This window comes from Lepidochelys kempii, chromosome 2 (assembly GCF_965140285.1).
Source record: "Lepidochelys kempii isolate rLepKem1 chromosome 2, rLepKem1.hap1, whole genome shotgun sequence".
Taxonomy (NCBI): Eukaryota; Metazoa; Chordata; order Testudines; family Cheloniidae; genus Lepidochelys; species Lepidochelys kempii.
In genome coordinates, this window is record NC_136381.1 from 230,828,070 (window position 1) to 230,900,158 (window position 72,089).

The 72,089-nt window shown below is 40.6% G+C and overlaps 1 protein-coding gene across 1 annotated transcript; it reads left to right on the plus strand.

Annotated features, from left to right (window-relative positions):
- The first annotated feature begins 370 nt into the window (after positions 1 to 370).
- LOC140906177 (macrophage mannose receptor 1-like) lies at positions 371 to 55,007 on the plus strand. Its single transcript, XM_078851339.1, is given in 29 exon segments — positions 371 to 431; positions 5,784 to 6,185; positions 8,064 to 8,237; positions 10,484 to 10,648; positions 11,565 to 11,678; positions 13,233 to 13,379; positions 15,751 to 15,933; positions 16,682 to 16,839; positions 17,256 to 17,306; positions 23,650 to 23,698; positions 23,701 to 23,764; positions 25,612 to 25,764; positions 30,907 to 31,105; positions 31,439 to 31,566; positions 33,981 to 34,068; positions 34,550 to 34,694; positions 36,378 to 36,457; positions 37,623 to 37,690; positions 38,701 to 38,777; positions 40,958 to 41,154; positions 43,781 to 43,883; positions 45,065 to 45,297; positions 46,227 to 46,392; positions 50,929 to 51,081; positions 51,998 to 52,046; positions 52,048 to 52,109; positions 53,212 to 53,379; positions 54,271 to 54,312; positions 54,663 to 55,007. Coding segments are annotated over 29 exon segments (3,894 nt in total). The 3' UTR covers positions 54,878 to 55,007.
- Positions 55,008 to 72,089: the final 17,082 nt, after the last annotated feature.

Below are 72,089 nucleotides of genomic sequence, written 5' to 3' on the forward strand. Positions count from 1 at the left end.
TGCTCTTTTATTCTGTTTGCTCCCCGATATCTTCACCAGAGAGTTGATTGACCTGACAGTCCAACAACTGATTCATCTGTAAAACTAAGATATGTCCAGAAAAACAGTATTGATCTGACACTACTTTATTGCCTGCATTTCTCTGGAAGGAAACTTTGTTCTTAGGAGCAAAGTTTACACTGTGAATTTGAGTTATTTTAAAAAGCCACATGTGACAGGATATTTCTTTATTTAGAGCCCAGAGCTTTCCCCTGATCTATCAGCCTTTTGAAACTGAGGAGGACCTGCCACCTAGCTTGTCTGAGAAGGATTTTATTGACAGCAACTAATTACAACGCATCTCTTGGTGGAAAGGAGTTAAACATTTGTGATGACTCTCTCCATGTTGCTGGTTTTTCTCTCTATTATTCATAGTGCTTTGCAACTACTGGGTAAGTCCTTGTTTTGTCTCCGCGATAAGAGAGGATATGAAAGTGCTTCCCCTTCTTGTGCTTTTCCTTTGACGCTCTGGTCCAGTCTGTTTATTTTGAATTTATTATTAATCCTAATTTGAGTGGTTTAAAGAAATGGGCTAGAGATGCTTATCCAGATGTGTTGGATCCGTCTCAGAAGAAGGTAAATATTTACGGAAGCAGCAGGGTCCAGGCCTAACAGGGGAGCAGAAGTAACAGCAGAGGCAGACACACTCAGGTATGATCTTGAAGTTTCCTGTAGGATCTGATTTAATCAGCAACACATATCTATATAAAAGAATAAAATGTATTGGATGTGTACCTTCTTCCACTTTAGATGAGCTTGTAAAAGAAAAGATATGACTTGCAAATAAATAATTGAACGTTAAAGTGGGGCTATGTGGCTGTTGTTAGAAATATATAAGCTTGCGTGTAAGAACGTATCAAAGATATAGGCAGAAACTGGTTGTGGGCATTGACACGGGGCAGAGTTAAGGTTGTATGTGCATATTTAACTCTGAATAAGAACTTTCAGGCCAGATCATGGTTGGCCCTGCATTGATGGACTGGGGATGGAGAAAGGGTGCAAGCAGCCTTCCCCTATCCTTCAGTGGACCCCTGCGCAGGGATTGGACACAATATAACTTCTAAGTAGAGCTACTGCTCCTTATTAGCACTGCCAGATGCCATAGCCACCCAAAAGCGTGGCTTAAATGAGGATAGAGCCTGGCCTTCATCATCAGCCACCAGAGTCCATTTAAAAGGGTTGCAAAGCTGCAGCTGAAGTGTGAATTTCACTGGTATCCCAAGAGGAACTAATCATAGAATATCAGGGTTGGAAGGGACCTCAGGAGGTCATCTAGTCCAACCCCCTGCTAAAAAGCAGGACCAATCCCCAATTATATCATCCCAGCCAGGGCTTTGTCAAGCCTGACCTTAAAAACTTCTAAGGAAGGAGATTCTACCACCTCCCTAGGTAACGCATTCCAGTGTTTCACCACCCTCTTAGTGAAAAAGTTTTTCCTAATATCCAACCTAAACCTCCCCCACTGCAACTTGAGACCATTACTCCTTGTCCTGTCCTCTTCTACCACTAAGAATAGTCTAGAACCATCCTCTCTGGAACCACCTCTCAGGTAGTTGAAAGCAGCTATCAAATCCCCCCTCATTCTTCTCTTTTGCAGACTAAACAATCCCAGTTCCCTCAGCCTCTCCTCATAAGTCATGTGTTCCAGTCCCCTAATCATTTTTGTTGCCCTTCGCTGGACTCTCTCCAATTTATCCACATCCTTCTTGTAGTGTGGGGCCCAAAACTGGACACAGTACTCCAGATGAGGCCTACCAATGTCGAATAGAGGGGAACGATCACGTCCCTCGATCTGCTCGCTATGCCCCTACTTATACATCCCAAAATGCCATTGGCCTTCTTGGCAACAAGGGCACACTGCTGACTCATATCCAGCTTCTTGTCCACTGTCACCCCTAGGTCCTTTTCCGCAGAACTGCTGCCTAGCCATTTGGTCCCTAGTTTGTAGCTGTGCATTGGGTTCTTCCGTCCTAAGTGCAGGACCCTGCACTTATCCTTATTGAACCTCATCAGATTTCTTTTGGCCCAATCCTACAATTTGTCTAGGTCCCTCTGTATCCTATCCCTGCCCTCCAGCGTATCTACCACTCCTCCCAGTTTAGTATCATCCGCAAATTTGCTGAGAGTGCAATCCATACCATCCTCCAGATCATTTATGAAGATATTGAACAAAACCGGCCCCAGGACCAACCCCTGAGGCACTCCACTTGACACCGGCTGCCAACTAGACGTGGAGCCATTGATCACTACCCATTGAGCCCGACAATCTAGCCAACTTTCTACCCACCTTATAGTGCATTCATCCAGCCCATACTTCTTTAACTTGCTGACAAGAATACTGTGGGAGACAGTGTCAAAAGCTTTGCTAAAGTCAAGAAACAATACATCCACTGCTTTCCCTTCATCCACAGAACCAGTAATCTCATCATAGAAGGCGATTAGATTAGTCAGGCATGACCTTCCCTTGGTTAATCCATGCTGACTGTTCCTGATCACTTTCCTCTCATGTAAGTGCTTCAGGATTGATTCTTTGAGGACCTGCTCCATGATTTTTCCAGGGACTGAGGTGAGGCTGACTGGCCTGTAGTTCCCAGGATCCTCCTTCTTCCCTTTTTTAAAGATGGGCACTACATTAGCCTTTTTCCAGTCATTCGGGACTTCCCCCATTCGCCACAAGTTTTCAAAGATAATGGCCAATGGCTCTGCAATCACAGCCGCCAATTCCTTTAGCACTCTCGGATGCAACTCGTCCGGCCCCATGGACTTGTGCACGTCCAGCTTTTCTAAATAGTCCCTAACCACCTCTTTCTCCACAGACTAGTGGAGAAAGACTATTCTTATTATACCTTATTATTAGTACTAAGTAGCACCTCAAGGCCCTAACTAGCATTGGGGCCACTATGCTAAGCACTTTATAAACACATAGTAAGAAATGGTTTCTGTCAATTTGAAGCTTACCATCTAAATACACAAAACTGACAGAGTAGAAGAAAATGATTTATTATTATTCCCATTGTAAAGCTGGAAAACTGAGGCACAGAGAGATTAAATGACCTGTTCAATGTCACACAGGAAAATGGTGGGCAATTGACCCCATATCTCCTGATCCTAGTCCAGTACCTTAGTCACAAGACCATCTTTCTTCACAGACCTTGATTACTCGGAGTTTTCCAGATCCATCTCTGTGGTTTCTTCAACATTCTTCACCACAGAGCTGTGATGTTAAAACACAATCTAGCCCTCAGGAGTGAAAATCACTGGGAGCTGTGTGTGTTCTGGAGCTCTGAAAATGAGGCTAATTCCATTTAGATGCCTAAATGTGGATTTAGAACCCTAATTTTGGACACACACATTTGAAATATTTAGTGATCATGTAGCATAATTCCTCTTCAGTCTTAACTATACTTAATAGAATGTTTGGTAACAATAGTTGTCTACAGAGTTCTGTTCTATAAGAAATTCTGTTGTCACACTACATCTGCAGCATGGACTTGTGGGCAATGGACTTGTTTAAAATCACTGATCAGAGGTAGGGCTGAAAGGGCCAGGGTCCATTATACATCTAAAAGAGGTTATTTTTATTTAAAAATTCCATAAAGGTGTATTCAGTATATTCATTTGATTTAGAAAAGTTAAGGTAACAAGATACACCTAACATCTATATGGGTGATTCAAGCAATTGACCCCCTTACTCCCGCCCCATCATTAGTTTTTTGTTTTGTTTTAGCTATTTAAAAACAATTTGCCATCTTACTTCATTCTTCTCAGTGGAAGCTAAGAGGCCCCTGGTACTGACCACACAGGAATACACAATGAAAACAAATAAATGAGAAAAAGGCTTCCTCAGCTGATGCTCAGGCTCTTGGCAGCCTTGTCACTCATTCTGAGAGTTCGGATGGATCCTCCTCAGCTGGGTTGTAGTTTGGGGGTAATTGTTCTGCCTTGACACAAAGGGGCTTCTGTGGCAGCCGCTCTGCCAGGCCAGGCAGCTGCTCTGCCTCTTGTTGCTGAATTCCCCTTGTTGGAGCTGAGCAGGGAAGGAACAGCCAGTGGGAGCAGGTGGTGGCAACATGTGAGGCAGCTCAGAACTGTCCCCAGGCTCCTCCAGCCAGACTCAACCATCCAGAAAGAACTCCCCTTACCCATCACCGAGCAACCATAGCCCCCAAGTAACAACTTAGCTACCCTCCCACTCCAAAACCCGAACACCCAGCCGTCACCCAACAGCACTCTGTTTACACCCAAAGAACACCCAGATACCCGAATCTCCTATCTACTCCAGATGACCTAACACTATGTCCTGCCCCGTGTCCTATCCTTGACATAGCTTGGAGCAGGGTGTGCTGACCATAAAATGAGATTTATGGTTATATGCAAATTATTTACAAATATAAAAATTAGCTCATTGAATAATTTGTATACAATGCCACACACAAGCTCCTTCAACACTTGTGTAAGCTCCAGAGCTAGAAGACTTAGGGAGATGGAACACAGCTCTTTCTATAGAGGAAATGCCAGTTCTAGCCTTACCTATTTATGTGAATTGTAATGTTTCTTAACCATACTTCCACATTGTGTGTTTCGTTGCTGTAGCTGGAATTTGCCTATCATCTGATTGTATAAGTTATATTAGACTCTTGCTGTAACTGCACTAATGAAAGGACATAGGAAATTGGATAACAAGCTATTATTTTTGTATGCAGTGTAGTTGTAGCCATGTCAGCTCCACGATATGAGACAGACAAGTTTTAATTGGACCCACTGCTGCTGGTGAGAGAGAGACAAGCTTTCAAGCCACACAGAGCTCTTCTTCAGGTCTGGGAAAGGTGCTCCCAGTGTCACAGCAAAATGCAAGGAGGAACAGATTGTTTATCTAGCCTAAGCAATTAGCACATATTGTAAGGGACCATTCAAGGCAGAGTGGCCTGTTAACACCTCTGCAGTCATGGGCCAAAAAGAGAGGGTTAGTGGGTTACAGATTTTTGTAATAAGCAATAAATGCTGTGTGTCTGTTCAGCCCATGATTTTTACTGTCTAGCAGAGTTATGAATTTAAGCTCCCAGCCTCTTTTTTTGAAAATGTTGTGCAGGTTTCCTTTCAGGATGAGGCCTGCTAGGTAAGATATAGTGTGATCGTTTTGTGAGTTTCCACGGTATGCATCCGATGAAGTGAGCTGTAGCTCACGAAAGCTCATGCTCAAATAAATTGGTTAGTCTCTAAGGTGCCACAAGTACTCCTTTTCTTTTTGTGAGAAGTGTTCACCCACAGGTGATAGGGTATTTTTGTCTTTTATCATTTTCCTGTGTGAGTTCATTCGAGAGCGCAGTGATTGTCTGGTGTCATCCACATAGTTATTATTGAGGCATGATTTAGTGCATCCAGAAAAGCTTCTTGGAAGAAGTGTTTTTTTCGGGACAAAGTTAAAGGAAAAAAGAAAGTTCCATTATAATTATTGCTTTGTTAAAATGTGGTATAATATAAATTGTTACATTTCTTCTTTGCTTGATTGGCTCTTTGTGTTGTGTATGCACAAGTCACACCTGATATTTTTTTCCCCTTTCCTACTCAGGCTCCTGAAGATACTGCCTCTGTGACTATAAGTGAGACTTGAACCCACAGTCACTTGCCATGAGTAAAAGGCCCACTCTTGATTCAATAAAGCAACACCTCCCACATATGCTTATGGTTTTCCCCTCAGCCTCTCTCCACCCAAACACATTAATTATTCTCATTTTGTTTTGCAGATAATGAAATATTTTTAATATATAATAAAGACCTCAAGCGCTGCATACAGGCTCACAGTTCTAGCTCCATCACAACTGCCTTTTGCAACCAGGATACTGAGTCACAAAAATACAGGTGGGTCTCTGATCACCAGCTTATGAGTGTAGCATTGAGGCTATGCTTGGGAGTGCCTTCAAAGAAAGACCAGGTGATGATCACTCTGTATCCCTGTAACAAGACAAGTGAACTCCAACACTGGGAATGCAGAAATGAAACCCTTCTTGCAATCCAAGGAGAAGATTTGTTTTTTAACTCTGGCAGCAGAGAAAAAGGAAATCTTATGCTGCAGAAGGAATCAGGTGTGAGGAGTAAGTGGAAGATCTATGGAACCACAGATGATTTGTGCTCTCAGGGCTATGAAGGTGTCATAAATATAAAGGGAAGGGTAAACCCCTTTGAAATCCCTCCTGGCCAGGGGAAAGCTCCTCTCACCTGTAAAGGGTTAAGAAGCTAAAGGTAACCTCCCTGGCACCTGACCAAAATGACCAATGAGGAGACAAGATACTTTCAAAAGCTGGGAGGAGGGAGAGAAACAAAGGGTCTGTGTCGGTCTGTATGCTGCTCTTGCCAGGGACAGAACAGGAATGGAGTCTTAGAACTTTTAGTAAGTAATCTAGCTAGGTATGTGTTAGATTATGATTTCTTTAAATGGCTGAGAAAAGAATTGTGCTGAATAGAATAACTATTTCTGTTTGTGCATCTTTTTTGTAACTTAAGGTTTTGCCTAGAGGGGTTCTCTATATTTTTGAATCTAATTACCCTGTAAGATATCTACCATCCTGATTTTACAGGGGGGAGTTCTTTATTTCTATTTACTTCTATTTTTTATTAAAAGTCTTCTTGTAAAAACTGAATGCTTTTTCATTGTTCTCAGATCCAAGGGTTTGGGTCTGTGGTCACCTATGCAAATTGGTGAGGCTTTTTATCCAACATTTCCCAGGAAAGGGGGGGTGCAAGTGTTGGGAGGATTGTTCATTGTTCTTAAGATCCAAGGGTCTGGGTCTGTAGTCACCTAGGCAAATTGGTTAGGCTTTTTACCAAACCTTGTCCAGGAAGTGGGGTGCAGGGTTTTGGGAAGTATTTTGGGGGAAAGACGCGTCCAAACAGCTCTTCCCCAGTAACCAGTATTAGTTTGGTGGTGGTAGCGGCCAGTCCAAGGACAACGGGGGGAATATTTTGTACCTTGGGGAAGTTTTGACCTAAGCTGGTAAAGATAAGCTTAGGAGGTTTTTTCATGCAGGTCCCCACATCTGTACCCTAGAGTTCAGAGTGGGGGAGGAACCTTGACAGAAGGTAAAGTCTGAAAATTAATCTTTTCATTGTTCTGAACTAATTTATTTGTGTATGTGTCAGAGTAATTTGATTTATATTCATCTGATCGTATAATCAGCCACACTCAGTTCTCCTGTGAGACTATGGTAGAGCATGACTGGTGGTTTATACATCCCAATCCTGCAAATACACTCTTCACTTTACACACGAATCATAACCATGGTATCATTTGTTCAGCACCATGAAGGAAAAATGTGTTGTCTGTAAAGCAAAAATGGAATTAGATTATTTTTAATTATTAAGTGTAACTCTTTTAGTCTATTCAGCTGCAGTATACGTGCTAGTAAATTGCTTTGTAGTTACTGGATGAGAGGCACAAATTTATCTCTGCTTACTTCACACTTCAACGTTGATGGCCCATTAATATCAGAAAAGAAAATCAATTCTGTGTACAGTTCCTCCAAATGCTTTAAGTGACTTTAGAAGATGAAAAGTCCTTTTAAGGGTGAACTGAAAAGATATTTACTTAAAAATATACAATTATTAAAAATGAAGGTATATGAGGAACACAATTTTTTCAGTTTAAAGAAACTAATCTTAATATGAATTTAGTGAAAATAAGTAGGTGCTTCCACCAGCTCATGAGTATGAGTTCTGAAGGTTCAGTTTCCAGCTGCCAGGATGCATCCGTTGAAGTGAGCTGTAGCTCATGAAAGCTCATGCTCAGATAAATGTGTTAGTCTCTAAGGTGCCACAAGTACTCCTTTTCTTTTTACTGAACAAATGTATAAGTCACACAGTGTTTCCTGGACTGTCTTATGCTGCTCTGAGAGTAACAGTGGGCCATCAGTGACCATGCATGCAGTGGCCCTCCCACATGTGATACAGAGGATTAGAGAGTTGGGCACTCAAGCTTCCTTATTTTTATTACTATTTCTATACTGACTTCTATCATTTTGTATCCTCAGATTTGTTTACATTGCTAGGAAATGCCAATGGGGCACCCTGCGTATTCCCTTTCAAGCTGAGTGGTAAATGGTATGCTGAGTGTACAGATGCTGCCAGGTCAGATGGCTTGCTCTGGTGTGGAACAACTGCAGACTTTGACACAGACCAATTGTGTGGATTTTGCCCATTAAAATGTAAGTTCTGAATGTTGATTTAGAATATATAATAGCACAATATTTAGGAAACAGAACAACACTGTTGAAATGTCACTGACAGCGTTATGTTCACAAGACAAAACTTGAACTGATTTATTTTGCATCATCCTCTACCTCCACCCTATAACATTTCTTACAGGGCACTAATGTAAAATCTAGTGCAATACAAGGTAGTCATATAAAATATTACCTGTGTGCATCTATAATTATAGAAAAAGAACTCTGGTTAATTGGGGACTGTTATCAACTGCAGAGTTTTGAGCAGCATCTCTAGGCAACTCTAAATTCTACTGTAGTCAGCATAAAACCACCAGTGTAACAGGCAGCCACTATCAGGGTATGTCTTCACTACCCACTGGCTCGGCAGGTAGTGATTGATCTATCGGGGATTGATTTATTGCGTCTTGTCTAGACGCGATAAATCGATTCCCGAATCGACACCTATACTCCACCTCGGCAGGAGGAGTAAGCAGAGTTGACGGGGAAGCTGCCGCGGTTCACTTGCCACCGTGAGGACAGCAAGGTAACTCAAACTAAGATACTTCGACTTCAGATACGCAAATAGCATCGCGGAAGTTGAGTATCTTAGTTCGAACCCCCGCCCCAGTGTAGCCCAGGCCTCCGTTGCCTCAGGGGCTATTTCCCTCACTGCCAGCTATGGATAGCAGTAGTATATCACCTCTCCATCTTTGGCAGGCCTGCTGTGTTGGAGTTGCAGGTTGGGTGACCAGATGTCCTGATTTTATAGAGACTGTCCTGATATTTGGGGCTTTGTCTTATATTGGTGCCCATTTCTCCCCATCCTCTGTCCTGATTTTTCACACTTGCTATCTGGGCACCCTAGACATAGGAGCTGGCTATGCTAGATGTATATCCCCTTGGGAGATGTCAGCAGTCTCCTGCGTGGCACAAAGAGAATGGAATGGGACACAGAATCTGGGCCAACATGAGTAAGGGTTGTAGAATGAGGCCATTACAATCGTCCTGGAAAGCCACATACTCAGTTGACAGCCATATGTAGGGTCAGGAAGGAATTTTCCCAAGGTCAGATAGTCAGTGACCTTGGATTTTTTTCACCTTTCTTCACAGCATGTGGGTGAAGGTCACTTGCCAGGATTATCTGGTGTAGCTCACTTAATCATTTCCTGCCATTGCACAGGCCTCCAGCACTGGTGCACCTCGGTCCATCGTAGTCTCTGCCTGTAGCACATAGCAGTCTAGTCTCCTGTGGGTTGTAATACTTTGATTTTATTTCAGTTATTGTGCTTAGTGTGCTGGTACTGGGTGTTGGTGGTGGCGGCAGCCTGTGATTTACAGGAGGTTAGACTAGATGATCTCGTGGTCCTTTCTGGCCTTAAACTCTATGACTCTGTGACCCTATTAAAATGGATACATAAAATGGATACTGAGGTTAGAGAGAAGGTCACACTAGGAAGATGAACTATGAATTTGTAGAAGATAATGCAAATGCAATCTCAACCTTAATATTGCATCAATGTCATCATTTGCTGTTAATTTCCTTGCTTTTTCAGAATGAGAGAGAAAGTCAAAGACCAGATTCCCCAGTTTGCTCTGACTGTTTTGTGCCACTCCTGTGATGCAAAGCAGCTGTGAATTTGCCTTAACCAGCCAATGAACATCATAGTGCTGAATTTGGCCATAAAACTAAAAACCAGTAACTCCTTCCTGAGGGTGCAATGGCTGTTGGGTCAACTCTAATCCTTCCTTGGCCTGCCTGACCCCACCTCCCAAATATGGCAGCATGGGAATGCATAGGGAGCCACTCAAGAGTTGTGCTTTATCATGTATGAGAGTGTAGATACTGTGGGCATGAACCCCAAATTCTCATCTATTCTCTACTCCTTGTTGTGGAACCATGTTAAATCTATTATGACTAGGGCTGTATAGTGCCATGGAGGAAGGAGCAGGATTTGCACCATTGTATTTCTTTCTTTGCGAGATTGTCACATTTGAGCTATGAAACTGAATATATCAGGTGAAATCTTGGCCCTGTTGAAATCAGTGGCTCATCCCATTGACTTCAGTGGGGTCAGGATTTAATCCATGGAGCAAAATAACAGACTCCCACTTTTAAAGAGAGGATTCTGTTTTCTCTGTTGGAACAGCGCGACTTTACAAGTACACTCACAGTTAAATTTTATCATTCATTTTATATGCATTAGTCATAATAAATGGCAACATTGCATCCCACTTCTCTCATGCAGATAATGAAACTCACAGATTTTGGACTACAGACCCTTTGACAGGCATCCACTACCAGATAAACTTCCAATCAGCTCTTACATGGCACCAAGTATGGAAAAGCTGTCAGCAACAGAAGGCAGAATTATTAAGTATCACAGAGATACATGAGCAAATGTATCTGAGAGGTGAATTACCAAAGCAATTCTGAGTGAAAACGAGTTATTTTTCTGTGTTGGATTGGATCACTAACTTTTTAGTGGTTTAATCACGTATTGTAATTAATAAGCGTATTGAATATTAGCAATATGTGCTAACGTGTAGGAAAAAAACCTAAACACAGAAAGTTATGTTTTTGAAACAAGATGTAGAATTACCATTCAAATGGCTTAGAAAGTATTTGATTCAATTCCCTTTACAGTAAATTCAAGGATTCCCATTGATTTAGTTGGGAGTTGGATCAATCTCAAAGAAAAGTAGTTCAGGAAATGTTCTTGATATGATAACACTGAAGGAAGAGATATTTTGTTCATATTACACTAGATATTGCCATTTATAAGCTTACAGTACTGGAAATTCAGCTGTTCCTCATATAGCAATTCCAATACATACAACATTCCGGGAATTTCCTTTCATATAAAGCACCTGACTGGATTAACCCTGTCAGCAGCTCACATAAATATTGTGCACATAAATATAGGCTCTTTTTGAATGAAGCCTTTGAATGATTGTGCATCAAAACTTAGAGTGAATTTAGCAATAAAAATATAATTTGCAGCACTTAATACCTTTCTTTGCCAAAGCTTATTGCAAACACTAAATGTTATGGTGAATGGCGTCAAATTCAGATCAAATAATAAGGTACTTGTATTTTTGTCATCCTCATCTCATAGATGACCAATAACTAAATTGCAATTAATGCTCAATTTTAAATAGTATATTTTAATAACAATTTAGCATATTTACTATGAGTCAACACAAAAAGCATGTTGACTTTTGGAAACCACTAAGCAGACAACTATTAGCTTCTTCAAAACATTGTGGCTGTAAAGTATTTTACAACAAATGTGTGATGATGTATTTTCATTTCTTTTGGTTCTTTAGATTTGATTGATAGGATGAGATCGGCTCTCTGGATTGGGCTTAACAGTCTGAATTTCAACTATGGATGGCAATGGAGTGGTGGCAGTCCTTTCAGATATTTAAACTGGGCTCTAGGTAGGGGTAATTTTTAGAATGGTTTTAAGGATAAAAATCTGCAGCTAGAATGTTGAATGGATATCAGTTACAATTTTGTACTTTTCTCACATATAAATATAGCATTTGTAATGAGAGCCATATGAATAGATCATAGTTGGAGCTGAGCTCCACTTTAAAGATCTGACAGTGGAGTTATGCTTTTAATGTGTAATCTGAAAATAAAAAAAACCCCCAGAAATCATCATCTTAAGGAAACCAAGTTCATTAGAAAAGTAAGAGAAAATCCTATATCAAAAGTAAAATGCAATAAAATCCTATATAGCCTCTGTCTGGGTAACAGCTGGGCTGCATAAGGAATGTATTTAGAGGTAATGTTGAGCCAATTAAGACATCTAACATTCTCTTTGTGCCCCTTAAACTTCATCATTTCCATTTGACAACATCTCAATGTGTCAGCTCTCAGTGGCAGTGGGTTTTAGTCTCTCAGAGTTTTTCCTCCTTATTTTTGAGACTTTCTTCTCGTTTTTATCCTAAAGAGTCTTTGACCATGTGAGTTCCCGTGCATTTACATTCTAGCCCTGAAGTAATCTCTACTGTCGTCATAGTAACAATGATGTGGCTCAAATTCAAAACTCTTGTTATGATCTCAGCTGCCTCACAAACCCCAATTTTATTCAACGTTATATTTGCTTCCTGAGCAAATATATTTGATTTTCTTTTCCCAAGCCTCACCAAGTCTTAAAGTTCCTTTAGAGTTGGAGTGTATGGCTACCTACCTTTCCTGACACCATGATTGGAGGAAGGCTCCAGAGTAGTCTGGCCTGCCTATATCTTCCCCAGGACTCCAGGGTATGACTATTCCCTGCTGGTCCCATCAAACTTCATGCCCCACCTCGTTGATTCAAGGGGGCATTGTGCCTTGGCCTCATACAGCCTTCACCCAGGTTGTTTCTGCATTCCCTTGACAATGGGTCATATAAGTCAGTAATAAAATTCTCTTATTTCCAATAATTTTAGCAAATATGATTTTCCACTTATCTTCTTTTACTTTCTAAACAGTAAATAGAATTTATAAAAGGAATATGAATGTTTCCCCTAAATGCATACAATTTCTCTGTATTGTTAGTGTCTGATTATTCAAACACTGGGGTATATTCTTCTTTCAATACATACATATATAATTCCTAGCATGAGCCAGAATTATGCACAAGAATCAATAGGAGAATATGCAGTGCACAAAAATATTGGGCCAGATTGTGTCCTCAGATTTCATGAGAGAACATGAGGGCAGAATTTGTCTCATTAAGTTGACTGTTAAGCAGTAATATCAGTATGAACTGACTCCAGTTGAATATTACATCAGATGTTCTGGAATTCATATTTTATCATACATGTTTAAGGGAACATTGACCAGTAAAGAGCTATTTTAACACATTTCTTTAGCTACAGTATAAAAATAATAATACCAGTGAAATGCTGAGTCCATAATCTATATGGGAAAAGGTACAAAAAAACATGAGGATTTGCACTGCCTACAAGGAAATTCACTGGTTTTGAATTCATTTATTGAAGGAAACACTTCTCTGGAACCTGAGAAAATGTGTTCAGTACTAAATCCTAGAGGAGGTGCTAAATGGGAAAACCGTGAATGTGACCAGAAAATTGGCTATATTTATAAAAGGAAAAACTCCACTTTGGATTCTTTCTCTCTTCCCTCAGGTAGGTCAGTCAATAAAAATTATAGTAAAAGCTTTTTATTTAAATTGTATGGATTTGGTCTGCAGAGATCTGTCACAGAAATGCATTTTTATTTATATGAAATGACAAAGTTGCTTCATCCAAGAGTAATTCTTTTTAAAAATCGCATATGTTCTATTTTGCTGGTTGCACAGAACAAACCATTCTACCCATTTCCCTGTTTTAGACAGTCTAGGAAGCATACCATTATTTAATCAATCTAAAGTAGGTTGTCTAAACTTTGGCAACTTTTCTAGAACTCAGTGCACACCTAAATTTAAATGATTTATTTTTATTTATAAAAACAGAGGTTACCATCTAAGCCAGGGGTGGCCAACCTGAGCCTGAGAAGAAGCCAGAATTTACCAACGTACATTGCCAAAGAGCCACAGTAATACGTCAACAGCCCCTCATCAGCTCCCCCCCAACCTCCGTTCCCAGCACCTCCGTCCCACCGGCACCTTCCCCTCCCTCCCCACAACTCCCGATCAGCTGATTTGTGGCATGCAGGTGGCTCCGGGGGAGGGAAAGTGGGGAGTAGCGAGGGCACTGCAGGCTCAGGGGAGGGGGCAGCAAAGGGTGGAGTGGGGGCAGGGCCTGTGGAAGAGCCAGGAGTTGAGCAGTGAGCACCCCCCGGCACATTGGAAAGTTGGCGCCTGTAGCTCCAGCCCTGGAGTTGGTGCCTATACAAGGAGCCACATGTGACTCAGGAGCCACAGGTTGGTCACCCCTGATCTAAGCCATGGACATCCTGACATAATTTAACTTCACAAAGAAATAAAATGGATTGTGCTTCCCCGCATAAACCCAATAGGAGTTCAGGATGTTTAGCACCTGCTACAATGTGTTCTGGCCTTCCAAGAATGATTCCCCTTGACTTGAGTGGTCACTGGATCTGGGCCTTAGCAAGCAGCAGCGTGATCACTGGAAGCCCTGTAAAGACTGCAGTATAGGCTCATATCACCTCCTGATAAAGTCAAATGGAATTTGTCCCTAGGTATTAGATCCTGTAACTGGCAAAGGGAAAGATTTACTGCAGCACCACTTTTCTGAGAAAAGAAAGACAGCTATCCTGTCTCTGACAAATTATTTAATGAGAACTGTCATAAATACAAAGGGAAGGGTAACAACCTTCCTGTATACAGTACTATAAAATCCTTCCTGGCCAGAGGCACAATATCCTTTTACCCGTAAAGCGTTAAGAAGCTCAGGTAACATGGCTGGCACCTGACCAAAAGGACCAATAAGGGGACAAGATACATTCAAATCTATGGGGGGGTGGGGGGAGGGAAGGCTTTTGTCTGTCCGTTCTGTGTGCTTGCCAGAGAGAAATCAAGAAAGCAGTCAATACAACTCCATTAGAATTAGTAAGCACTAACAAGGAAATGCATTAGTTTACTTTTGCTTTGGCTTGTGATCTTCTCTGTGCTGAGAGGAAGGTGTATTCCTGGTTTTATTTTTGTAACTTTAAAGTTTTGCCCAGAGGGAAATCCTCTATGTTTTAAATCTGATTGCCCTGTGAGATTAGCTTCCCTTCCAATTTTACAGAGGTGCTTCTTTTACCTTTTTTCTTTCTAATAAAGTTCTGTTTCTTTTAAAAGTGTGACTGATTTCTCTATTGTCCTAAGACCCAGGGGTTTGGGTCCGTGATTACCTTGTAACCAATTGGTTAGGATATTATTCTCAAGCCTCCACAGGAAAGGGGGTGTAAGGGCTTGGGGGGATATTTTGGGGGGATAGGAACTCCAAGTGATCCTTTTGCTGATTCTTTGTTAAATCACTTGTTGGTGGCAGCGTACCCTCCAAGGGCAAAGAGTTTGTGTCTTGCGGAAGTTTTACCCTAAGCTGGTAGAAATTAGCTTAGGAGGTCTTTCATGCAGGTCCCCACATCTGTACCCTAGAGTTCAGAGTGGGGAGGGAACCCTGACAAGAACCTATGATGTAGAAAGTAAACATATGCTGAGAGGTAATTGCTACTGTTGCAATAATATGCAAAACATAATTAGATGCAATGCATTATGTGAAAATATTACATCTGGAATTATAAAACATAATGTGTCCAAATTTGCACATTTTGCAATGTTGATGTTTTCAAACTCTGAAGTCCATTTGGCATTGATCCCATTTTTTTCTGTCTTGGTTGAATATGTTTATATTTTCTACACCAAATTCTGTGTATCATAGCAGATAGATCTAATAGCCTTAGATATTTAAATGTAGAATGAGAAAAAAATACTTCCAGTACCTTAACTCTTCTTTTATTTTTAATTAATTTCACAATTAATTTCAAATTTAACCACATTTACTCCAGGCTCTAACTTGAATTGTTCTGAAATATTTTTATTTATTTTAGAGTTCTCTGCATCTAGTAAATGCCCAGAGGGCTGGTTGCCATACACAGGTCACTGTTACATGATTCACAGTGAGCCCAAAATGTGGAAAGAAGCATTGACTTCTTGTACAAAGGAGGATGGTGATCTGGCCAGTATCCACAACATTGAAGAGCACAGCTTTATAGTGTCTCAACTTGGGTACAGTGAGTATTTCTACTGGGCAGTAATGTGCACATGTGGATCATTTTAAATATTAGAAATTTTGTAGCTTTTTAATGGTTTATATTTAATTTATATGGATATTTACAGGTAAGCACACACATAAATATACAGGTTTCAGAGTAACAGCCGTGTTAGTCTGTATTCGCAAAAAGAAAAGGAATACTTGTGGCACCTTAGAAACTAACCAATTTATCTGAGCATAAGCTTTCGTGAGCTACAGCTCACTTCATCGGATGCATACTGTGGAAAGTGTAGAAGATCTTTTTATATACACACAAAGCAAGCTGAAGTGAGCTGTAGCTCATGAAAGCTTATGCTCAAATAAATTGGTTAGTCCCTAAGGTGCCACAAGTACTCCTTTTCTTTTTACATAAATATACATAAACTATGCCGGATGACTGATACTAACTTATCATCGCTGTTAATTTACAACAAATCTTTTGAAGGAAATCACAGCCCCAGTTACTGCAGCATTGGGTAACTGCAGGGGTCACAAAAGGAGCAGCTGATACTGCTGCTAAGTAGAATGATTTGCTTTCCTGGTGGTATTTCCTATCTCTTCTTGAATGAAGGGGGGAACATGAAATAGACATTAAAGTAGACAACATTACCAATTTATCTGGAGTGGCTTTGTAATGCAATGTAACAATTTCAGCTCATCATCATAAAATCCTGCTCCTGAAGATTATTACAATGTAGATAAAAACATAGCCGAATTTATGTTCATAGAGCCAACTGATGAGCTGTGGATTGGTTTGAATGACCTCGGGATTCAAATGTATTTTGAATGGAGTGATAAGATGCCTGTGACATACACAAAGTGGCTCCGTGGAGAACCAACCCATGCAAACAGCAGACAAGAAGAATGTGTTGTTATGAAAGGACAGGTGAAATAATGCAATTATATCTATGCATTAACATCATATTTTCTTTCTGTTTTTTATTTTTAATTAGATGTCCAAAAACTGGAGAACTTGTTTTAGAATAATACCATATGATGATATCTCTAGTTGCTCAATGAGTTTATGGTTTTAATTTTAGAGAAATTTAGATCAGTATTCAGATATGATAATGCATTTACTTCTCTAGCATATCCAGCAATCCTGGTAACTCTGCACCCCATGGTTCAAGACAACTCAATTCAACAGTTATAGCTTCTTTATAAATCAATTCATGAACTAGCTTCAGGGAAAAATAATAAGCATATTTCTTTTTACTTTTAAAGGAACATTAAAAAAAAAGCAGTCATGTAAAGAACTTTAGTTCCTCTTAACTGATAATCTTTTTCCCAAACTGCCTTCAGGATGGATACTGGGCAGATAATGTTTGTGATAAGAAATTTGGATACATTTGTGTCATAAATATAAAGGGAAGGGTAAACCCCTTTGAAATCCCTCCTGGCCAGGGGAAAGCTCCTCTCACCTGTAAAGGGTTAAGAAGCTAAAGGTAACCTCGCTGGCACCTGACCAAAATGACCAATGAGGAGACAAGATACTTTCAAAAGCTGGGAGGAGGGAGAGAGACAAAGGGTCTGTGTCTGTCTATATGCTGGTTTTCTGCCGGGGATAGACCAGGAATGGAGTCTTAGAACTTTTAGTAAGTAATCTAGCTAGGTATGTGTTAGATTATGATTTCTTTAAATGGCTGAGAAAAGAATTGTGCTGAATAGAATACCTATTCTCTGATAGTGATTGTCAGCCTACAGAAAAAGACAATTCCCTTGTCTCTGCTCTGGGCCCAAATTAAAGCAAAAAACCTCCAACTACTTGGAAACCTGCTTACCCAGCCCAAAGAAAAAGCAAATGGGTAGAACACACACCCCCTATTTACTTTTAGGAAGAAAAGAAAAAAAAACCTCTGGGTTGGAAGACTGTGAATTTCCCTGCAGGAGTTAAGTACCCTGCCTCCAGGCAAAGAAAACCTGCAATTCACAAAGATAATCCCCTTTTGTCTCTGCTTGGCCACAAAGCAGAGAAAAAACAAGCTGCTTTCAGTTTCAGCTGCTTTCTGGACTTCCTTTCCAAAGGAAAAAAAAAATTCCTTTTTAAAATCTGTATTTCTAGTTCAAAAAATCTCAACTGGATCTCAAAATGATTTCAGGTTAATCCCACCACTACCACCATGTCAAGGTTCCTCCCCCACTCTGAACTCTAGGGTACAGATGTGGGGACCTGCATGAAAAACCTCCTAAGCTTATCTTTACCAGCTTAGGTCAAAACTTCCCCAAGGTACAAAATATTACACCCGTTGTCCTTGGACTGGCTGCTACCACCACCAAACTAATACTGGTTACTGGGGAAGAGCTGTTTGGACGTGTCCTTCCCCCCAAAATACTTCCCAAAACCTTGCACCCCACTTCCTGGACAAGGTTTGGTAAAAAGCCTCACCAATTTGCCTAGGTGACTACAGACCCAGACCCTTGGATCTTAAGAACAATGAACAATCCTCCCAACACTTGCACCCCCCCTTTCCTGGGAAATGTTGGATAAAAAGCCTCACCAATTTGCATAGGTGACCACAGACCCAAACCCTTGGATCTGAGAACAATGAAAAAGCATTCAGTTTCTTACAAGAAGACTTTTAATAAAAATAGAAGTAAATAGAAATGAAGAACTCCCCCCTGTAAAATCAGGATGGTAGATATCTTACAGGGTAATTAGATTCAAAAACATAGAGAACCCCTCTAGGCAAAACCTTAAGTTACAAAAAAGATACACAGACAGAGATAGTTATTCTATTCAGCACAATCCTTTTCTCAGCCATTTAAAGAAATCATAATCTAACACATACCTAGCTAGATTACTTACTAAAAGTTCTAAGACTCCATTCCTGGTCTATCCCCAGCAGAAAACCAGCATATAGACAGACACAGACCCTTTGTTTCTCTCCCTCCTCCCAGCTTTTGAAAGTATCTTGTCTCCTCATTGGTCATTTTGGTCAGGTGCCAGCGAGGTTACCTTTAGCTTCTTAACCCTTTACAGGTGAGAGGAGCTTTCCCCTGGCCAGGAGGGATTTCAAAGGGGTTTACCCTTCCCTTTATATTTATGACAATTTGCAAAAAGAATCCATTGCAAGACACTCCTGGAACAGTGGAGTACATTTGATACTGGCTGCCTGAAGGTAAGGACAAAATAAATTACATTTAGATCAGACAAAATCACCCTTGAAATAGCTTGGTATTTTTGTATTTTTGACTATCAAGTTGCTCGTTTATATTTGCTGATGATTTTCAATCTGAAAAAAATGTGGTCCTTCATTTAAACTAAATTTGATTTGAATTCCTGCACACACACACACACACACACACACACACACGCTCTATTTTCTCTCAGTACCCTCTCTGAATGAGACAGAAACTGTTACTGTAGCTTTGAGCATACATGATTAATGTTGGTGTACATATATTTCAACACTGTGTAATTAGCTATTGGGTCTCACAGTGTGGGGATTTCTGAATTGTGTGACATCACTTTCTCAGTGGGTGCAGAATGATGCTGTGTTCTACCAGTGGGAATCTGAATTTTAGAAAGAACTAAGCACTAGAACTGTATTAATGAAACCATTTACTGTGTTTCCTGTTGTTCTTTTTCTTCTCTCATTCATCTCCTTTTGTTTTCCTTAATATATCATAGAATCATAGAATTAGAAGGGACCACAAAGGTCATCTAGTCTAACCCCCTGCCAAAATGCAGGATTTGTTCTGTCTAAGCCATCCAAGACAGATGGCTCTCCAGCCTATTTTTGAAAACCTCCTGTGACAAAGCTTCCACAACCTCTGAGACGTCTGTTCTGTTGTCGTACTGTTCTTACAGTTAGGAAGTTTTTCCTGAGAGTTAATCTAAATCTGCTGTGCTATAGTTTGAATATAGTTTAAATAGCTGTGCTATTGCCTCTTGTCCTGACCTCTGTCATAAATGTAAAGGAAGGGTAACCACTTTTCTGTATACAGTGCTATAAAATCCCTCCTGGCCAGAGGCAAAACCCTTTCACCTGTAAAGAGTTAAGAAGCTCAGGTAACCTCGCTGGCACCTGACCCAAAATGACCAATGAGGGGACAGGATACTTTCAAATCTGGAGGGGGGGGAACAAAGGGTTTGGTCTGTCTGTGTGATGCTTTTGCTGGGAACAGATCAGGAATGCAAGCCTTACCACTCCTGTAAAGTTAGTAAGTAATCTAGCTAGAAAATGCATTAGATTTTCTTTTGTTTAATGGCTTGTAAAATAAGCTGTGCTGGAGGGAATGTATATTCCTGTTTTTGTGTCTTTTTGTAACTTAAGGTTTTGCCTAGAGGGATTATCTATGTTTTGAATCTGATTACCCTGTAAGGTATTTACCATCCTGATTTTACAGAGGTGATTCTTTTACCTTTTCTTTAATTAAAATTCTTCTTTTAAGAACCTGATTGCTTTTTCATTGTTCTTAAGATCGAAGGCTTTGGGTCTGTATTCACCTGTACAAATTGGTGAGGATTTTTATCAAGCCTTCCCCAGGAAAGGGGGTCTAGGGCTTGGGAGGGGGATATTTGGGGGAAGACGTCTCCAAGTGGGCTCTTTCCCTGTTCTTTGTTTAAAATGCTTGGTGGTGGCAGCATACTGTTCAAGGACAAGGCAAAGCTTGTACCTTGGGGAAGTTTTTAACCTAAGCTGGTAAGAATAAGCTTAGGGGGTCTTTCATGCAGGTCCCCACATCTGTACCCTGGACTTCAGAGTGGGGAAGGAAACTTGACAACCTCTGTGGCAAAAGAGAACAACTTTTCTCCATCTTTTTTATGGCAGCCTTTCAAGTATTTGAAGACCACTATCATGTCCCCCCCCCTCTTAATCTTATAAACATACCCAGTTAATTCAGCCTGTGCTCACAGGGCTTGCATTCCATCCATTTGAACGTCTTTGTCACTCATCTCTCGCTCCTTTACAGTTTCGTATGGTCATAGCAGTCTGCAGTGCTCTACATAACAATTGTGAAGCCAAGGGGGAAAAGTTTCCCCAGGGGTGGAGTGTTGAGGTGGATTAACTGGTGGCTGATTTTGAGCAGCCAGAAACCAGGGCTATTGGAGGGGCTTAATGGGGGCTATTTGAATCAGGGGACTTTGAAGCAGCATTTTGACACTGAGCCCCAATAATGTGTCTTCCTGTAATCAATTGAGCCAGGCATTGTTTACTTGCCACATTGGATGACGCTTGTAATCATTCCTGCCTGAGCATTAATTGTAATCTGCAAGTGTGCCGATAGCCACTGTGTATGAATTTCTGCTGCAATAACCCTGTGTCAGTCACAAATAATCACTGTCTTTGTAAGACTTCATTTTTATTAAACAGCAATATACAGATTAACATTGCTTACAAGGGACATGACTGTGAGCAGCACTCTCTGAAGTGAGGATCTCATAGCTGTGAGTAAGTCCAACTGTCATTATGGAAAATGTCCCTGGGGTAGAGTGCAAGAGGTACTGCAACGGACCAGGAATGTGAGAGGAATGTGTGTGTGTGGGGGGGGCGGGTTGGGGAGGGCAAGGAAGGCAGTTCTGTATGGACTGCAGGGGGAGTCGAGCACACATGTGTTCCACCTGTAGCACAATCAGGGCCCTCAGCATCTCTGTTTGGTCCTCCATGGATATCTGCTCCTGACCCTCTATTATGTACTCCTGGCCCTGTCTCCTCTCCTGGCTATCCAGTTCTAGTTGTTAATTTGTTTCTCTTCATGCTCACTAATGGCTTGATCGGATGATGCAGCACTTTGCAAAACATGTCTTCCTTACTCCTCCTCTTTCACCTCCCTACCTGACAGAGGTGCTCCACTGGTATGTAGGAGCTTACCATCAAGGGCATATCTGCAGAAGCAAAAGAAACAATACACAAAGTCTGTCTTGAATCATTAAAGTTACATATGCCTCTTTCTCACTTTCCCTGGGAAGCATGCAGCACAGCCAGAGCACTAAACATGGTGAGTTCTGACTGGGGGGTGGTGGTGCAAGATGGGACAAAGTGGGTGGTTTCAAAGGGGAGCAGTCCAAGTGTCTACGGACGCTATTCTGAACACTGGGACCATTTTCCATAGGTGGGTGAGATCAAAGCTGAAATCACATGACTGAGGGTAACTGAAGGTGTAAGGGTGCATCTCCCGCATGTATGCAGCTTCAGACTGGGTCCATATGCTGCTTGGGTTCCTCCAGAAGTAATTGACAATTTGTGAGGCAAAGTTTCCTACAACAGTGGAAGAAACAAAGCAGCTCTGCCAAAGAAATTTTGACAGAGGATTGCAGAGTATCTGCAGGAAAGTTTCCTCGAGATTTCTATGGAGGATTCCCGGGAGATCTCAGTGTGCATTAACAAACTAAATAAAGGACACCTCTACTGCATGTAACCGTGCACTATCAAAGCAAAATGAGTACTTACCAGAGCTCCCCTCTCCTACTTCAGGCATGCCACAGCTGGATTGGTGGGACTGGCTAGACCCTTCCAGAGTAAAAAAGAGATTTTTGGCTTGCCATGCAACCAGATGACCCTGTCGCCCATCCCACATCACCCTCCAACTTGACCTCCTCGTCCACCACTTTGTCCTTGGGGTTGACTCCACTGGCCGCTGCCTCCAGTCTGCCCAAAGTATCCACAGGGCTCTTGTCAGTGGAGGTGGGGTCACCACTGAGGGTGGTGTCTAGCTCCTTTTAGAAGTGACATGTTTTTGGCGCCGCACCAGAGCAACAGTTGGCCTCCCTTGACTTCTGCCTCAGCTCCTTGATCTTAGCACAGCACTGTTGCATGTCCCTTTTGTGTCCCTTCTCATCCATACCACAAGTAATCTGCTTGTAGATGTCAAAGTTCCTATGGCTGGATCAGAGCTGCAACTGCACAGCACCGTCTCTCCACAGACCCAACAGATCCAGCAACTCCTGAGCACTCCAAGCAGGAGCACATTTGCTAGAGAAAGCTAATATGGTCAGTTGGGAAGATGCAATGTGAGGAGGCGGAATTTCAAAAATTCCTGGGGCTTTAAAGGCAGAAGGGTGCGTGTCTGTGTACTTGGTTGCAAGGCAGCTGAGTAGAAACTGCTCACCAGAGCAGTCATGATGGGCATTATGGGACACCTTCTGGAGGCCACTTAGGGTAACACAAGCAACCGCAGCATCTACACTGAAACTGCCTTGCTCTAACTTTGTTGCAAAAAGCTCTGTGCAGCTTGTCAGGATGGTTTTATTATGTCGGCATAGCAGGAGCATTGTGTGTACACTGCCCCACATTTGTCAACAAAACTGTGTAGTGTAGACAAGGCCTTAGTTAACTAGACAGAGGAAACCCTAACCAAATATTCCCATTTGTTTTGAGTTACTGTTCTTTCCACATCAACTATATCAGCACTTCACTACAAAACAAACACTCCCATCTTCTATTTTGATCAAGGACATTGATTAATTCATTAATTTATTTGTTTCTATTGTTGAATAAATTCTCTATTCTGTATGGTTATAACTTTTTTAACTGTAGTAACACCTATTTATCAGCTGTTAATTGTCAAAAAGAGGATAATGCATCATCACTTTGATTTGTAGGTTTGTGGATGTTTACTTAGGCTTAGTTACTTTTGTAACTTTATTATTGGATTCCAAATTAATATATCATTTTGCAAGGATAGAGTATAGTCCATATATTATATCACAATCTGTTATTAATTTATGGTCATTCCTGATTGATGTTGACAGGGCTGGGAAAGACATGGTTTTTACTGTTACTTGATTGGACATACATTTGTAAATTTTCAGAGGCAAAGAAAGCTTGTGAAAGGAGTAAAGGTTATCTAACAACTGTTGGAGACAGGTATGAAAAATACTTTTAAATTTGTGCTTTTTGATGGAATAATCTTAGAACATGCTAAAATACTTAAGAACTTTTCAAAAAAAATTCTAGTGTTAAAACAGATAAATATAAATGGTTTGAATTAAAACCAAAAATGTTCTATTTCATGAGAAGTTACTCAGAAAATACATGGGTTTTTTTTCAGACTAAATATTATATTTTGAGATGTTCACTTTTGACAGTTCTCCAAGCCGGTAAAAAGTAAAACCGTTTGCATCTGTAGCTCCACAAAATTACATTTGAGAAGAAAAAAAAAAACATTTTCGTTTTGGAAAATTGCATTTCTGCTTTACCAGATACCACCCCATACCATGGCTGTCTCTGCTTTATAAGAGCTAGTGTTCAGTACAGCACAGTTACTCATGCTACAAACTATGTAGCTTAGAGAGGCATTTTTACATAAAAACAAATGTTATTGAAGCTAAATTTTATGAGTGTATCACAATAGCTTGGGGTGCTAGGTCCTTATAAAAAGGGCAGCAATACAAGGATTATTCAGATCCAAAACAAAAATCCAAATGCAAGTTGGTAAATTAAATTGAAGCCTAGGAGGGTTTCCCCTTTTAGCGTGGTGTCAGCATGAGACGATGGCATGATAATGAAGAACAAAGTGGGGAAAATAAGAAGAAGGAGAAAAACACAAAAAAATCAGAATGAGAGCTGGGAGGAAACGAAGGACCTACAGGTGAGAGACAGTGATCCTGGATGAAAGAGAGGGCTCAAAGGGGATAGTTTGAAAGGGTCTGGGAGAATGGAGAAAGTGAAAGAGGGATTGTCATAAATGGCAGGGTAACCACCTTTCTGTATACAGTGCTATAAAATCCCTCCTGGCCAGAGGCAAAACCCTTTCACCTGTAAAGGGTTAAGAAGCTAAGATAACCTCTCTGGCACTTGACCAAAATGACCAATGAGGAGACAAGATACTTTCAAAGCTGGCGGGGGGGGGGGAGGGGGAGGGGGAGGGGAGAAACAAAGGGTCTGTCTGTCTGTGTGATGCTTTTGCCGGGAACAGAACAGGAATGCAGCTCAGAACTCCTGTAAAAAGTTAGTAAGCAATCTAGCTAGAAACGTGTTAGATTTTCTTTTGTTAATGGCATGTAAAATAAGCTGTGCTGGAGGGAATGTATATTCCTGTTTTTGTGTCTTTTTGTAACTTAAGGTTTTGCCTAGAGGGATTCTCTATGTTTTGAATCTGATTACCCTGCAAGGCATTTACCATCCTGATTTTTACAGAGGTGATTCTTTTACTTTTTCTTTAATTAAAATTCTTCTTTTAAGAATCTGATTGCTTTTTCATTGTTCTTAAGATCCAAGGCTTTGGGTCTGTGTTCACCTGTACAAATTGGTGAGGATTTTTATCAAGCCTTCCCCAGGAAAGGGGGTGTAGGGCTTGGGGGAATATTTTGGGGAGAAGACGTCTCCAAGTGGGCTCTTTCCCTGTTTTTTGTTTAACACGCTTGGTGGTGGCAGCATAAGGTTCAAGGACAAGGCAAAGTTTGTACCTTGAGGAAGTTTTTAACCTAAGCTGGTAAGAATAAGCTTAGGGGGTCTTTCATGCAGGTCCCCACATCTGTACCCTAGAGTTCAGAGTGGGGAAGGAACCTTGACAGGGATATACAATAGTTAAAGGACATTGAAAACTGAAACACCATTAATGTAGCTATAGAGAGGGGATGGTGCCTCGCAGCAGAGAAGAAATATACCTGTTCCAGCACTTGATAAGCTTTTGAAATCGCAGTCATTTGTGGATATTACAAATTATGAGAAAGACAGGTTTAATCTCAGTTTGCCAGTTCCTCTTTTTACAGATATGAGCAAGCCTATCTAACTAGTCTGATTGGGCTGAGGCCTGAAAAATATTTTTGGATCGGTCTTTCAGATGTAGAGAAACATGGGACTTTCAAGTGGACCAACGGTGAAGCAGTTCTGTTCACTCACTGGAATTCAGCAATGCCTGGTATGTTTTGTCATAGGCATTTTCCATGGGCTTGTCTACTTTGTGCAGCAATACACCCCACAGGTGTGTGAATTCTAATGCACATTGCAACAGGGCTGTCACTTTCTGAGCAGTCCCTCTTGGTCAGAGTGCCCATTGCAGTGGCCTCCCCTTGTTCTCCCCCCTACAGGGCCACTTAGACTCCCCACAGCCTTTCTTATAAGTCCTACCACTCTCCACTTCGGGATGGTTTAATGCCCACAAACAGTCCTGCCCATTAAGTCCCATCGCTGCAATCCAATGGGTCACACTTATCTCTGGCTCTTCCACCATCCACACAGAGCTCTTTTTCTGCCACAGCCCGCTGTTCACAGGGTTGCTTCTCATAGCTGTCTCTCCCTGGAGTTCAGCTTTCTGGCTCTGGCTTCTTGTCTTGCCAGCATCTCCCCTGTTCCAAGGAAGAAGGCAATCAATTTATGGTCCTACACCAGAGAGCTCTTCCCAATTGGCTGAAAGAGAGGGGAGCCCTGCCCCACCCTATATTCCATGGCTCCTGATACCGGGCCCTTAACAGAACAGCATCCTGGGGTTTTCCCTGCATCCAACTCCTTATTCCCTGGGACTGCTTCCTCTCTTCAACTACTAGGTCATTTCCTGGGCCTTTGTTCATTCCAGATCCCCAGAACAGAGTCTTCTGGATCCCCTCTACTCTTAAAGAGCCAGTATACCCTGTTACATGCAGCAACATGTTACACACTAAGTGGCTCGTGTAGACCCTGCTGGCATGCACTAAAAGTTCCCTAGTGCTGGTCAATGTAGTACTGTTTCAATGTTACTTCATTAATGTGTATTAGGGAACTTTTAGTGCATGCCAGCAGGGTCTACGTGTGCCTGTTAGTGTGTAACATGTTGGTGCACATTAGAATTAAGACCGGTGTGTATTGCTGTGCAATGTAGAGAAGCCCCACAGCTTGAATCCATGTTTAAAAGGCTGAATTTTGAAATTCCAGTGAAATTTCATTTTTTAGCAGGGGTGATGTATAGACTGGTTAGCAACTCTCAAACATCTTCAGTGAATGGTGCAATGGTTACAGGGGTAGCTGCATCTCTGTGCCCGTTACGGTTTCTCTGAGTGCTCCGGCTCAGGTATTAGGTCTCATGCCTTTACCTATTCCAGGGTAGAATTTTGCAATTCTCCCATTCTTTGACTGATCCTGTGCTACAGGACCCAGTGTATCAACTGCTATTACCTTGCAGGTCTGGCTGAGTTGGAGCACCTGCAGTTCTTCCATTGAGGAGATTGTGACCAGTGGTATACAAAGATCAGTTTACAGCTGGGGAAATAGTAAATTTGCCAAAAATGCATTTTGGGGGTTATCCAAACTATTTGGCCATTTCAAAACAAAGTATTTTGACTTTTCATTCAGAAGCAGAGTTTCATTTTGAAAATTAGGGTTGCTGTTTTTCTTTTTAAATCGTGGATGAAAAGACACCCATAACAAAAGGTAAAACAGAAAAAAATCATTTCAGGTTGAAGGAAATGTTTCTTTCTACTCAAAATCATTTTTCCCCATCCTTTTCAGGGAGAAAAAAAATGAAAAAAAAGATCATTTAAGTTCAAATGGAAGTGATTTTTTTTCAGATTTTTCAATTAAGTATTCACTCTACTTTCGATCAGACAGCCTTCTTTTTAAAAAAGTGTTGATTTGAACATTGTAGGAGCAAAGCCTTTTTAGAGTAAAAAGGATTTTAAAACAACAAACAATCTTCATGTATGTTTATCATAAATGTCTTGTCTTAGACCCTGATGGTAACCCAAGCAGGCCTAACTTCTTCCAACTCACCCAACAGTTTCTTATGTTTCAGTCTGGTTCCCCTCAACCAACTATTGCCTTGAGAGTGTGCCCCTCTTTCAACTTAGCTATAGTTCTTTTGTTCGTCTGTGTTGCCAGGCTTTGACCCTTCGTGGTCCAAACCATTTTGCAGGTTGGCTGAAGAGGAGGCTAAACCATCCAAGCTAATAGTTCTGGCATTGTCTCTTAACAACTCGTGAATGTTTGCTGAGAAGTGGCTAGCTTGAGCCATTCTTTTCTTTCCTGCCTGTTTTCCAAGACAGTTCTCTACTGAGTTAACCCAATATATTAATACAGTAAACATCCCAAAAACGAGGTCAATATATATTATTCATAAAGTATTACAGAGCAGTTCCAAATCTGTCACAAATGGCTTTATTGCCAGTTTTGGTACCACTCTGAAAAATGGCATGAGCGATCTGCTGTCTTCATCAGTTTAGTTGGCTTTTTAATCCACCAAGACAAAAAGCCAAAACGTAGGATCAGAATCCCGAAATTTGCTATTGTTTATGGACAAGTATCACAGACCACTAAGTACTAGGGGCCTGATCCTCCTTTGGCCTGCACAATACATAGTCATTTATATTAGGGTCAAGTGGGTGTAAAATGCTGTCATTCTGATCTGGTAGCATTTTCCATTCACTTTTCACTTATTTTTGCACCACTGCAAAGAATCAGGCTCCAGGTCCATATCCCATTCACCTACCATGAACATCTAATAGACTTCTCCTTTCTCGGCTACACTCTCCTTAGCTTCTCTTGGAATTAAAAGGAGTTTCCCTTCTGCGTTGTGATTCCAAACTATTTTCTGTTTGTCCAACTAGCCAGGACCGAAACATTTCTCCTTAATGATGCACTATGATATTGTGTTTTTGAGAGACTAACCAAGACTGAATTATAGACTCATAGAATCATAGAAGATTAGGGTTGGAAGAGACCTCAAGAGGTCATCTAGTCCAACCCACTGCTCAAAGAAGGACCAACACCAACTAAATCATCCCAGCCAAGACTTTGTCAAGTCGGGCCTTAAAAACCTCTCAGGATAGAGATTCCACCACTTCCCTAGGTAATACATTCCAATACTTCACCACCCTCCCAGTGAAATAGTGTTTCCTAATATCCAACCGAGACCTCCCCCACTGCAACTTGAGACCATTGCTCCTCGTTCCGTCATCTGCCACCACTGACAATAGCCAAGTTCCATCCTCTTTGGAACCCCCCTTCAGGTAGTTGAAGGCTGCTATCAAATCCCCCCTCACCTTTCTCTTCTAAAGACTAAATAAGCCCAGTTACCTCAGCCTCTCCTCGTAAGTCATGTGCCCCAGCCCCCTGATCATTTTCATTGCCCTCCACTGAACTCTCTCCAATTTGTCCACATCCTTTCTGTAGTGGGCCCCCCAAAACTGGACACAATACTCCAGATGTGACCTCACCAGTGCCGAATAGAGGGGAATAATCACTTCCCTTGATCTGCTAGAAATGTTCCTACTAATGCAGCCCAATATGCCGTTAGCCTTCTTGGCAATGAGGGCACACTGTTGGCTCATACCCAGCTTCTCATCCACTGTAATCCCCAGGTCCTTTTCTGCAGAACTGCCGCTTAGCCAGTCGGTCCACCGCCTGTAGCAGTGCATGGGGTTCTTCTGTCCTAAGTACAGGACTTTGCACTTGTCCTTGTTGAACCTCATCAGATTTCTTTTGGCCCAATCCTCCAATTTGTCTAGGTCACTCTGGACCCTATCCTTACCCTCCAGAGTATCTACCTCTCCCACCAGCTTAGTGTCATCCACAAACTTGCTGAGGATGCAATCCATGCCATCATCCAGATCATTAAATGAAGATGTTGAACAAAATCGGCCCCAGGACCAACCCCTGGGGCACTCCACCTGATAGTGGCTGCCAACTAGACATTGAGCCGTTGATCACTACCCATTGAGCCCAGCAATCTAGTCAGCTTTCTATCCACCTTATAGTCCATTCATCCAATCCATACTTATTTAATTTGCTGGCAAGAATACTCTGGAATTGTATCAAAAGCTTTGCTAAAGTCAAGGAATAACACATCCACTGCTTTCCCCTCATCCACAGAGCCAGTTATCTCATCATAGAAGGCAATTAGGTTAGTCAGGCATGACTTACCCTTGGTGAATCCATGCTGACTGTTCCTGATCACTTTCTTCTCCCCTAAGTGCTTCAAAATGGATTCCTTGAGGACCTGCTCCATGCTTTTTCCAGGGACTGAGGTGAGGCTGACCAGTCTGTAGTTCCCCGGATTCTCCTTCTTCCCTTTTTTAAAGATGGGCACTATATTTGCCTTTTTCCAATTGTCCAGGACCTGCCCCGATCACCACACATTTTCAAAGATAATGGTCAATGGCTCTGCAATCACATCCATCAACTCCCTTAGCACCCTCAGATACATTAGATCCAGACCCATGGACTTGTGCATGTCCAGCTTTTATAAATAGTCCTCAATCTGTTCTTTCACCACTGAGGGCTGCTCACCTCCTCCCCATAATTCCTTAAATATATACTGCAGTCAAAGGTATTTGTAGCTCTTCTTTCACAATCGTTAAAAGGGAAAAAGCCACCTTGTGTAGAGAATGAAAGGAGGATGGAAAGGAGTACTACAGAAAACTGGCTGAAAGATGTTGGCTAGTTTGCAGGGATGTCTTTTGCTGTCCTCAGGTGGTTTCTGTATCTGCTTTCCATGCTTCTATCTATTCGTCCATTTTGTTCCTCTTATCTCTTTCTCATTGGGTTAGACACCTTGCATTAAGATTTCTTTTAAATAGTACAGTAAATATGATAAACAGAACCACAGCAAAGTTTGACAAAAACTGGTTGCTTTATGGAGGTGATCCATGGAATATTGTTCCAAATGGCTTTCAGGCTCTGAGACCACATACTGCCAAATAAAGAATGTGAAAGTCAGGTGAGTATGTGGGTGTGTGAGAATTTCAGAAGTTATTTGCAGGATCTTGACCATTTCAAGATGACAGACTACCGGCTACTTGCATTGTCACAGAAAAGACCTAGACAGAGTGTCCTTTAGATACCAATGACTGCTCATGCATTTGAGATTTAAAATTTTTGGAAAAGGGGTTAAGTTGCTGGATAACTCCAATCTCGTCTTTTCAGTTTACATGATTCACTTTGCAAAACTCCTTATTCGAGCAGCCAGATAACCATTACCCAACTCCAATACAGGTTTCACTCTCATAAAACATAATAAAATGAGATATGAAAATTACAGGGGGAACAAAAAGAAAAAAAGTGTGCATTTTAATTTCATTTACATCTCATGAGGGAAGAAAGCCAGGGTGTGTAGCAATGAGAACTGGAAGTGCAGCTGGATTATGGCATGTTCAGGACTGTGAAGAAAAGGCAAAATTTCTCTGCAAACAACAAGCTGAAGCAATGACCTTTCATCCTCCTGTTCCAGAAAAAAATTCTTACTCCAAATGCCCCATGGGTTGGGGTTCAAACGATAACATCAGTTCATGCTTCAAAGTAAGTATTAAATTTCCAAACTAATAATGAACTGGATACATGCAGATAGATACAAAGAAAGTCTAAACTGCAGAGATTCCCAGGCTATGGTACAAACATAATAAGCTAGTGTATAGACTATTTATGGGACTTGTTTCAACTGTCAATTATCAGCAAAACAGCAGACTATCTGAAGATGGCATTCTGTAATCCAATTTAAATATGTTTACTTTTATATGATTAGCTATTTGATTTCTCACATTGTCTTAAATCCCCATACAGGAAAATAGCTAAAATGTCTTTTTAATGCATATAGCATAATATACAGTGTTTAATTGTAAAATATATCATTAGCCTTTTGTGAGAGAAGGAAACCAAAAGAAATCATGGCTTGAAGCTTGAGATTTTTGTAGAGAGATAGGAGGAGATCTGGCTGCCATCAATAGTAAAGAAGAAGAAGAAGTGATACAGCATTCAATAGTGTAAGTATAGGCTTCATAATTGGTCTTCCAATATAACAATATTGCAGTATAACATGTTGTATAACAAAACTAAAAATGCTCTTGGATCCTTCCTAAAATAGTCAGTTGAAAATCTATGAATATGTTTAGTTAGGTTCATTAGAAAAAGGGTTGAGTCAATACACAAACTTCACAGGTTAAACAGAATTGTTATGTACTAATTTCTAAGTGTGGTTGGGGAGCTTCTAAAATTGGTTCAGATGGTACAAAAAACTTAAGAGCAATGGAAAAAATGAATGGCCAATGTTTCCATTTAGGACTCATTTCGAACTACATTTCCTAGAAATCTAGGACAGGAAGGGACCTCGAGGTCATCCATTTCCCCACACTGCGGCCAGACCAAATATATCTAGAGGCCTAGATCAGTGGTTCTGAACCTTTCCAGACTACTATACTTCTCTCAGGAGCCTGATTTGTCTTGCATAACCCCAACTTTCACCTCACTTCAAAACTGCTTGGTTACAAAATCAGACATAAAAATACAAAAGTATCACAGCACTGAAAAAAATCTTACTTTCTTATTTTTACCATATAATTATAAAATAAATAAACTGGAATATAAATATTTTACTTACATTTCAGTATATAATATATAGAGCAGTATAAACAAGTCATTGTCTGTAAGAAATTTTAGTTTGAACTGACTTCCCCAGTGCTTTTTATGTAGGCTGTTGTAAAACTAGGCAAATATCTAGATGAGTCGATGTACCCCCTGGAATACTTCTGGGTACCCCCAGGCGCATGTGTACCCCTGATTGAGAACCACTGCCCAAGACTATCCTATCAGGTGTTTGTTTAACCTGTTCTTAAAAACCTTCAGTGACAGGGATTCCACAACTGCCTTGGTGACCTATCCCAGTATTTAACAATCCTTATACTTAGAATGGTTTTCCTAATATCTAACCTAAATGTCCATTGCTGCAGATTAAGCCAATTACTTCTTTTCCTAACTTTAGAGGACGTGGAGAATAATTGATTCCCATCCTCTTTATAACAGCCCTTAACATATTTGAAGACTGTTACTAGGTTCTCCCTCAGTCTCCTTTTCTCAAGGCTAAGCATACCCATTTTTAAACCTTTCCTCATACTCAGGTTTTCAAAATCTTTTATCATTTTTTGCTGGTCTCCTCTGGACTCTCTCCAATTTGTCCACTTTTCTTAAAGTGTAACACCCAAAACTGGACACAGTACTACAGCTGATGCCTCACTAGTGCAGACTACAAAGGGACAATTACCTGCCATGTCGTACAGACGATATTCATGTTAATGTACCCAATAACGATATTAGCCTTTTTAGCAACTGTATCACATTGTTGGCACATATTCAATGTGTGATCCACTATAGCCCCCAGATCTTCTGCAGTGCTACTGCTTAGCCAGTTATTCCTCACTTGTATTTGTACATTTGATTTTCCCTTCCTAAGTGTACTTATCTTTGCACTTGTCTTTATTGAATTTCAGCTTGTTCGTTTTAGACCAGTTCTCCAATTTGTCAATGTCATTTTGAACTCTAACCCTGCCCTCCAAAGTTCTTGCAACCCTTCCCTGCTTGCTGTCATATGCAAATTTTATAAGCAGACTCTTCACTCCACTATCCAAGTCATTAATGAAAATATTGAATAGTAGTAGACCCCTCTACATACATCCTCCCAGTCTGACAGTAAATCATTGTTAACTACTCTGTGACTATGGTTTTTCAACAAGTCGTGCACTTTTAGCGGTTTCAGATAGATCTTATTTCCCTACTTTGCTTATAAGACTGTCCTGTGGGGCTGTGACAAAAGCCCTACTAAAATCAAGATATATCGCATCAACTGCTTCCCCTCTACCCATTAGGCCAGTAATCCAGTCAAAGAATATTTGCTAAACTATTTTCAAACAAAGTAGTAGTTCATAATCTATGTGGAATTTTTTTTCCCCTAAAAGAAGGCAACAATGAAACATTAAAAAATAAAAACAAGCTAACAATTTTTTTTCATCAGCATTTGTCACACAAGGAAATATTTTGTGTTGCTTTGATGATTATGAAAATTAATGGGGGTTAGATGCCTAACTGCACTTTCTGCTTTGAAAATCGCCATCAAAGTTAGTTGATGGTAATTTAGTACTTGAGATGTCTCCTATACAGAGGTATGTGTCAAGACTTCACTACCATGTACCAGAATATTTATCTGCAGATCCTGACACAATTAATTTAACTTATTAGGTTTAAAGTTCTGAGTATGCCTTTAAGCCTCCAACAGATATGAGAGCCTATAAATATCGAGAGCCTTAAAATTTGCTGAACTGCTGTAAGTACTAACATTGATTGTGTATAATGATGACCTATATCCTGTCATAGTTATGTGTTATTCTATTTCTATCACACATTTTAGGGACAAAGGACTGTCTTTTCGGCCTTTCTGGATTGGTTTATTTTGCCTGGATCCTGATGAGGGCTTTTTTTGGAGTAATGGCTCTCCAGTGAGTGATTTAGTTTTTAGCCGTATAGCTATCTTTCTAACTTCATCATCCTTGGAGCGACTGGGGGCAGTTCATTAAGGGATATGGATTGAAGATGACTATAATCTTCCAGTAGGCCATCATCTCACTGGTGAAATGATTGGACAGCAATCCCCTCAGAGTGTTCTGGAATCCAGTGGGGCCCATTAGTCTTTAAGATTATACCATCAAAACAAGTGGAAGTAGGGGCTATTGAAGGACCCTGACTACTTGGAGGCAATTATATTACTGTGACAAAGATATACTACAGTCTCTCCAAAATGTATTTAGTTACTGCATGCAGATATATAATGCAGTTCCCTTTCCCCACTTAATTTTTAGCCCCACTTGATATCTCTTCTTACAAAAACTGAATATGTTGCTTTCATAACACATCCATGTGCTGTTGGCACAAAAAGCAAGAGCCTGGCTTGAAATTAAACCAATTGTGTTTCTACTGTAGATGAGGTATAAAAACTGGTATAATTCTGAACCTAGTAATGAGCATGGAAATGAACATTGTGGAACAGTCAATGAAGAGTTTTCCATGGACTGGATTAACACACACTGTGAACATTTTAACGATTGGATTTGTCAAATAGAGAAAGGTAGGTTACTTTCTATTTTAAATTAGAATAAAAAAAACAATGACCAGTTAGCTGGACTAATTAGATTAAATTGGTGTGACCCTGAGAATCATTCTTTCATTAAGGGGACATGCAGTGAGACTGAGACACAATGGTATCTCACAGCTATAATGAGATGGAGTTAATTCAGACCTTAAAACAATGTCATTAAAGTAATTCATTGACCAAAAACACACACAAAAGGAGACAGAAAAGAACAGAAAACACAACTTCTGTCTCTGGTGCTGAGTCTTACCTGAAGTCTCACTGCTGTAGATGCACAGACACAGCACCAGCTGTTATCAGCCACTCTGTGACCTGGTAAACTTCTATCAGCATCAGGTTGTTTAGGGTGTTGCTTTCACTGCCTCATTAGTCACAGGCTCACAAGAGTGGTGCAAAGTGGTGGAGTGGTGTCTTGGTTGCTTAAACTCATCTCTTATTAAACAAAAGGCAAAAAAGAGAGACAGAGAAAAGAGAAGAAATAAGGAAGGAAAAGGACACATGAGATAGGGTCTCACATTCCAGGTTTAGCCAGAAGGGGTGGAGGTGGCAAAGTCATCTGGGTCCCTCTCTCTGGCCCTTTCTGTTCAGCACATCTCTCAGGATCAGGACAGGGAAGCTCCAATGGTGGCACAGTGGATCCTGGTGTCCCAAGAGATGGTAGGGGTGGCAGCCATGCTGGTAAAGCTCAGTCCTTTAACTCCACTCTTCTAATTATTTTGACCCTCCCTCTGAAGTCTCTTTTAAGGACCCCAAAAGGGAATGATGGGCAGAATAGCCTACCACCTCATCATTTTGTCCACCAGTGAAGCCTAATTTCTAACACGCCAGTTTTGGTCCATTCATTTCCAGTTCCAGCCTCCTCTGTTTACCAGTCGCAATCTCAACACGGTCCTTGGGTTGTAGCAGTAGGCCTGTTTTTTGGACTAATTTAGTCTTCCTGGCTTTAACTTTTGATTACTTTCATAATCAACTTTATGTAACAGACTGAGTTGGGCTTTTGTTACTTTGGAGAGTTCTGAGTACAGGCCTCTGCACAACATCCCTCCCCTCCCCTCGGCTTTTAAGAAGGCAGCAAGCTGTCCTGTCCTTCCCCTGTTTACATCTTTGGAAGGACAATCGAAGTAGGTCTTTGTCTAACAAATCAACCAGTAAGAATGTTCAGTAGACAGGCTACCCCCTCTTTATCCAGCTGCAGGACTCAAAATCGCTGCAGGGCTCAGAGGTGCTACGCCACCAGCAGTTGTACCTCAGTTTTGGAGCATCTTGAAGCCCTATAGTTAAAGGGCTAGCAGCAGTGGAAGAAACAGCAGAGTTCCATTTCTATTACTGCTAAAGTGGTAGGAGCTGGGGAGTCAATCTGAACATACCAGTGATTTGGAGCATACCACGTTCTGCATTGTATTTTCCCTCTTACTCTTCCCAAAGGCATACTTTAGTTTCACCCCCATAAAACACATTTTATTACACAAATATCAAAGTAATATATAGTGTAAGTCATATGATGAATTGCTAAAATCCAGTACATTGGAGGGATTCATGTTTTCTTTACACTTAAAAACTTGGGGACTCAAAATAATATTTTGCTGAATGAAAAAATTCCTTTAATATCACGAGCATATGTCAAAAATATAGAAAATTAATTTTTCCTTTCCTTTACAGGAACACCACTTAAACCAGAACAAACAAGCTCTTCTGCCACTAAGCTCCTGTCTATTTCATCTTACCTGGAGAATAGTACAGTATAACAAGAAGAGCCTACCTTAATGCACACTAGGTACAGAACATGGAGTTTCATTATTTATCTTGCAGAGTATGAAGTCACTGAAGATGGATGGATTATATATGGGGACAAGCAGTATTTTTTCAGCACAGAAAGTGTCCCCTTGGAAAAAGCTAGGGAGTTCTGCAAGAAGCATTGTGCAGATCTTGTTGTCACAGTGAAAGAAAGTTTCTATGGAAATACGTAAGCAAACACTTTATTACTTAATTCAGCATAGTCAGCATACGTCACATATGTTTATGAAATACAGGAGAATGTGCATTTTTACATGATTTCTTCACTACAGTGTCTAATAGATTTGAAAATTAATTGAAAAAGGACATATATAAGGCAGCTTCTTAACAAAAAATTAAATGTTCAGAATAATAGCTGGCAGATCCTGCTGCTGCTCCACTTATTAGGCTCAAAAGTCAACTATATCTGGTCTTAGTCAATTATACTCCTCAGAATCCAGTGGATGTTTTGCTTGGGTCAGGTGTTGCACAATCAGGCCCTTGAAACTTTCAAAACATTGCAAGTGTGGGAACTAACAGAGTTGCTAATATCATAAAGTCACTATTGCAAAAAAATCACTGCATTAGGCTGGTGCTTTTGGTGTGTGAGAGAGAATATGAACAAACAGAGAAGGGAGATTTTAAGCACAGTTAATTAACGGATTGATCTAAAAGAAAACATGTAGGTGCTTTTTTACACTGAACAACCTAAATAATTTAAACTAGATTCTTCCTGAAATTAAGGAAGGAATACTTACCATTCCCGCAGCCTCACCAGGGCAGTAATCTTCCGGGGAGGCATTGTGCATCACTGCACACAGTGCCCCACAAAGCATTTTCTTAAAATCAGGAATGTGCTTACCAGGCTGGCCTGGATACATTTCTAACTGCTTTGATTATAGCAGTATGGCATCCAGAACTAGCTGGAAAGCATTCAAGCTAATAAGGCAAAAGTTGTATTCTAGCAGATGTGATCCATATTTCCACTGAGTCGCAAGTCATTGTCAGCTGTACAGACAGTCCACAAGATTATTCCAATCCAAATAATTTGAAAAGAATCTGCTTTTCATATCAAATAGTTTTTGTTATATATATGGAATAACTTAATTAAAATCACATCCTTGTGTTTAGATTTTAAGAAATGGCAAAAAGGAGTCATATCTCATTGGTTTAATTCTGAGTGTCGATCAACAGTTTATGTAAGTAAACAAGCAATATCTAGTTTTATTCCATGGAGTAGTTAACATCTTGTATGTAGTGCATTGATTTTAAAGGGACTTGTTAGGGTGCACAATCATCACCAGCATCCCCCCTTGTATCCTGGTGAGCTGTTGTAGTGGTTTTCACCTCCAGCAACCCTGTAGGCCTCTGGGTGCAATTCAGCTTTCCGGCTGAGAAGCAGCTAAGTCAAATCCCTTTTGGGGTAACAAAAGCTCAAACCTAATGTCCCAAAGTCTCTCAACAATCAGCCCTTCCTCGGGGCTCTGTTTTCAGTCTCCTTTCTCAGCTACTTGAGAGTCTTCTTCCCCAGCTCCAGTACTGAACACTGGCCCCTCCAGCTGCCTTCCTGGGGTATCTGTTCTCCTGCAGACTCTGTCTCAAGCCCCTTCATGGGAGTCACTCTGCTCCATGTGTTTCCTCCCTTCAGACTGAACTCTCTCCCTTTGATGATGCCCCCATGTCCATGAACTTATCACCGAATACTGCTTGGCCATGCCCCTCTGGCTGAGAAGCCACTAATTAATTACAGCATAGGTGCAACAGAGGTAACTAATTGGCTATAAACTACTTTCCAGCTAAAATGGGGTTTCATCCCATCACCTGACTCTTAAAAAGCAGTTATAAAAATGGTTTTAAGTAGTTATATGATGTGTTGAAAAGCAAACTCAGTGAATTTAATTATGTATTAAATGACCTGCATCGTAATGAAGGGTTTTTTATTGGGAATGTAAGTGCTATGAATACAGAGATAATCACCATGCAAAATAAAATGTGTACTGTATTCTTGACCTTATGTGCAGGGCTTTAGTTACCTTTAATCCTAACGGAAGTTGAGCCTAACGTCACATATGCAAAGTAGTGAATATACTTGTACACTTGTGATATTTCTATCAAATGATTTCTGTAATAAAACAAATGGATTTGCATTGTTTCTTTTGTAAAAACAAAGTAATTTAACCAGTAATTACTAGCCTTTTTGGGTTTTTAGCTGGAGGGATGGAAGCCCAGTGCACTACGTAGCTTGGGCGAAAAATGAGCCAGACTATGCAAATGCTGAAGAAAATTGTGTGGTCTTATATAAAAACTTTGCTGAGCTACACATTTTGACTTTTGTGTGTGTATATGTGTTTGTGTGGCTATATCTTTTCCCCATATGTTTTGTTAACTGGCCTCCTCTCTTTTTATATGTAGAAAAGATAACTTTGGGAAAAACAATGTACCCATAATAAATGATTCTCACTCTTGGGGGTTATCTAGTGTAGCCATAGCCTGAGAGAGACAAGGTGGGTGAGGTAAAATCTTTTATTTCTCCAACTTCTCTTGCTGAAAGAGATAAGCTTTTGAGCTTCACAGAGCTCTTCTTGTGATCCAGTAAAAGATATTAACTCTACATATTGTTATTCTGGAAGGTGTTAATGTCTGCCATCAAGTGGATGTTTGATCTATATAGACAAATACAGACTTTTTAAAGTGGATGGGTACACTAAGAATCCTTCTGTCAGGCTCAGTGAAAGGAACAAATAAGCCCCCTTAATATAGTGATAGCTGGAAACAATAAGAGTCTACTGGCCAAGGCACTGGGCAACATGGCAAATCCTGGGAGTGGTTGCAAACACAGTGGCTAGAGGATTGACTGAGCTGTGTGCATGGGCACCTGGTTATATGGGTCTATGGAAAAGAAAGATGGCAGCCTGATAACCTGAACAGCCCAGGTTACTGAAACACCATCTTTCCTTCTGGAGATGGCCTAGAAGCAGAAGTGGTGGAGGAGACGAGGATGCCATCTCCTCATGCTGCTTCCTCCACATTTTCTGCTTCTGGGCCTGCTCCAGAAGGGGAGAAGGTGGCTCAGTAATCAGGTTGCCTAGCCACTATCTTTCCTTCTGGAGCAAGGAGCCAGGTCTGGGGGCTCCCCTGGGATTCACCCAGATTACTGAGCCACCATCTTTCTTTCCAGAGTGAGGAGCCAGCTCCGCGGGTTCCCCCAGGGTCCACCCAGGTTACCAACCTGCCGTGTCACATTCCGGAGAAGGGAGCCAGGCCCGTGGGGTCCCCCTGGGGCCCACCCAGTTTAATAAGATGCCATTGCTCTTTCTGGAGCTGCATCCTGAGAATATTTTCAAATTTTTCTCCTCCTTGGGGGGGCTCCACCCCCAAGCTCCAAAGTATAGAGGACTTTGCTCCTTATATCTCCACTCAGGAGATGCCAGGACCCCACCAAAAATTTCACAGACCTGGCACCTATGTATGTGTGTCTGTGTGGGGCGGGAAAGGGGGGATGTAAAAAGCTAGCAAACAGCAAGAGAAGCAGTCATGAGGGCAACCCTGGGAAGGAGCAGAGAGCCAGAAATACTTGGACACAGGACTCACTGGCAAGATAAGTGTGGAAGTACTGAGCATGGAAACTACCTGTTGCTGTTGGTTTCTACTGTGCTCGGGGAAACAGGACTTTGTATACCTTTTTCATAAATAGACAGGATTACACCAAAGAAACCCCTGATTTGTGTCCTCAATTTCTCCTCCTAATGGGAAAAAATCCTGAATTTTAGCTAACTGCTCAGGCCAATGGGCAACAATATTAATCGCAGCTGTTTCAATACAAGAGCAACTTCATGCACCAGTCACCTGCCCCTACTGCCATTCATGCTCATCCTTAAATGTAGTGTGTTACGGTGCTATTCATTATGGGGCATCTCAGGGTGCCTTGCCATGCTAGAGAACTTTTAGTGCACCGTAGCAGCATACATAGAGCGAGTTCGTGCACAGCAAGCTGCCGCACTGCAGAAACACATTTTGGCTTGCTGTGCACTAACTCACCATGTAGACACTGAATTCAGATACATGGATGTTAAATTCGAACTCATGAGTGGACAACAATATGAGCAGGCAGGACCTGGTAGATTTTCAGTGACCTTAGATATGGTGCCATGTTTTGCCCTTACCCATGTTTCTCCACAGATCCAGGTCTTTTGTCCTCTGAGCCTTTTCCCAGCCAAGAGCCTGGATTCATGGTTCTGGCCCAATTCTGCTCTGCCAGATACGAATCTAAAGATGTAAAATATTGCATTTACAAGATTATTTAAAATTAAATAATTAAGCAGGTTTTGTATGTTTTTTGTAACCGTGCCCTAATTCTGGACATGCTGGCATCTTCCTTGATTAGAGGAAGGCATGTGCCAGGTTTCCTTCCCTTCCTTCCTCATGTATCTTCCTTTCCTATAAACATTTATTTGGCTTTATTCCAGCTTTCCTTACTTACCACTTAAAAGATGCCAAAACTGATGCCTGGATTGGATTGAATGATATAAATTCTGAGCTCCACTTTGTTTGGGCAGATGGAAGTGGTGTCTACTACACCAACTGGATTGCAGGTTCACCTGTAGTTGGAGAAATCATCCTATATGATTCTCTGCAGCCAGAGACTGGCAACAATCTGCATCAGGTAAACATTAATTAGAGATTTCCAATAAACACTCCATGCATCTGAAGAAGTTGTTTTTTTATCCACGAAAGCTTATGAGCAAATAAATAGGTTAGTTTTTAAGGTGCTACCGGACTCCTTGTTGTTTGAATAAACTCATTGGAGAAGAAAAGGAGTACTTGTGGCACCTTAGAGATTAACCAATTTATTTGAGCATCAGCTTTCATGAGCTTCAGCTCACTTCATCGGATGCATCCGATGAAGTGATCTGTAGCTCACGAAAGCTGATGCTCAAATAAATTGGTTAGTCTCTAAGGTGCCACAAGTACTCCTTTTCTTTTTGCGAATACAGACTAACACGGCTGTTACTCTGAAACCTGTCATTGGAGAAGGCAATCCGATTTTAAATAACTTGCTAAATTTATTTCTTATGTAGGCTTCTTTGTTTTCCTAGTGTTCATGTCTGTTGCATTTGGGAATAGAGCGGCAATATTGCAAGGTTCAGGTCTTCTGTTGATGTAAGAGGAGAGTTTAAATGGTGGCATTCATCACTCCCCTATTTCTCAAGTAAGAACAAAGTAAATTTTGAAAGGATGTTCTAAAATGTTGTAGGAGAGATGGGCTGACTTCAGTCACAATGATACAAGAGGAAACTATTAACGATTTGTTTTGGAGAATATTTTTGAAAGTATTACTGACATAAAAAGAGATACCGTCTGTTTTGAAAGAGCTTGTGGGTAACAAAAGAGAAAATGTATCTATGGAGCTGGGAAGAGACCACATGTATTTGACTTATATTTTACTTCCAATCTTTTTAAAGAATAGTTAGTTTGAAGATATTTCAAAGTCAATAGACATTTCTGAAGTAGCACTGGAAGAAATTAGAAACTGGCAACAAGGTTCATTGTTTTATGGTGAGTTAACAATGGGAAAATCCTCATGCATCCCTGCCAACATTTGAAATAAAAAATTAGTATATTTTAATTAACACAATTTTGCATACACTTGCACAAATATATATTGATTTGCATTGACATATTGCCTATTTACCCCTCTTTCATCCGTTCCATGCATTCAAAACTTACATTTTCACACCACTCTATTCCCAGCCTTTCCACCTACCCACAGACACATTCTCCAGACCCAACTCACTCCACGCCTCTCCCAATTTCTTCTACATATACCCATCCATTTATTCTTCGCATGCACACACATCCGGTACCTGCCCCTGATTGTTAGCTGCTACAGAATCTTTCCCTTGCTTAGTAAAACAGTACAAATGATCAAAAACAAAAGGAGAGTGTAAAATGAAGGAATATGTTGCTCTTATTATTTTTGTTTGCTACCAATTTATTCACTTTCTGATCCTCCCTCTCACCCGCACCCCCTCACTACATACACACACTTTACACATTTTTGAAATTGGGTGTAAATTATCTATTATGCCATCTTTAACCTGTGGGGGTTTTATTTAAAATATCTGAGTTTTTACCAGTCTGATCAGTTGACTTGTCCTTCCCTCTTTGTGAACATTATTATCCAAAGACCTAACTAAATAGGAGATAGAATGGTCCTGATTGTGGTTAATTAAATGAGCAGCATGATCTCATGGGTATGTAGAACTACCCCATTCAGAACATCATTTTGAAAGGACAGTGACATCACAACAACTGCGGCCTTGTCTACACATACAGAGCAGCACTAAAGTAGTGCTGTAGTGAAGATGCTACTACACTGAGGGGAGAGCTTTTCCTGTCAGCAGTTAATCCACCTCAGCAAGAGGTGGTAGCTGTGTCAATGGGAGAAGCTCTCCTTTTGACACAGTGTTCTCTACACCAGAGGTTAGGTCGGTATAACTGTCGCGCTGGGGCAAAGGCAATGCATGGCGGGGGCATGAGCGGTTACATGATATGCTGCTTGGGTTGTACTGAGCATGCTCAGTGATACTGCTGAAGCCAGCTGCCCTCTCTCTGCTCCCCCACTATCAGCTGTCACGATCGTCTCTGCCCAGGGTGTGGACTTTTCACACCCCTGACCGACACAGTTACACCAATGTAAATAGTGGTGTAGATGTGGCCTAAGACTCAAATCCAAGAAGACAATGATGACTCTGACCCTCCTTTTTCCTTCTATCTCTCTACATCTTCCTTTCACACCCCACCAGTACTTTCCTTCACAGTAAGAATGACTAAAAGTTTATTTTAAACATTTCCTTGCCATCTTGTCAATCCCTAAATTTAACTCTGAAATGTAATTGGTAACAAGCAAAGCTGATGGTGTGACAGAATGTTTCTAGTCCTATTTTAGTACATTTGCTTTTTGTATTTAATTCTCTTCTCAAGAATAGTAGTATCTCTCCAGTATCTCCAGAATAATAAAAATGTGAAATTGATAAGCAGGCAGAGGCTAGAGCTGAGGAAGTAGCTGCACTGAAGCAGCCACTAGGAATAGCAGCTGCGTGTAAAAGAATGCCACGTGGGAGAAGGTGTTGCTGGATGTAAATAACACACCAAATACCAGCAGAATTCAAATGGGCAAGAATACAGGGACTGAAACTGCCCAGGGCTATAGCTCCAGAAGGAGGAAAAGGCTTTCTTCTTTGTTGCTGACATTTTTTTAGTAATTCATATATGCTTTTTTCCCCTAGCTGGATTGTGTTGTTGAGAAAACAGCTCCTGTTGATAAGATAGGGCAATGGAAGGATGAACCGTGTTACGAAGCCAGAGGATTTATATGCCAGATGGGCAGTGGTGAGCTCTGTTTCACTAGTTTTGCAAACTAAAAACACATTAAAAACTCATTTTGCAATTGTTTGTGGATTAACCAGGGTTTGTATGCACAGTAGATCAATCCTTTTCTTAAGTGAAATGAATTTCTCTGCCTCAACGATGCTAGTGCACACCATAAAAATAAATATATAGGGTCACATGTTCCCCTCTTTCCCATGGCACAGAAGGGAGCATTCAGAGTAACATTTTGCAAAATCTGTCCAGGTGTCTCTTTGTGCGTAAGCCATGAGTACATGGCATGTTCCCTGAAGCAGACATTCTACCACTGGAATGGAACCAAGGGGCAGAAGTACTGCAGTCCCTAATTTCTCCAAACTTTTGGTACCAGGAGGGTATATGAATGTGGCTTCAATAGTCTCAGCTTTTTGAAGGGTTTTGACTTTAACATTTAGAGTGCTTTGTGTTTGCATCCCTCAGAGAGTGGATCTGCATAGGCGATATATACTTTAAGAACTACCATTATTAGTAAGTAAGCTTTCAGTTTTTGCAAATAATAAAAAAAAAAAAAAGCTAAATGATAATGAAAGCAACTAAGTAGCTAGTAAGATTTCCCAGAATTGGAGTTCTACTTTTCCCTTTTTGTTTTACCACGTGGGGATGTTAATGCTAATGCTAAGGGTGTAATACAGTGGCACTTGTTTGATCTAGGCATGGTCTGGGTTAGTGTTATGTAAAGTTCCATAGCAACTGGAGTATACCTCCTGGTGGGTCTAGAACAGTCTACTAGTCCTGATCTTCTCTTGAGCAGTGAAATCTAATTGTATCTAATTTAGTTGTGGATCTGTATTGGGAATAAATGACTTCTAGGGATTAGGGAAATGGTACTAAACTCACTCTCACTTTTGGCCTACCCAGGTATGAATTCAAAATTGGAGACGTAAACCACTACTGCATTACTCCACTTTGCTTACCAGGCTACCCTCCCCAACCTCAAAATGTAGAGTTTTCAGTCAGAAGTATTCACTGATGTTTTGAAAATAACAATTTTTCATGAATGTTCAGCGAGGAAGTTTTTTCATTAATAATTAATGCCACACTACTTAAGTTTTGAAGACTGCAGATGCTTGTTGTTCACTGGCACAAGACAAATCTTTGCACCCAAAGTTTATCTTTGCATGTTTTGTTTCGTTTTTTTGCTACAGACCCTAAACTGTCTCATTCCCCAACAACAATTCCAGCCTCTGACTTTACCCGTTGTGGTGATAGTGGCTATTTAGTCATCCGTTCCAAAATGAAATGGGAAGAGGCACGAAAAAACTGCCAGGAGAAATCCTCAGAACTTGGCAGTATTTTAGATCCCTACAGCCAGTCATTTCTGTGGCTCCAGGTGTTAGAATATGGGGAGCCTGTATGGATTGCTCTTAACAGCAATGTGGTAAGAACAACAAATATGTTGCTGCTTCTCCAGGTAATATTTGAACTCTTCTTCCCTTTTTAAATGGTAGGAGCATCTATTATCACAAGACTGTTTTAGCTGCACCCTTTATGGTCTCACACTGAGCATCTGAAACTTCTATGAAATCCTGTCAGAATGCAAGGATGAGACCAGCAAGACATGAAGATGAGGGAGGCTACAGAATACGTGAAGGAGACAAGCAACAGGAAGTTATGGGTACAAGGTGTGGTGGAAAGACATAAAGCCATAGAAATGGGAAAAGGGAGAAACATAGAGGAGAGCAGCGAAGCAGTGGGTGAGGGCAGCCTTTGAAAGACTTGGTAGGTAAAGAAGCAGACTGTGTGGAAAAGGAAGAGCCACAGAAGTACAGGTAGGGGCTGAAGACCAGCAGCAGGTAAAAGAGGTCATTTTTGTTTATACCACTTCTTAAACTTAGTGAACAGTAGTTTAAACTCTTCCTTCTCTGTTGTGTGTTTGTTTATCCCAGTGGGTAGCTCTGCATGTCACACATCTAAGGTTCCCTAACGGCTACTTAAAAAAAATTCCCAATGTAGACTCTTTTGGATTCTTTCTTAAATATACAATTTACAACTTCTCAGCTTCCTAAAGAATTTCAGCTATAAGGGCTGCAACCTACTTTGTTTGTATTCTTTTATAACCTACTTTATTATTCTAGCTTATTTGTTCAGCACACTTCCCCCCTTGTACAGTTCCATAGTAATGTAGGTCCTATATAAATAATAAATTTATAATGTGATATTACTAATCTTATTATTTCTGTGCTGCTGACAAGAGGTGCTCACTAGTACACTTCAAATTTTAAATTATATATAGATTCTATACTACTTTAATACTATATAATGCTATAATTATGCTAAAAGCCACCCTTGAATTGATTTTGCTTCCAGACCAATGGCAATTACAAATGGATGGATAAATGGAGAATGTGTTATTCTAAGTGGGCCAGTGACGAGCCAAAGCAGACAATACCTTGTGTCTATCTAGACCTTGATGGAACCTGGAAAACAGCATCTTGTGATCAAAAATTCTTCTCTGTCTGTAAACAGTCTGATGGTAAGCAATAAAATTTAACAATTTGCATTGTGGAGCCTGGAGATTCATTTAAATTCACTGATGAGTTGTATTATAAGCATTCGGAAAAGAACCCAATCCTAAACCATAATACAAGATTTCGAGGCTATCAAGTTCTAAAAACTCAAAATTCTTCCCAGAAGCCAATCAGTTTACTCACTATTAAGGTCACTCTTCAGTTCCTTTGGACCTGAGCAATCATCATGCTCTACACGTAGGTTATTTCAGCATCTGTCCAGGGTAATGGAGCTCAGAAGTATACTCTACATGACCTCGAACTGCAAGCCAATGCAAACATTTCTTCAAAATAAACAAAATTGTTTAATTGATTAAATCTTTTATTATATGAGTTCCTGGACATAAATAAAACCATATTGCTCTACAGTGAGGGACAATATTAATAGTTATGTTTAGTTTAGAATTGGCTTAAATTTTTCTAAAAAATATTTTTCAGTGAGAAATGGGTTTTGTCAAATAGTCCCCCCCCTCCTTTTTTTTACAACTAAATGTTTTTTCAAAAAAAATTAAACTAAAATTTTTTGGGGGGAAAAGGAAGTTTTTGGCATATTTGAAATTTTTCATTGTAAAATTGTGTGGAAATTCCCACCTTCTCTCAGCTTTTTACTGTTTCCCCCCACTGAATAGGTGAGAGGAAAAGTTGAAAAGGTGAGAGAGAAAGTAACACTTTTACTTTAAAGCCTTATTACGAAAAATTTTCATTTTTAACCGTAACACTTTCTTTGCCGTTTTTAATTTTCATTTTAAGTGAGAGAAGATCATTTGCTCCCAGTGGAAAAAAATATAAAATGAGTTTTCCCCACTTTTTTTAAAAATCCCCATACCCTTTCCATCCCCCCACCAAAAAAATAATGCCCCAAATCAAAAACCCTTGAAGATCAAAGAAAACAAAACTAAACAAAATTATACCTTTTCTAGTTATTTTTATCATTTATCTAAACAATCACTCCCAAATCTACTTGGCCCATTTAATCAATCTGCAAAATAAAATAATAATAAAATAAATAATATGGGCCCAATTACCCCTTGCCATAGAAAAACCCATTCATTTAGATAAGTAAGTTTTATTGTGATTTCAGGATTTTAAACTTCATCTAAAAGAATAATTACAATCTCCATCTCCCTAACAAAGTTCAGGAAGCTGGGATAGATGGTTTAGTTTTGTGCCATTAGGATATAATGGAAAAGCCAGGTTGGTTGTGGTTTCACAAAATCTTGTCAGACCATTCATAAAAGTAATATAGTTTCTGTGGTCCAGCATCTTCCACAATTTTGTACACCTGGGCTGCTTTCCTCTCTCTGCAGTTCAGACAGAAGCACTCCTTTTGCTCCTCATTCTCACAGATGTACCTGGAGACAAAAGATTCCCCTAGAGAAAATACTGGAATTGAGGTCTGGGGGTGAAGTTCAGAGGGATCTCAGCCCCCCCAAATCCACTGAATGACAGAGATCGCGTAGGCCTCCACCCAGAGCTGAAGCTAGGGGACAGGATTTCGTATTTCAAAGAGGAATGATTTTCATTGACCACAGACAGGGAAATAGTGAGCCAGGGATACTCCCATGAGCTAATACTCCCACATGCCATCATTACCAGAGATCCTTTAAAACACAATCTGATCCAGAATGAAAATATCTCATCTTCTGGATATGGGAGTGATAAAAGCATGTTTTCTCATAAGAAAGGTTCTCTGGATTCTGCACCATCATCTTCTTCATTGTACAGAAACTCATGGGGGGTATCAGAACCATTCTCAACCTCCAAAGGCTGAAGAAGTGGATGAAGATGGTGGTGGTGATAACAGCCAGAGTCAGTCACAGGGAACTCACCTGTACCCCTTCCTGGACAACATTCTGATCACAGCTCCATTGCAATCAGCAGCACACAGGACCATGTCTAGGATGTTGAATCTCCTCCAGCCACAAGGGTTCATCACCAGTGCCAAGAAAAGTTCTCTGGCTCCATCCAGGAATTTATTTTCTTGCTCCAGAGCCATAGAAGGCCAACTATAGCACTATGCCTCCAACTGCTAGGACTTTAATATCATGTACATGGATCATGCCATGAAGATAATCACACATCATAAATCTTTAAGCCTTTATACTAAAGGTGTGGTATCACTTCCTGGAACACATGAGAGATCAAGTACAAGTTCCAGCACAAGTGTTCAACACCTTACAGTGATAGTCAGCCCATTACCGTGTCCACAAAGGCATGCCCATCTGCCTTCCAGATCTTTTAGTCTTCACAACCAATGCCAGCCTCAAGAACTGGCAAGCTCCCTTGGAAATCCAAACAACCTGGGGCATATAGAACCAGGAAGAAAAGGCTCACAGGATGAACCTCGTAGAGCTGAGAGTGGTGAAGCTAGCTCAACAAAGATTCCAGTCCATCCTAAGTAGGAACCATGTCCGGACTACAGTTGCATATTTAAAAAATCAAGGGGGAAACAAAGAGTTTGGCACTACAAACGAAAGCTGCGGAAATAATAATGTAGGCAGAACAATTCCTCTTTTCCCTCAGTGATTCACCTCAAAGGGGACCTGAACTAAAAGGTGCAAGGTGCCAACTCTAAGTGTTGCCTGAATCAGGTTTTCAGACTCATGTTCAGATGTTCGGCCTCCCTTCAAACAATCTGTTCTCATATAGTATGAATAAAAAGAGGCCAAAATACTTCACAAGAGAGGCAGACCTCAGATCCATGGAGACAGATGTTTTATTGCACAGTTGGCCCAGGGCCTACTTAGCGCATTTTCACCCTTGCCACTACTGGGGAAGGTGGTCCAGAAAATACAATGAGAACGGGCGATGGTAATACTGATAACTCCTCACTGACCAAGGAAACCTTGTTTCTCAAACCTGATAGAGCAGACACTGGACCCCAAATTCCAGCTTCAATGGAGACCAGACATCCTCTTGCAAGGTCCTCTTCTTCATCTGGACCTGAAACGGCTTCAGCTAACAGCCTGGCTATTGAGAGGGAAGTACTAGAAGGTCCCATTCTGTTCTCCAGCATCATTAAGACATTGCTTTCATGTAGAAGAGTATCAACACAAAAACACCCTGTCTGGGCCAGATTCAACAACTGGTGCCAAGAGCACAAGGTGTATCCCAGAAATCTGGGAATTCCAACCATTCTTGACTTTCTAAGAATTCATAGACAGAGGCCTTCAGCCCAGCACTATTGCACATCAGCCCTTTGCACCATTGTACATTCATCCCAACATTATTGTCCGCTCTTAAGAGCATGCTATTCACAGGATTCTTGGGCTCCCTCACAGACAGGCCAAAGGAAGCCAGATTCCTCCAGTCTAATTAGCTAGACTGATAGTCAGTCCACTCTTCCCAAAATGAAACCTTCCACTAGTGTTGAGGGCTCTGACAAGCCATCTCTCTGAGCCTCTGACTTCAATGTCAGCCTTTTATTTATCAACTAAGACTTGTTTTTTAGTATCTGTCATGTGTGCCAGATGAGGTTTGGGGCTGACAGCCTTATCTATACCAGAGCCGTACCGCATGTTCCACAAGGAAAAGCTGGTGGTCAGGACATCAGAATCCTTTCTTCCCAGCTAAATTCGTCCTTCCATACTTCCCAAGAGGTTGTGCTTTGTTTGTTCTGTCCAAAATGACAATATCCAATGGAAAATGTGTCACACCATAGATGTCCGAAGAGTCTTGAAAATCTATCTCAAGCATACAGAATCCATGAGAAGATGGGGGTCCCTATTCGTGTCCTTCCACCCAATGTGCCAGAGACTCAGAGCTTCCAAGTCCTCCATAATTAGGTGGCTTGACCTGTGTATTGTGGAAGCCTACAAATCATTAGAGGTCCCTGTCCCAGAAGGGATCAAGGCACATTCCACAAGATCCATAGCATGAACAGAACAAGCAAGTGCATCCACTTCGGAAATTTGAAAAGCGGCCACTTGGTCTATCGTGAATACCTTCATTATGTACTACATAGTGGACCCTCCAACTTCTGTAAAGGCCTCCTTTGTCAGGAAGGTGCTGAAGGTGGTAGCCCTGAAATAATGCAGATCTTTGAGCAAGCTCACAAAAAGGGGGGATTTCTTTCCTACCAAAATTTCATGGCCACTACTTTCCAGACATCCAGAATTGTGGGAGATGCTAGGCTGCATAATGGAAAAATTCTTACTGATAATTTTCTTTCTGCTAGCAGTGTTTCCCATGATTCTACCCACTCTGGGTAGCTCATGAGTCATGGTCATATATTAAGTGGTTAGACCATCTTCCTTGGTCCAACGTAGTTATTTTGTTACTTCTAGAATATTAATAATGCTATTATGCAAGTTTTACAGCTCGGGAACAACTCATTGGGCAGCAAGCAGCAACAGAGGGGGCATGGTCAGACAATGGAGGTACCAAAACACTGATCTATCTCTGTGAGCTGCAGAGAGGAGAGCAGCCCAGATGTCCAGAATTATGGGAGACACTGCTAGAAGAAAGGAAATAATTGGTAAGAAATTTTCTATTCTTAACAGTTATGGCCCCTACTGATTCTCCACAACTCTTTGGAAGATGCCCTGAATCAGAGGAACACAGATCTTGGGTTCATTACCGCAGTCATTGCTACTACATAGAGTCCTCGTATACAAGAAACTGGGCCCAGGCTTCCCGAGAATGCACTCGATTAGGTGAGTGTCATTTTTTTAAAGAGTGAAGACTTAGACACATGTAGAAATAATATTTTTCAAAAAATAGTAATCAAACTTTAGATCATTAAAAAAACAAATTGATTTTTTCAGTGTTAATGCTTTTTATATATTTACACACCTTGGACAACAAAACTAGATTGATTAGTTTCACTGTCTAGTTTTCATGCATTAGAAATTTCAGAGTTGTTAAGTCACCCAGATCAGGTGGAAGACTTTCAGTTTTGGGCACCTCCTCCCAAGCTGGTGAGCATCTGCTAGTGGCAGAGAAGGGAAACTGGGGGAGGGAGGAAGGAAGAAAAGCACTCTAACCCTCATCTCTATGGGTAAGTCTGGGAGAACTGCTCAAGGATAACTCATAGAGACTCTGCCTAGATGGTAATCCCTAACCCACCCATGTTTGCTTAATTGTTCCAGTATATTTCTGTCTTCTAGCCAGATTTTATAATGGATTAAATATCAGACATTATATTTCTGAGTGTTTAATAACAATTTAATCTCAAGAGTGCATACAAAAATTTCCAGTAGCACTGCATATAGTCGCTGGGAAGCAATAACTGTGTTGAGCAAATAGCAAAAATGGAGTATAAACAGGCATTTTACTCTGCAAGTGTGTTAAAAATAAACCTCTAGAATGATTTACACAAATATATGTAATTTAGTCACGAGGAAAAGGGTAATTTTACACTAACAAGCAAAATGCAAGAAGAGCTGTATTGTGCCATTGTACCCCACGCAGAACTCCCATTTGCTACAGTGGATGTTTTGTGCAAAAATCAGTGATATGACACAGCCTCAAGAATTAATTGCTTTCAGTTGTTCATAAAACTTAGAAAAGAAGCTTTTCTCCCAAAAGGCAGATTTGTTTCAATTATGCCTTGTTAATGCTTTTTTTCAGATGCCACTTTGGCTTCTATAGAAGACCATGCTGAATCCATCTTTCTGTCACATAAAGCCACTTGAAAGTAAAACAAGCAGCTTTTGGACAGGAATGAGCAAAAATGTGAATGGTAATTTCTTAACTTTCAGTATTCAATAATATAAATAGACACATATGGTGTAATATTTCATACCTTAGGAAGTTATAACATATAAAACAGATATTAAGAGACAATATTACACATTTTGTAGTATATATTTTAATTTATTTATATGCATACAGCGCTGTAACTAAAGTGTTTATTAGATGTCTATAACAAGTTATTTTCCTTACCATAGTTTTCTCCCTATCCTTAACATTAATCAGCCATTTTATCTTAATTTTAAAAGGAATCTTGGAGGATTAGCTTTTATCCCCCAATAAGACTTTCCTGAAATGTTTTAAAAAACACATATTTGAGTTCAGTATTACAGTTTTAACCCTGTACTGTGCTTTTTGTCAATAAAATTTCTGCTCACTTTAAGATTTTCCTATTGGCAACAATCCAGGTCCAGATTAAAGTGCCAGCCTTGCTTAGAAGATGGATATTTTTCAAATGACTCATTAATCTGTAATAACCAATAGGAATTTAGATCTGCTTGTGAGGAAAGCAGGATATGGGGGGGATGAAGTCAGAAAGATAAATAGCACAATGAAAATATGGAAGGGAGATAGACAAGAATAAACGCTATGTGAGTATATGAGGAACATAAAGACATTTTTTCCCAACAATTATTGCATACACATATCACAGTTTTTCTTCATACTTAAAATGGGAAATAATTATTGTAATGATGTGCTCTGTTTGGCAATTCCTAATCACTGTAGCTTTCTTAGACATAAGTTTGTAATTAATATATTATCTAATACAACATTCAACTATGATCTGATCTGTCCTATAAGACACATTTCCCTGAAACCAAAAACTCTAAGTAAAATGACTCAATCTGGATGCAGACCAGAGAAGGAGAGAGGCTACTTACTAGTACATTTGGTCAAGTAGTGATAGTCTTGGTTTGGTGATTAAATCAAAGCTTAAAATGTCTGGTGGCTGACAGAATGGAGGAGTCTTTTACAAATTCTGGGGCTCGATCTGTTGATATTTCTATTCTGGTATTTTAAATACTTCTAAGCCTTTCAACATGTTCTTTCAGTCTAAACAGTTGACCCCATATATTTCCTTTTAACATTAGGTCAGTGGTTATGGAGAGACAACACTGCAATGGATTTTGTCAACTGAATTGAGGGAGAGCCTTCAAGTTATGGTAATGAGAAGTGTGTCGAAAGGTATGCATCATCTGGGTACTGGAATGAGGCTCAATGTTCTTACAAAAGAGGATATATTTGTAAAAAATCAGAAAGTAAGTGATATTTGCAATATATTGTGGTTCTGGTTAATAATGTGTATAATGGGTGTATACAATAAAATGCATGCTGCACAGTATTATACCAGAGCACAGGCTCTGCTATAGTCAAGATATGTACGTATTACAGATATTGTGTGTGTGTTTATATATATATAAAATATATAAAACCATACATATTGAAGGTGAAGTCAAAGATCACTTCATTAAAGGCAGGTTTCAGAGTAACAGCCGTGTTAGTCTGTATTCGCAAAAAGAAAAGGAGTACTTGTGGCACCTTAGAGACTAACCAATTTATTAGAGCATAAGCTTTCGTGAGCTACAGCTCACTTCATCAGATGCATATCGTGGAAACTGCAGCAGACTTTATATATACACAGAGAATATGAAACAATACCTCCTCCCACCCCACTGTCCTGCTGGTAATAGCTTATCTAAAGTGATCATCAGGTGGGCCATTTCCAGCACAAATCCAGGTTTTCTCACCCTCCACCCCCCCACACAAATGAATTTGCGTCCATTCAGGCAAGCCTCCAATTTTAGAAAGCACTTAAGCATGTGCTCAAGACCCATAGAGAGATGCTTAAAGATAAGACCATGCTAAGGTGCTTTCCTGTGCTGGAGTCTGATGCAGGAAGTACTGAAATCATGCAAGATCCTGATTTCCTGCCCATATCTCAACTGAAGAGAGTCTGATACTTACCAGAATTAGACAGCCAAGCGTTCTGAGCTTCACACATTCTTAGCTCCATCTCTTAAGGAAGTTCAGCAGCACCAAAAGCAGAGTATGTGGAATCTTCAGCTTTTCATGCTTATGGGATGGCACCATCAGGACCATCCATGTGAGTGTATCTGGAATAAATATCTTGCTTTATTTCTTTTTGAAAGGTATTAAAACAGTATTGACTGAGAAGCCACCAGAGAGGAAAGGTATGATTATTTTCTTTTTAATTAAAGTAAGGAGAAACCTAAATAGAGTAAAAGCATAATAATTATTTAAAGTAAGTTTCTGGACAGTATAATTATTACTGATAGCATTTAAAAATAATAAATCCATATGCATTATTTGTATCTAAATACAGAAAATTGGCTTTCATTTTTAATTGTGGTGTTTAATATAACTTATTATACTTCTCCTTCATCTCTGTTAGCAAAATATCTCCATATACATATGTTCATAACTTGATTTTTAAAACTGTGATTAGCAATATCAACTTCCACATTCCCGGAATCTCTCATATTATTCTGGTGTCTAGGAATTGCTTTGTGTTTATTTACAGGAGAGGAAAAGGATGAAGAGGTTTCTGGATCCTCCACCAAGGTCACTTGGCTTGTAATTATTCTGGTCATTTTGATTCTAGCAGGATCTGGAAGTGCAGCCTATTTCTATGTCAAGAAAAAAAAACAAGATCACTTCTTACCTATTGTAACTCGAATGAGTGATACAAAAGAATCTGTTGATAACCAGGAGCAAGATGAGCATGCTGTTGCCTAATGGGATAAAATGATTGAATAATATATCTAATATTAATAAAATTATGCAATTGGAATAAATGAAATCTTAGGCCAACATTGCTTTTTCTTACCAAAATAGTAGTCTGTTTCACAATCCCTGCATATATGTATACTTAACATAAATAAAATATACTGGTAGACATGATTATTCCTTTTATAGTCTTGAAGATTTTCTAGATCTACAAATTTCAATGTCAAATAAAACATAGTATGAACTATTTATCAAGTGGGCAAATGCATACATTTCAGAGATCTAAAATGAACCACACAGCAAGGTGAACTAGCATTAAAGCATCTTCAGGTTTTACAGAAATCTGATCTGCCATCATTCGTAGAGACATCCTGTTCATGCAAACAGTGAGAATTCCCTCTGCAAAGCACCCTGCCAACTTCAGTTCAAAGAACCAGCACATTCTTTTAGGACTGTATATCAGCTCTAAATACAAAAAACTCTGAATGAAATCCTGATTCCATTGAAGTCAATGATAAAACCATTGATTTAATGGGGGTCAGCATTTTGCCCTGTGCAGTTGTTTCAGTTAGGATAACTTTGGGATATCCATATCTACATCTCTAGAGAGAAGGAATACAGTAGCTCTGCCTTTATGTTAATTTTCCCCACTCTTTTAGTTCAGCATTATCAGTAATGTGCAAAGACTGAAATATTTACAGAAATCAAATTATAAAATCATATCAAACTTCAGCCACATGAATTAAAATATTTCCCCCCATCAATATATAAATAAATGTGTGGAAGCCAAATGTAAATGTTCCTTCATTCATGCCTTCAACTCATGGTGTTTGAAATGAGACTGTAATTTTCTATAACTTTGCATTTCTATAATAGTCTGTGAATATGAACATTTTCCTATCAACTTCAAATTAACAATAAAAATCATTAAGAAAATGATCTGTCCATTAGAGAATAATACTTGGGACTGAGTTTAGGATGCTGAGGTGCCACTTTTATATGATCTAGTGATCTATTTGTTTGTGCTTTTGGCCTCGTGCAGCATACAGGTCTCTAAATTAGAGAAATAAAAAGGATTCACAAATAATTTGTAATTAAAGTGTTTCCATGTTTCAAGTTGACTTGTTTGTGTATTTCAGTATAGGCCCCCCATGACTTTCCAATCAATTGGATGCTATAACAACGCTTGGCTTGAGATGGTATGGGCCAGTATGGCATACCAGCATTTTGCTGTAATAGGCCTGTTCTTGGCTTCTTTTACCTTTCTGTAAATTCCAGGACTTCTGTTCTCTATGGCGTGTTGTAGAATGGCCTTTCTCTAAGTAACAGGAGGGGAGCTCAGCATCAAGGGGTCTGAAGAGAAAAACCCTCAAATGAGAATGCTCATCTGAAGAAGGAACTATATGGGAAGCACGTGCTCATCAAAATACATCTGCGGTGGGGAACAGGTTTTCTCTTATGCAACTTTGTGGATATTGTGATTAGTCAGAATACTTGCTTTGTCCCTATGGATAAGTGACAAGACAACCTTGACAGACAGTCCTTTGCTCTGGTACTCCTTTACTCTGCAGTTCTTCTGAGCTCACGTCTGGTCACTCTTCAGGTATGGTGCCAGAAATGTGCACAAGACTTGAGCTATGAGGGACCCTTGACTTCTTCAGGTTTGTGGCTCTGGCCTGTCCCTTTTGTGGTTGTCATAGAATCTCAGAAATGTAGGGCTGGAAGGGACCTCAAGAGGTCATAAAGTCCAGACCCCTGCACTGAGGCAGAACCAAGTAAACCTAGACCACCCTTCACAGGTGTTTGTCTTACCTGTTCTTAAAAAGCTCCAGTGGTGGGGATGTCACAGCCTATTCCAGAGCTTAACTACCCTGATAGTTAGAAAGATTTTCCTAATATCTAACCAAATCTCCCTTGCTGCATATTAAGCATATTACTTCTTGTCCTACTTTCAGTGGACATGGACAGAAATCAATTGTTCTCCTCTTTATATCAGTCCTTAACATATTTTAAGGAGTTATCAGGTCCTATCTCAACCTTCTTTTCTTAGACTAAACATGCCCAGTTTTTTTAACCTTTCCTCACAGGTCAGATTTTCTAAACCTTTTTTCATTTTTGTTATTGTCCTCTGGACTGTCTTGAATTTATCCTCATCTTTCCTAAAGTGTGGCACCCAAAACTGGGACACAGTTCTCCAGCTGAGGCCTCACCAGTGCTGAGTAGATCAGGACAATTTCCTCCCATGTCTTACATATGATATTCCTGTTAATAGACCCTAGAATTATATTAGCCTTTTTCACAACTGCATCACGTTGTTGGCTCATATTCAATCTGTGATCCACTATAACCCCTAGGTCCTTTTCAGCTGTGCTACCACTTTGCCAGTATTCCCCATTTTGTAGCTGCACATTATTCCTTAAGTGTAGTACTTTGCAATTGTCTTTAGTGAATTTCATCTTGTTGATTTCAGACCAGCTCCAGCTCCTCCTCACTGAGGGTCATTTTGGGGGCTGGCTCCCACTCATCACCCTCACAGTGCACGCAGCCAGGGCGCCCCTGCATACACAGCCCTGGGGTGGGGAGGCTGGAAGCAAGGGCCAGAGAGCAGCAGGGAGTGGGGGGAATAGTAGAGCTCCCAGCTCAGCACGGCCAGGGGAGAAGGGGCACCATTTCGGGAGGGTTGGGGGGAGGCATTTGTCCCTGAGTTTTGGTCCCAGAGGTCTGCTCGCGGTGTACACCCCAGACCCAGGTGGAGCTCTTAACTGCAGTGCTTCACAGTCAGACCCCCTGCTCCAGGAGCCAGGATTCTCTGGCTACAGCTCCCACCTGCAGTCATTTTCTTCCACTAGGGAGGAAGGGGCTGGCTGCCTGCTCGTGTGGCTTTCGGTGCAGACATATGGCAAAGGCAATGAGCGGCCTGAGTGTGGCATGTAATGAGTTCTGCAGAGGAGAGGTGCTCCTCCCAGCTTGCACCCCTGGGGCAGGGAGTCAGTATTCTGTTTATAAACAGAGCCAGGGTGATTAAGACAAGAAAAGGCTGGTAATTAAATTAAATTAAATTAAAGGTCTAGAAGTCATTAGATGAGCCAGTCACTCCAGTTCCTAGATCTGTCAAACAAGAATCCCTCTGTATGGGGGGTGCTGAAGAGAGATCACATGGGATGAGTAGTATTATCAGCATGGAAGAAATACAGCCAAGGTCACATTCAGAAAAGAGGGAGATAGGAGAAGGATAGGTAGAAAGAAGGGCCAGTACCAAGGGAAGGGATAGCAGTGGCATAAAGAAGTTCCTACTCTACCTGTGGTATTTATGAGGCCCCAGCACTGTAGTGTCTGAGCACCTCACAATGTCTAACCTATTTCTCCTCACAGCCCTCTGAGGTAGAGCAGTGCTGTTATCCCCATTGTACAGATGGGGCACTGAGGCCCAGAGAGACTAACAGCCAGATTTTAAATGGTATTTAGGCACCTCGTGGGATTTTCAAAAGCGCATAGATACCTAGCTGCATCTTTGGGTGCCCAAAAACCTTTGAAACTGTCCCTAAGGCATTGGCCTGAGGTCATACAGGAAGTCCATGGGGGAAGTAGGGATATGAACCCAGGTCTCTCAGGGCTAGCAAACTCTCTCTCTGCTGTACTCCACAGACATCCTACCCACCATGTAAGTCCCCTTCAGTTTACACCAACTGGCCTCTCAACAGCTGACTAATATTACAGTAGCACCCAAAGACATTAATTAGTAGTAGTCCCCATTTTGCGATAGGCACCATACAAACCATTAAGAAGGTCCAGTTCCTGCCTCACAGATGTCAATCTAACCCTTATAATTCCATAATGCAGGCAGGTAAGTATTATTATTCCCATTTTACAGCAATGGGAACTGAGCTACAGCGTACAAACATAGAATGGTGCTTAAAAAAAACATACAGTAGAACCTCAAGGTTACGAACACCAGCGTTACAAACTGACTGGTCAACCACACCCTTCATTTGGAATCAGAAATAAGCAATCATGCAGCAGCAAAACATTTTTTTTTAAATCAAGCACAGTACGGTGTTAAATGTAAATTACTAAAAAATAAAGGGGAAGTTTTAAAAAAAAGATTTGACAAGGTAAGGAAACTGTTTCTGTGCTTGTTTCATTTAAATTAAGGTGGTTAAAAGCAGCATTTTTCTTTGGTATAGTAAAGTTTCAAAGCTGTATTAAGTCAATGATCAGTTGTAAACTTTTGAAACAACCATAACGTTTTCTTCGGAGTTATGAGCAACCTCCATTTCCGAGATGTTCAAAACTCTGAGGTTCTACTGTATGTACAAATGCTAAATAATAAGACAATTTTTTTCTGAACTTTAAAATATGTAATTTTCTTGGTTTGCTTTTAAATATTCTCCTGTGAGAACTACAACTCACTCACTGTAGTGTTATGTTTAAGAGCCTAAACAGAAGTGAAAGAGACTTGAAAGTGTCAGTTTCAATCCTGTTCACAGTGGTTTCTAGTCTATTATTATTTGTAATAGGGTAAAACACCCCTAGAGTCCCAGGCTGGTGCAGTATAAACTCATGCAGCCTTGCCCTAGTAGGATGTTTCCAAAACTTAAATGATCTGTATAAAGTAACTAGCCTAAATTATAGAATGTAATCTAGATATTTCTACAATTACTTTAATTCTTGTATTCAAGAGTTAGTAACAAAGTAAGACCATACATTAAAATTTTAAACCTAACTAGTGTTCCTTAAGTGACTTGCCACAAGAGGTCAGAACATGTCAGTATTAGAGCTGAGTGGGTCTAATATTTATTAAATTTTCTTTCTTTATATAGGAATTTATTTAAGTTTCTTTCTTTCTATAGATACAGTGCTCCTGTCAGCTAATTTCTAAGTTATTATCTGCAAAAAAGCTGGCGTTTTTCAGGTGCCTAAGTAGTCCCTAGAATCAGAGTTAAAGTTTCCCCTCCCCCAAAATGGTGCCCCTGTAAGGTGGTGCTTGGGCTGCGCTCCACGCTCTGGCCCTTCCTCCCGGGCCTCCCCTTCCACCCTGGGGCTGAGTGTGCAGGGGTGCCCGGGCAGCCCTTGATTTGACAAAAACACCAGCTTTTATATTGATGCTAAATTTCCATTTAATACATTTGAACCAATCCTCCCCCACCCCTAAGCACTTCAGCCAAATAATAAGAAGTAAGAATATTGGACAGCTAAAAGTAAAGTAAGAATGCTATTTAGAGAGATGCAAGATTTTCTTTAGACCCAGGAGAGGGAGCTATTGGAGATGGGTCTGAACCACATAAAGATAATACATAGGATCAAATCCTGCTTGCCTTATTCATGTGAGTATTCATGCTGAACTACCTGCTGCAATCACTGACAGCTGGGTTTAGGCAGTGGGACCTCAAGACGTGGCATCACAGAGGTTGCAGTAGAGAGGCCATGGCAGCAGAGAAGGCGCAGCAGAGTGAATGGCGGTGCAGTGATGCAGGGTGAATGACAGCAACTGTGAACCAGTTGCAGCTGTGGCATTGTTTGGTGCCTCCCCCTGGAGTGGGAAGTGAACTCACGTAAACGCACATGTGAACTCTGGGTGTTCGCTGACCAAGGACAGCAACTGGGAGTGGGGTGCAGTGGAGGGAGAGGGAAATGGTGTGTTAGAGGCATGTTTGTCAGACTTTCACACCACAAGGTAAGGAACTGAGGAAAAGGACACTGCCCTATGTATGCTGGGGTGGGTGCTTTGCTTATGACATCATGCTTTTGAATATGGTTGTGGTGCTTCCCCAAACTAATGGTTTGATTCCCTTTCCCTTTTAATAAAAGTTTTCATTTGTTATACACAGACTCAGTGCTTGTGAGAGGGGAAGTATTGCCTCTTAGAGACATCTGGGGGTGGTTTTAAATTTTCCCAGATTACTGGGAAGGGGCTCGAGCCAGTTCTGTTTGGTATTGCTAAGAGCGGGGGTTCTCAAACTTGGTTCACAGTTTGTTCAGGGTAAGCCCCTAGTGGGCCACGAGATGCTTTGTTTACCTGAGCGTCCGCAGGTATGGCCGCTCGCAGCTCCCAGTGGCTGCGGTTTGCCATTCCCAGCCAATGGGAGCTGCGGGAAGTGTGGCCACGGTTCACCATTCCCGCACTGCTTCCTGCAGCTCCCATTGGCAGAGAACGGCGAATCGCGGCCACTGGGAGCTGCTAGCGGCTGTATCTGCAGACACTCAGGTAAACAAAGCATATCACGGCCCAACAAGGACTTACCCTGAACAAGCCGCGAACCAAGTTTGGGACCTCCTGGCTAAGAGGAACCTCTAGATAGTGAACCTGGCCTTTGTTGCTGCTGACTTCACCTGGCAGAAGGGAACTGAAGGGATTTCTCTTAGAAGTCACAGTGTGGGGTGAGTTCCTTGCTGCTCTTGATAACATCTGAATATGTCTGTGACAAGGTAAACGTGCTGCAGACTAGAAAGGTTAACAGGTCCCTCCCTGCCTGTCATATGGCTGCTTCATATGGCGTGAAGTATAAAAGGAAGGGGAAGCTAAGTAAAGGGAAACCAAGAAAAGAGGTCTGCCCTCTCTTTATTGGTTACAGCAAGGAAAGCCTCTGGAATTATTGTCCAGTGTTTCACAATTGATTTGCTTTTGTTTTGTAGACACTAAAACAAGCCCTGAGGAAAGAGCCTTAAAAGACTAATGCGTGGAGCTTTATTTCCCACCCCGGCTGTGAAACTGCCCCCCTATTTACACTGTCTTTGTTTTCAGAGTAACAGCCGTGTTAGTCTGTATTCGCAAAAAGAAAAGGAGTACTTGTGGCACCTTAGAGACTAACCAATTTATTTGAGCATGAGCTTTCGTGAGCTACAGCTCACTTCATCAGATGCATGCCATGGAAACTGCAGCAGACTTTATATATACACAGAGAATATGAAAAAATACCTGAAATTTGTAGTAGTCTCTCCCAGAGCATATTGATGGGGAGCAGATCCTCCGGTGTGTTAACTGTCAGGGCTTCATTAATTTTTATGGAACTAAGAAAATTTATACTTGCTGAGGAACTGCCCTTGGTTTTTTATCAAATATACATATGTGTTTGTAAACAGGGTGTGCTGAATTCTTCCCTGACAGCTAGCTGGAAGGGGGAGAGACTTCAAGAGCAAACTGTAGTTGCTTAGATATCCAGCATATAAAGTGGTGTGCTGCTTAAAGTGATCAACTTTGGCTGGCGTTGGGTTACAAATCACCTTAGTATTGAATGCTGCGGTAGTGAAATGCTGTTAAAAATATTGGCAATATTGTGAATAAAGGGGAGCAGAATTGTGCTTAACTTGTCGCAAATGAGGGGGTCACCCTCATCTGAAAGGATCTCATTAAGGCAGGGGCTTGAATGCCAGAGCCCTGTGTAAGTAAGAGGGATGGGGACAGGTGTCCCAGCCAGGAGGTGTGGACCCCCCCGCCCCCAAGGGTCCTCCCTAGACTGTTTTAACCTGTCCCTACCCATTCAGAAAGAGTTAAATAGGTTTCATTAGGATCCTCTTTGTTATTTTAAATGCTCAATCAGAGCGGAAATCAGTTGTGGGAGGACTGTGTTTCTTGCCCTGCTTACTATGAGCTAAAAGTCACTGAGAGCTGAAATCACTTGAGATGGGGCAGTGTTTCTGCCCAGCCTGCAAAGAGCTGAAAATTACTAAGAGACTGATGTGCAGAGATCACAGCAGAGAGGCAGGTGGCAGCAGAAGGTGACTGGCAGTTAGCTGGCAACGAGCAGCCAGCAGGGTGGCTGGCAGAGAGGTGCGGTGAGCTGCCAGCAGGGCAGCTGGTGGAGAGGCGCAGTGAGCGGCCAGCAGGAGCAGCAGATGGCTGGCGGGAGCGGCCGGCGAGTGGCCAGCAGGGCGGCTGACAGGTGTGATGAGCCGCCAGCAGGGCAGCTGGTGGAGAAGGGCAGCGAGCGAGTTCCCAAGCAGCAGAGTGAGTAAGGTGCCTCTTTCCACACACACACCCCCGCCCTCGCATCCACCCAGGGTGGGAGGGGAACTTTACATAGTAAGACAGAAACAGTGTCTTGTTATTTTTCCTGTGAGGAAGCTAGTATACTATTGTGGGCTGTAATAACTAATATTTGCGACCAAAATGTTTGCTTCAGTGAACTTTCTCCAGCAAATTTTTTTCAAGTACATCAGAAGCAAGAAGCCTGCCAAACAATCAGTGGGACAACTGGATGTTCAAGATGACAAAAGAGCACTCAAGGAAGACAAGGTCACAGAGAAACTAAATGAATTCTTTGCATCGGTCTTCACTGCAGATGATGTGAGGGAGATTCTCACACCTGAGCCATTCTTTTTAGGTGACAAATCTGAGGCACTATCTCAGATTGAGGTGTCAGTTGAGGAGGTTTTTGAACAAACTGATAAATTAAACAGTAATAATTCACCAAGACCAGATGGTATTCAACCAGGACTTCAGAAGGAACTCATATACGAAAATGCAGAACTACTAACTATGTTATGTTAAATCAGATGGTTAGAGGATAGATAATATAATGCCAATTTTTAAAAAAGGCTCCAGAGGCGATCCTGGCAATTACAGGCCAGTAAGCCTAACTTCAGTACCAGGCAATTTGGTTGAAACTATAGTAAAGAACAGAATAATCAGACACATAGATGAACATGATATGTTAGGGAACAGTCAACAGGGCTTTTGTAAAGGGAAATCGTACCTCACCACTCTATTAGAATTCTTTGAGGGTGTCAACCAGTATGTGGACAAGGACAATCCAGTTGATATAGTGTACTTTGACTTTCAAAAGCCTTTGGAGAAAGGTCTCACACCCAAAGACTTTTAAAGAAAGTAAACATGGGATATGAAAGAAAGCCTTCTCATGGATCAGTAAGGGGCAGGGATGCTGGAATAATTTTTACAGTATGGGTCCTAAGAGCTATTGAACCAAACTGTAAACCCTGTATATAATGGAAACCACTTCAAGCCAGAGGGTGTGGCAGCATCCCTAGTTCCAGCACCTATGGTAATGGACTAAAAGACAGGGAAAAGGGTACGAATGAATCGTCAGTTTTCACAGTAGAAACAGGTAAATAGCAGGGTCACCCAAGGATCTGTACTTAGGCCCCTAATGTTCAACATATTCATAAATGATCTGGAAAAGGGGATGAACAGTGAGATGACAAAAATTGCAGCTGATACAGATGAGTCTGTCCTTAATTAACTACCTCCAGCCTAAATCTCCCCTGCTTGCAGCCTAATTAGCTGATTGGGCCCACCTGGCCTAATTCAGCTCTTTCATAGCTAGTGTGGGGAGTCCATCGCATCACATGTATTAAAAAATGAGCGTAAAAGAAGTGGAATGGTTAATTAAAGGTGGATCCCAACATTCATAAGTCAACTTACAACTTTTTTAAAAAAATATTTATATATCATGAAGGAAGACAGAGGAACTGTGTTGTCATGAGAACTGAAAATGCAGGGGATTAGGGAATGTAGAGAACTGTAAAGAGAAAGCAAAATGTCTTTGCAAACAACTAGCTGAAACAGTGTCCTCCTCCTGTTCAAGAAGAAATTCCTGTCTCCAACTGCCCCAGAAATTGGGATACAAACAATATTAGTTCATGCTTTAAAGTATTAAATTTACAAACCAATAATGAAATTGATACATAACTGAAGCACACAGAAGTAAAGAGACATAATCTATATTTATATAGCTCCTTCCATCCAGAAGAATCCAAATCCATGGCACAAATATAAGATGTCAGGCAGAATATAGATAGGGATCACTGGAGCTGTCATTCCATCAATGAAAGAGTAGATTGTATGAACAGGACATTCTGTAAGCCATGATAAACATGTTCACTTTTATATGATTTGGTGTTTGATTTTGCAGTTCAATGAAAATAGCTGAGATTTCTTTCATAATACAGCGTATTATACTGTGTTATCTTGTAAACTATATTATTTGCATTTTGTGAGAGAAGGAAAACAAAAGAAATCATAGAATCATAGAATATCAGGGTTGGAAGGGACCTCAGGAGGTCATGATCCCCAATTAAATCATCCCAGCCAGGGCTTTGTCAAGCCTGACCTTAAAACCTTCTAAGGAAGGAGATTCCACCAGCTCCCTAGGTAACTCATTCCAGTGTTTCACCACCCTCCTCGTGAAAAAGTTTTTCCTAATATCCAACCTAAATCTCCCCCCACTGCAACTGCTTTAAGATCAAGATTTTTGAAGAGAAATTGTAGGAGTTCTGGCCACCATCAACAGCGATTCCTATAGAAAGAGGTAGTGGAAAAATCAGCAAGGTAAGCATCTGCACTGTATTGTAAATACGTTGCATAAGAATAACAAAAATGCTTTTCTGAAAGTTGGTTTCACTTGAAAAATGTATATATATGAAGTCACATTTACAAAAAACAGGGTCTAGATACTGCAAAACCTTCATGAATTAAACATAGTTTTCATGTACAGATTTCAGAATGTGGTTTTGGAATTTATAAAATTGGAATAGGGTTCTTTTTGACAGCATAGGAAAACTGACAATCAATAGGAAAATATTTAATGTGCCAATGCATTTATTTCTCACATATTTGTAACAATATTTACTGGATCATTTTTTCAGACAAAGGAGTAGTTAATAATCAACACAGACATTTTCTTTACTTAGAGAATGTAAAAAAAAAGAAGCAGCAAAGATTTTTTTTTTATCATTTGCCACCAAGTTAATTAATGATAATCCAATATTTGGGTTTTATTAATTTAGGTGGAATATATGGACCGATGGTGTTAAAGTAATGCAGTCACTGTCCAACACTAAACAGTGTTAAACAAAATTCAGGGTTTAGTATATAGAGACCTCCGCTTGCTTAGTACCATGGCAAACACACCATTAATAATCCTTTAAACTTTTTTTATTAAAGATACATAAAAGAAGGAAAAGTGGTTAAAATAGTCAAAATGTAAAGTATTAAGGGAGGCGTTTATTTTAACAACTGTTCTTGTTCCTTTTCCCTTTAGGTAGACAGTTCTTAGAAGGAAAAACTCCTTGTTTGACAGTCTCTTGATGGTATCTAAGGTGTCAATAACTGTCCTTTTGTGCAAAAGAGAAAAAGTTAGTTGAGATGAGTTGCAGCTATTGCTGTTGCTGCCGCTGTTAAAATCCAATCCGATTTCATCCCAAGTGGATCGGAATTCAGCTGGAGCGAGTAGGGTCGACAATGTGATCTGGGTCCCTGTCTCTCTGGCCTGGTCAGCGTATCTCTTAGTTTTAGGATGAAGAATGTCCAGGGTCCCAGGAGACAGTGGGGGTGCCAGCCTTGATAGCGAAGGTCACTATAGGAGCCTCCATCTGTTCTTCCTTCTTTTCCTCCTGAAGTCTCTTTTTTTAAGGGTCAAAAGGGAGTGATGGGTGGAATCACAGAATCATAGAATATCAGGGTTGGAAGGGACCTCAGAAGGTCATCTAGTCCAACCCCCTGCTCAAAGCTGGACCAGTCCCCAATTTTTGCCCCAGATCCCTAAATGGCCCCCTCAAGGATTGAACTCACAACCCTGGGTTTAGCAGGCCAATGCTCAAACCACAGTTATTTTATCTACCAATTAGGCTTAATATCTGACACACCAATTTTGTTTAATTAATTTCTGGTTCCACTTTTTCAGTTTTTACCAAGTATGATTTCGGCATAGTCCTTAGTCTCTCTGCCTGGCTCTCTTGCACCTGTTTATAAAATTAATTATTGAGAACAACTTGCCCAATTTAACATCAACATTTGTCTGTGAGTATCATAATGTAGGTGCCATGCACCAGAGTATTAGGTTTAAAACCCTAAATGATCCTTTACATCTCTACCACAGGTAAGATATTTTTATAGAGAGTCTTCAGAGTTGTTGATATGATGCAAGTCATAAAACTGATTGGTCATGATTTTCATTTACACTGTTACCTCACAAACCTCTGGCAGCGTAAACCCTTACTCTGCCAAAGTGGTGAAAAGGGGCCTCAGTATAAATGAGTTGTATGTGAAGACACATATCCTTTGTCTATATTTATATATTATTCTATGTAGAGACAATTTTTTTAGGGAGAAAGGCCTGTCACTTCAGCCTTTCATTTCTTGAATAAGTATGAGGGATTTGTTTGGAGTTATAGTTTTTTGTTTGTTTTTAATGGTTTATTAAAACCATTAAAGTGAAAACAAAACCCTGCTAAGATTGTTACATCTAAAAACCAATGTGAGCTGCCAATTATGATGTGATATGCAACAATGCACAGGTATTCTACATTTCAGTCATTTGACACACATTTTGATTGCTTGTGTCACACACTGGCACATTTAAAGGTTCAGGCCTTTAATTGCAGGCCATAGAATTTCATCCATGGATTCCTTCAGGGGAGAGAGATTATTATTTTCTAGTATGTAAATCAGCTTTGTAAAGTTCAATAATTTGTCATGGAGCTAGACCATATTTTTTAGAAAATTAGGAGAGATTTTTCAGAAGCATCCAAGGGGCACAAATCCACAGAAGAACTGTGCTCCTAAATCCTTATGCACCTTTGAAAGTCTCCCTTGCAATTTCTGTTGAAAGACACCAAGTGATGATAATTTACTACTTCCCTTGGTAAGCTGTTCCAATGGATAACTATCCTCATTAGTAAGAATTTATCTCTTTATTTACAATTCTAATTTTTCTACCTTCAATTTTCAGACATTGAGTCTAGTTATGACTTTGTGTGACCCCCTAATGTCAGATATTGTCTACCTCTGTTGGTACTTTTATACATCGTAATCAAGTTGCCTCTTTAATTTCTCATGAATAAGCAACATTTATAGAGCTTGTTGAGTATGGTAGGTTTGTTGAAAGATCTTAGAATCCATGACGTTTTTGATTTTTCTCAGTGTGAAAAAACACTTGTGTTTACCTATGGAGAAAGTGGAAAAAAACTAAAATACCCACAAAGGTTTTATGAAATAAAATACAAAACACAAACTACACGATTCATTTGGTAAGTATGTTTATTCCTTAAATATAAAAACTTTGGATGATAAACATGCAATACTTCAAGTGAATCACAAAAACACAATAATCAAGTCCGCAATTTACAAACTAGCTAAGAACTCCTTATTTGATGCCACAAGTGGTTGAGCAAAGCTACACGGCTACCATTGTAAAACCAGCATATCTAGAAATTACATCAGCAAGTTTGTCACCAGGTGAAAGACAGCTAAAGGAGAGAGAATATTTGCCCGTTTTTGCCCTGAGCACAGTGTCTGATGTCTGTCACTGACTGAGTCACATATCTGGAGCTGTAAAGTAGATAGAATACTCTTCAAATTAAAATACTGTACTTCATTCTGTTTCCAAGTAGAGGCAATTTGGATTTACCAGGCTATCTACCGCCTGCAAACTTCCACTTGTCTAGACTTCAAGTGCTGTACTAGTAGAAAAGAATAACTTGACCTCCATGACATCAATGGCAAAGGAACGTAAAAAAAATGCCTTCATCCCTTGCCAGTCCAGTGTGTCATGATGCATAGAACCATGGAACCAGGGTCCTCCTTAAAAAGAGATCTTTATTACACAGAACAGCTATACAAATAGGTTACCTACACAGCCTGAAAAAAAAGAAAAGGAGTACTTCTGGCACCTTAGAGACTAACCAATTTATTTGAGCATAAGCTTTCATGAGCTACAGCTCACTTCATCGGATGCATACTGTGGAAAATACAGAAGATGTTTTTATACACACAAACCATGAAAAAATGGGTGTTTATCACTACAAAAGGTTTTCTCTCCCCCCACCCTACTCTCCTGTTGGTAATAGTTTAGCTAAAGTGATCACTCTCCTTACAATGTGTATGACAATCAAGGTGAGCCATTTCCAGCACAAATCCAGGGTTTAATGTTGGTGTAGAGGGCTTCTACATCCATAGTGGCCAGGATGGTGTCATCGGGAAGATCACCCACTGAGAGTTACTAAAAGAAACTACAGCATTTGCTCAAGAAACTCCCTGAAAAAGCACAAGATCAAATCCGGACAGACACACCCCTGGAACTCCAACCTGGGATATTCTATCTACTACCCAAGATCCATAAGCCTGGAAATCCTGGGTGCCCCATCATCTCAGGCATTGGCACCCTGACAGCAGGACTGTCTGGCTATGTAGACTTCCTCCTCAGGCCCTACGCTACCAGCACTCCCAGCTACCTTCGAGACACCACTGACTTCCTGAGGAAACTACAATCCATCGGTGATCTTCCTGATAACACCATCCGGGCCACTATGGATGTAGAAGCCCTCTACACCAACGTTCCACACAAAGATGGACGACAAGCCGTCAAGAACACTATCCCCGATAATGTCACAGCTAACCTGGTGGCTGAACTTTGTGACTTTGTCCTTACCCATAACTATTTTACATTTGGGTACAATGTATACCTTCAAATCAGCGGCACTGCTATGGGTACCCGCATGGCCCCACAGTATGCCAACATTTTTATGGCTGACTTAGAACAACGCTTCCTCAGCTCTCGTTCCCTAATGCCCCTACTCTACTTGCGTTATATTGATGACATCTTCATCGTCTGGAAAAGAAGCCCTTGAGGAATTCCACCATGATTTCAACAATTTCCATCCCACCATCAACCTCAGCCTGGTCCAGTCCACACAACAGATCCACTTCCTGGACACTACAGTGCTAATAAACAATGGTCACATAAACACCACCCTATACCAGAAACCTACTGACCGCTATTCCTATCTACATGCCTCCAGCTTTCACCCTGACCACACCACACGATCCATCGTCTACAGCCAAGCTCTGCGATACAACCGCATTTGCTCCAACCCCTCAGACAGAGACAAACACCTACAAGATCTCTATCAAGCATTCTTACAACTACAGTACCCACCTGCGGAAGAGAAGAAACAGATTGATAGAACCAGAAGAGTTCCCAGAAGTCACCTACTACAGGACAGACCTAACAAAGAAAATAAGAGAACGCCACTAGCCGTCACCTTCAGCCCCCAACTAAAACCCCTCCAACGCATTATCAAGGATCTACAACCTATCCTGAAGGATGACCCAACACTCTCACAAATCTTGGGAGACAGGCCAGTCCTTGCCTACAGACAGCCCCCTAACCTGAAGCGAATACTCACCAGCAACCACATACCACACAACAGAACCACTAACCCAGGAACCTATCCTTGCAACAAAGCCCATTGCCAACTGTGCCCACATATCTATTCACGAGACACCATCACAGGGCCTAATAACATCAGCCACGCTATCAAAGGCTCATTCACCTGCACATCCACCAATGTGATATATGCCATCATGTGCCAGCAATGCCCCTCTGCCATGTACATTGGGAAAACTGGACAGTCTCTACGTAAAAGAATAAATGGACACAAATCAGATGTCAAGAATTATAACATTCAAAAACCAGTCAGAGAACACTTTTGGTCACTCAAATCTCTCTGGTCACTCGATTTCTGATCTCAAAGTGACTATTCTTCAACAAAAAAACTTCGAAAACAGACTCCAACGAGAGTCTGCTGAATTGGAATTAATTTGCAAATTGGATACAATTAACTTAGGCTTGAATAGAGACTGGGAATGGTTGAGTTATTGTAAAAAGTAACCTATTTCCCCTGTTTATTCCTTCCCCCACTGTTCCTCAGACGTTCTTGTTAAACCCTGGATTTGTGCTGGAAATGGCCCACCTTGATTATCATACACATTGTAAAGAAAGTAATCTCTTTAGATAAGCTATTACCCAAAAGGAGAGTGGGTTTGTGGGGGGCCGGGGGGGAGAGAAAACCTGGATTTGTGCTGGAAATGGCCCACCTTGATTATCATACACATTGTAAGGAGAGTAATCACTTTAGATAAGCTATTACCAACAGGAGAGTAGGGTGGGGGGAGAGAAAACCTTTTGTAGTGATAAACACCCATTTTTTCATAGTTTGTGTGTATAAAAACATCTTCTGTATTTTCCACAGTATGCATCCGATGAAGTGAGCTGTAGCTCACGAAAGCTTATGCTCAAATAAATTGGTTAGTCTCTAAGGTGCCACAAGTACTCCTTTTCTTATTTTGCGAATACAGACTAACACGGCTGTTACTCTGAAACCTTACACAGCCTGAGTTTGTCTAATCTAGCTTTATATATAAAGGGTCATATATTGTCTGGAACTCTGTACAGCCCACAGTGACATCTAGTGATTTAATAAAATACTGCAAGTATATATAATTACAGAGAGTACAACTACTGTCCTTTGACAAGAAACAATAATTAAAGTTGTGTTTATACCATAGGTGAACTATAAAAATTAGCAATATACCCCCCAAAATAAACTCTGTGGAGTGGTCAGAACAGTATTCCATAAAATGGGATGATATGGCACATGGATATTTTCTTAACTGGATTTCTCAAATAAAGAAAGGTAGGTTATTTTCTGTTTTAAATTAGAATACTAAGAAAAAGAACTCAGTTAGCTGGACTAATTCGAACTGAAATAGGTGAGAGCCTCAGAATCACTTTTTTCCATAAAGCGAGATGCAAAGGGAATGAAACACAATGGGGCAGAACATGTAGTGAGAGTTGATTCAGACCTCATAATTAATTTCTAAGATTACAAACAAAGGGGCATCTTGCTATTATATTTATGGTTAACACATTCTCTTTCTATAGCCTGATGAGAGGTATGGTCTTTTTCCAAAGCTCACGTGCTTAATTTATGAATATTGTGAGTGTAACAAAACAGGGACCATCTTCATTTTGTGCTGTTTGTTAATTCTTTGTCCACCTGGCTAGCAGAATTATCACGTACACATCCCTCTTTTGGTTGACATTTGTCCATAATATATGCAGTTAGTGTTGGTATGCAAAACACTACTTTTCTCCAGAAGTGTGTAATGGGGGCAGCAAGTGTAGTTCCCTGCACCCTGACAGTTGATTTGCTATGTGACAGTGGGCAAGTCGCAAACTCCAGGTGCTTCAGTTTCTCCTCTCTAATGAAGTGATGTACTGTGACGATTAAGTAACTGTTTGTAAATTGCTTTGAAATCCTTGAATTATAAGACCTATTGAAATGCAAAGTATTACAATATTTTATTATTATTAATGATGTGGGACTGGCAGCAATTCTCCTAGCTAGATTTCTAAACTTTTTATACAAGCCATCTCCTTATCCCTTCTGAGGAGGTATAATAGCTTACAACTCTCATTTTCTT